Source organism: Azolla caroliniana, unplaced genomic scaffold (assembly GCF_043228905.1).
Source record: "Azolla caroliniana isolate FFs.n. ecotype wild unplaced genomic scaffold, voAzoCaro1.0.p SCAF_14, whole genome shotgun sequence".
NCBI classification, from domain to species: Eukaryota; Viridiplantae; Streptophyta; class Polypodiopsida; order Salviniales; family Salviniaceae; genus Azolla; species Azolla caroliniana.
The window spans coordinates 6,833,374-6,905,462 of record NW_028230449.1 but is presented as its reverse complement, the minus strand read 5'-3'; positions in this window follow the sequence as shown (position 1 = coordinate 6,905,462).

The following is a 72,089-nucleotide window of genomic DNA, read 5'->3' as shown; positions in this document are numbered from 1 at the left end:
CGTGGCGGAATGTATGCACACAACTCCGACCGTGGCGAAATGTACAGGCACAACTCCAACTATGAAGATCATGGCGGAATGTAGGTGCACAACTCCGACCGTGGCAGAATGTTCATGATGAAACATCGAGCAAACTCTATGTCGGCCGCTACCTCAACTAGTGCCTCCGGTCCGGAAGACGTATGGTTTGTCGATTCCGGTGCCTCGAACCATATGACATCGCATCAAGAATGGTTCCGAGAACTTCGAGAGCCAGACCGACCCAACTATGTCAAAACCGGAGATGACACTACGCACCCGATTTAGCACATCGGCAATGTTCCATTCGGAAAAGAAGGTAAGCAAAATTACATTAAAAATGTCTTGCATGTACCGACCATTACGAAGAATTTGGTCTCCGTCGGCCAAATTGTAGAGCAAGGGATGCAAGTTCGATTTAATCAAGGCGGTTGCTTCATCGAAAAAGAGGGCCGACTCATTGCACGCGGACAAAGAGAGGGACGGATGTTCATTCTCGATTCACGTGAGATGAAATCCACCATGTTCGCGAAAAACACGAAAGCCGACTCCGACATAGAGCTATGGCACAAGCGAATCGGCCACATCAATCTCAACAAACTCAAAGCAATGAAATCGAAGGTGTATGCGAAGCGTGCCAATTCGGCAAGCAACACCAACACCCATTCCCGAAAGAGAGGAACGTGAGCAAAGGTCTACTCCACGTAGTCCATTCCGACGTATGGGGACTGGTGCAGACGGCTACATCCGGCGGATGCCGATATTACGTGCTCTTCATTGACGACTTCTCTAGGTACACTTGGATCTACCCGATGCGGCAAAAGAGCGAAGTGTTTAGACACTTCCAAAATTTCAAGAATGAAGTCGAGAAAGCCACGGGCCGACATGTACGATGCCTTCGTTCGGATGGCGGCAAGGAGTACTTCTCGGACGATTTCACGGCGTATCTCCGAAAGGAAGGAATTCGGCGAGAATTCACTTGCCTACACACTCTGCAACAAAACGGAGTAGCCGAGCGCAAAAATCGGCACATCCTCGAAGTAGCGCGGGCCATGATGAACGAGAAGCATATGCCCAAGTCATATTGGGCCGAAGCTGCAAATACGACCGTCTACCTAATGAACCGATGCACAACATCCGGCGTGCACGAGGTCATTCCGCGCGAAAAATACTTTGGAAAGAAGCCAGACTTATTGCACACCCGGATATTCGGCGCGATAGTGTACGTGCATATCCCTGATGAGAAGCAAAAGGGGTACAAGTGCTACAACCCCTCAACTCGAAAATCTTGAGTAAGTCGAGACGTAGTCTTTGACGAGTCTGCATCCTGGTACGCACCAGAGACAACTCCGACTCCGATTCCGCTCCACCAGGAATCCACCGAACAAGAGATAGAGGATGAGGATCGCCTTACGCACATGTTCAAAGAGAGTCCGATCACGACCCGACTGAGCGGACCACAAGAGCCTTTGAGCGATCAAAGCACATCACGGCCTAGCCCGAAGATGGACAAGGGCAAGGCGAAAATGGCGGAATACGCAGATGATCGTTTCGACGACGATGAGTCGACTCACTCACTCGACAGTGAGTTCGGCGGCTTCGATTTACCAATCGGAGCTAAGAAAGACCTCATCTCAGCAAATGAAAAGCTCCGTCGCTCCACACGTGAAAAGAACCCTGTAAGCCGGTTCGGCTATAACGATTATATGGCATACCATTATGCCTTTATAATGAAGATAGCGACAGTACGGGAGCTGGAAACCTTTTCGAAAGCCGTGAAGAACCCGCGATGGATCGAAGCAATTAACGAGGAGATGCAAGCACTATGGAAGAACTGACGGGAACTGATCGTTCCTTATGCGCAACGCTCGGCCACAACCAAGCTTAGAATGATACACAGAAAACAGGAAATAAGACGCGACACAAAGAAGAGGAAAAAAAAAATTACACAGGAGGTTTACGTGGAAAACCCCAAACTAGGGGAAAAACCACGGCAGCCCACAGGCTGCAAACTGTCACTATGTAATAATGTACAAAACAGTGAGATCACAGAGGCAACGACCTCGTGCTCACGATCTTCGCCACAGGCGGCGGTTACAACAGAGGCAGCGACCTCTTTCTCTCTCTCTCTCTGTACAACGTTACGTACTCTCTCTTCTTCTTGCACCAACAAGGAAATGACAACAACAGTATATTAGTTTGCCCTAAGTCATATTTATACTAATATGACTTTTCGGCTATTTACAAATATAGGCACGATGGACTATCAGAAAAACATATTTACGAATATGTCTCTTCATCCGGTTCTCCGTAGCCGGGTACTCCTCATCCGGTCTTCATCAGGTCTGCATCATCCGGCCCTCCGTAGCTGGGTACTCCTCATCCGGTCTTCACCGGGTCTGCATCATCTAGCCCTCCGTAGCCGGGTCCACCTCATACGGTTTCGGCCTCGGCCGAGCTTGTTCATCAGCACTGTTCTTCTCCTTTCCCATCCGGAGGGACCTGTCTCCCAACAAACTCCCCCTTCACTCCGGCATGGGGTGTCTTACCAGTCCGATTCTCTTCCGGCATGCATCCAGCTTGTCGGGTATCAGCACTTTGGTTAGCATATCTAACCCGTTCTCGGCCGTGTGGATCTTCGTCAGCGCGAACTCCTGGTCCTCTACTCTTTCCTGGATCCAGTGATATCTTCGTTGGATATGCTTCGTCCGAGAATGGTAGGCCACATTCTTAGCAAGGTGGATGGCACTTTGACTGTCGCAATAGAGTCGGTATTCCTCTTGCCGGATACCGAGCTCTCCGATGAAGTCCTTCATCCATAATATTTCCTTGCCGGCTTCCACAGCCGCCATGTACTTCGCCTCTGTGGTCGACAATGCAACCGTCTTCTGCAGCCTCGACTGCCACGAAACAGCTACCCCTGCATATGTTCGAGTCGGCTGGTATCCACATCAGCCGACATGTCCGAGTCGGTGAAACCGTCCAGTTGAGGTTTTCCTGAGCCGAATCAGAGACACATATTTGAAGTGCCCTTCAAGTACCGGAGTATCCATTTGACCGCGTTCCAGTGCTCCTTGCCGGGATTGCTCATAAACCGGCTCACCACTCCGAATGCGTATCCTATATCCGGTCAGGTACACACCATTGCGTACATCAAGCTCCCGACGGTAGAGGCATATGGGATCTTCATCATATCCACCTTCTCTGCTTTGGTCTTCGGGCTTTGCTTGCCGGATAGCTTGCAGTTTGCCGGAAGTGTCCATCCGACCGGTTTCGCATCTGACATGTTGAACCGGTGAAGCACCTTTGTCACGTACTTCTCTTGTGATAGCCATAATTGCTTCTTTGACCGGTTTCGGATGATGTGCATCCCCAACATCTGTCTTGCCGGACCCAAGTCTTTCATTGAGAAGGTCCAGTTGAGAGCCTTCTTCAGCATCCGTATTTTGACTTGGTCACGTCCGACGATCAACATGTCATCCACGTACAGAAGGAGTATCAAGAAGTTGCCTCCTTCGAACTTCTTCACAAACACGCAGTGATCGGCATGTGTCTTGTGGTACCCTTGATCGGTCATGAAGGACTCGAACTTCCGGTACCATTGTCGGGGAGCCTGCTTCAGTCCATACAGGCTATTCTTCAACCGGCATACCAGGTGCTCCTTCCCTTTCTCCACGAATCATTCCGGTTGCTGCATGTAGATCTCCTCTTCAAGTTCACCGTGAAGGAATGTCGTCTTCACGTCCAGCTGCTCTACCTCGAGGTCCATGCTTGCTGCTATACTCAGCACCGTCCGGATGGAGGTCATCTTTACTACCGGGGCAAATATCTCGATGAAGTCCACGCCCTTCTTCTGCTGGAACCCCTTCACCACGATCCTGGCTTTGTATCTCGGGCGGTTTCCGGCATCTCCCGGTTTCAACTTGTACACCCACTTGTTTCGAAGTGCCCGCTTTCCTTTCGGCAACTCCACCAATTCGTACGTATGGTTCTCATGCAGGAAATCCATCTCGTCCTGCATGGCACTTAACCATTTTCGGCTGTGGGTGTCATCCTTCGCTTCTTTGAAGCTTTCCGGCTCCCCCTCATCAGTCAGTAGAACATGCTCTGCATCCAGAAATCTCCGGGGGGCCCTTCTCTCTCTGAGAGGATATTCCCGTCTTTGGGCTTCGGTAGCCGGCTCCTCCATTTGCTCCTCATCCGAATCCGATTCGGGGTCTAGGCCGGTTCTGGTCTCAGCGTCCTCTACTTCTTCTTCTGCCGGTTCGGTATCCTCACCGTAACCGGCTGGTTCCTCGAGTGCTAACCGGTCTCTTGCCAGTTGGGTCTGCTCATCGTAGAGTCTATCCTTACCGGTTGACTCAGAGTTTATTATCTTCTTCTCCGACTCCCAGTCGGCGAGCGTTTTGTCCTCCATGAAGATAATATCTCGACTCCGGAATACCTTCTTGTCGACCGGGTCCCACACTCGGTAGCCGAACTCATCGTCACCGTAACCGAGGAATATGCATGGCCGGGTCTTTGGATCTAACTTTCCTCTCCGGTCCTTAGCTACATGCACGTACACGAGACACCCGAACACCTTCAGATGCCGATAGGATACTTCCTTACCGGTCCAAACTCTCTGTGGCGTGTCTCCGTCCAAGGGTACTAAGGGTGATCTGTTTATCACGTATGTCGCCGTCGACAATGCCTCAGCCCAAAACTTCTTGGGTAGTTTTGCATGCGCTAGCATACTCCGGACCCTCTCCATTATGGTCCAGTTCATCCTCTCGGCCAGTCCGTTTAGTTCCAGCGTCTTCGACACGGTAAATTCGAGCCGGATTCCCTTCGAGCGGCAGTACTCCTCGAACTGCCCCCAGTATTCTCCTCCGTTGTCTGCTCGAACCGCCTTCAACTTCCGGCCGGTTTCTCTTTCCACTCTCGCGTGGAGCTCTTTGAAGACGGATAACACCTGATCCTTTGTCTTCAACGGTGTGGCCCACAGCTTCCGACTGTGGTCATCTATGAAGGTCACGAAGTACTGTGCTCCGGCATGTGACTTGGTGTCTACTTGACACACATCCGTATGCACCAACTCCAGTGGTGCATTACGTCTCATCGGTGGCCTTGGTCGGAAGGAGGTCCGGATCTGCTTACCAGCCAGACAATCAGTGCACTTCTCTAAGTGCACGTTCTTCACTGGAATGAGGTTGTCGTTTGCAAGCCTCTTCATCCCCTTCTCACTCATATGACACAGCCTCTTGTGCCACAGCTCACCGGCAGTGTCGGATGCCACGTTCAGTTCTTCCGGGCATAACCGGGCATTCATCAGGTACAATGTGTTTACCTTTCGGGCCCGAGCCACAATCAAGCTCCCTTTGCTGAACTTCATGACGCCGTTCCGGATGCTACCCGTGTAGCCCTCATCATCTAGCCGACCGGCTGATATCATGTTCAGACGAACCTCCAGAACGTGTCGGACATCCTTCAGCAGCAACTTGCATATGGTTGGTGTTGTCAGCCACACGTCTCCTATGCCGACAATTCGGCATGTTCCTTCATTCCCCATCCGGACACAGCCGTGATCACCGGCTGAATAGGATGAGAAGCATTTCCGGTCCGGGGTAAGGTGGAACAATGCTCCGGAGTCTACCACCCAGGTCATCTCGTCGCCGGCAAGGTTTATCTCACACTCCTCGGTGATGAGCATCAAATCTTCTTCACTTGCCGTGATTGCCGTCGTTCCCTTCCGGTCCGGCCCCCTCCGGTCTTTACCGTTCTAGTCCGGGGTTTGCTTCGAATCGGTACCATCGGTTTCCTTGTCTTTACGGAAATGCCGACAGTTCTTTTGGAAGTGACCCGGCTTGCCGCAATAGAAGCAAGTGAGCCTCCCCCTTGACTTTGACCGTGTCCCCGACTTCTCCCGGTTCTGGGGACTACGGTTTCTATGTCTTCCGCGTTCCGATTCGGTAAGGAGCGCTTTGGAGTCGAAGCTCGTATCTTTATCCTTCCGACGCACCTCCTCATCTAGCAAGCTCGACTTTACTCTGGCTAGGGATAACCGTTTTCCTTCCGGTCCGGCGTTGCCCAAAGTGACAACCAACGTCTCCCAGCTGTCCGGGAGGGAACCGAGCAGGAGTAGCGCAAGTACCTCATCGGCGAGAGGTACTTCCAATGAAGTTGCCTGGTGTATCAGCCCCTGGAAGGCATTCATATGCTCCGCCATGCTGGAGCCATCTTGGTACCAGAGTCTTACTAGCTTCCGGAATACCGAAACCTGGTTAACAGCATTTTTGTTTTGAAACATTATGCCGATCTTCTCCCAGAGCTCATGCGCCTTGCTCTCTTCATTGAAGTTGTTGTACAGGCTCATGTCGATGAAGCACTGTATGTACGTCGTTGTCTTCATGTGCATCACCTCCCATATCGCGGTGTCGATTTTGTCCGGTCTCTTGTCCCCGAACTGAACCGGCAGCCAGAGGTCTTTAACCACGAGCATGTCCCTCATCTTCGACTTCCATACCGAATAGTTGGAGCCGGTGAGCTTGAACATGCCACCAAACGATTCGTCCATATTTCTCTGTTGTTTCGCTTTGATACCACTTGACGGGAACTGGTCGTTCCTTATGCGCAATGCTCGGCCACAACCAAGCTTAGAATGATACACAGAAAACAGGAAATAAGACGCGACACAGAGAAGAGGAGAAAAAAAATTACACAGGAGGTTTACGTGGAAAACCCCAAACTAGGGGAAAAACCACGGCAGCCCACAGGCTGCAAACTATCACTATGTAAGAATGTACAAAACAGTGAGATCCCAGAGGCAACGACCTCGTGCTCACGATCTTCGCCACAGGCAGCGGTTACAACAGAGGCAGCGACCTCTTTCTCTCTCTCTCTCTGTACAACGTTACGTACTCTCTCTTCTTCTTGCACCAACAAGGAAATGACAACAACAGTATATTAGTTTGCCCTAAGTCATATTTATACTAATATGACTTTCGGCTATTTACAAATATAGCCACGATGGACTATCAGAAAAACATATTTACGAATATGTCTCTTCATCCGGTTCTCCGTAGCCGGGTACTCCTCATCCGGTCTTCACCGGGTCTGCATCATCCGGCCCTCCGTAGCCGGGTACTCCTCATCCGGTCTTCACCGAGTCTGCATCATCCGGCCCTTCGTAGCTGGGTACTCCTCATCCGGTTCATACCGGGTCTGCATCATCCGACCCTCCGTAGCCGGGTCCACCTCATACGGTTTCGGCCTCGGCCGAGCTTGTTCATCAACACTGTTCTTCTCCATTCCCATCCGGAGGGACCTATCTCCCAACAAGAACGAGACGTGGGATCTCATTCCCACCTCACCACACAAAAAGGCGATCGGATGTAGATGGATCTACAAGGTGAAGTATAACGCCGATGGCTCCATAAACCGCTACAAAGCTCGACTTGTAGCGAAAGAATACGCTCAGACGCATGGTGTCGACTACGAAGAGACCTTTGCCCCGGTATCAAAGATGACGACGGTGCGGACCATAATTGCGATTGTCGCGGCGAAAGGGTGGCACCTCCACCAAATGGACGTCAAGAACGCCTTTCTACAAGGCGAATTAGAAGAGGAGGTGTACATGATCCAACCACCCGGCTTCAACTCGAGCACCTATCCGAAAGCTTCTTGCCAACTTAAGAAGCCACTCTACGGCTCAAGCAAGCACCGCATGCTTGGCATTCGAAGATAACGCAATATCTTCATCAAATCGGCTTCCGTGTGTCAAAATCGGACAACTCCCTCTACATACGAAGCGATTCCGCAAGTCCGATCGTCATCATTTTATATGTGGATGACCTAGTCATTGGAGGTGAGTATCTCGTCGAAATCAATAAAGTCAAATCTTTCCTTTCCGACAAGTTCGAGATCATGGACATGAAGGAGCTCCACTACTTCCTCGGCATCGAGGTAATTCGGACTCCAGCCGGAATCATGATCTCTCAACGACACTACATCCTCAACTTGTTATACAAGTTCAGGATGGCTGAGTGCAAATCTGTGGCAACCCTGCTCGATTGTAATCTCAAACTAGATGCAAACTCCGGCACCAAAGCGTGTGAGCCGACTCAGTATCGGCAACTCCTCGGGAGTCTCATCTACCTCACGATCACATGACCCGATCTCAGTTATCCGGTCGGTCTCCTTAGCCAATTCATGCAAACACCACGTGATACTCACTTGGATTGCGTTAAGTGATTTCTACGTTATGTCAGCGGCACAATGGATTGCGCTAAGCGATTTTTACGCTATGTCAGCGGCACAATGGATTGCGGCATCCTCTACAAGATCGTGATGCCAATACGACTCGAGGGGTACACAGACGCCGATTGGGCCGGCTACAAAGCTGATAGAAGATCAATCTCCAGATTTGTTTTCTCCCTCGGCAACAAAGCAATATCCTGGAGTAGCAAGAACCAACCTACCGTCGCTCTTTCGAGTACGGAGGCGGAATACAGGGGCGTAGCCGTAGCTGCGTGTGAAGCCGTATGGCTCAAGAGAATTTTGAAGGATCTGGGCGTACGCATCAAGGATCCGACTTCCCTTTACTGCGACAACATGAGTAGTATTTATCTGGCTCGGAACCCGGTGTTCCACGCGCGGACAAAGCACATCAAAGTGCACTATCACTTCATCCGAGAGCATGTTCTGGCTGGCCATGTCAACCTACAACACATTAGCACCAATCTTCAAACGACCGACATCTTCACTAAATCCTTAGGAGCCGACAAGCTGTGGCAATTCATGACCGATCTCGGATTGACGATCCCTAACCTGCCAAGCTTGAGGGGGAGTACTGAAGACACTACGCAATAACGCGTGGATTCCACAACCACGCAACGAAGCAGTGAAGAGCCGATCTACCGCGCAAAGCCGCGAAGAAAGATGCAAGCCGAAGCATAGACTTCGCAACTACGCACGCAAGCCGAAGCACAGACTTTGCACAACGCAAGCTGGAGCACGGATTTTGCAACTTCGCATAAAGCGAGCCGACGCGAGTCGACGCGGACTCCGGAACGCGAGTTGAAGAGGATTTGGGATACCGTATGAAACCGACCCGACTTGAGCTTGAGGGGGCATGTTGAGAATCAAGCTGAACTTGGTCTAGTGTATGAACTCACCTTGAGAGTGAAGATACACTCCAACGGTCAAGAGTCACCATTATGTCACCACTTTGTATTCTAACATTTAGTATAAGTCATAGAATCATATTCTATGACACATAACTTATGAGATTTCACATTCCCCATGCTCCATGAGGCTTGTAGTTAATGAAGAGAGAGGGTGACTACATAAAGCACCCTCCTCCCACCTTGTATAGAGTTAAGTCTTTCTCCTTTGTCAATATACTTTTACCTTGCATATTCTCTGTGTTTCTCTCTCTCTCTCTCTCTCTCCCTCTCTCTCTTACACACACACATAACTCACATCTCTTCCGCTTCACAAGAATCCATCTCTTGATTCTTTACATAATCAAACCCTATTTATAAAGGGGCCTCTTGCGTTGGAATCGAACACGTATTTACTCCTTTGGCCGATATCATTCGTGTTTGTGTTATCGTCCCCTTGGGTTCATAGAGAGGATTCGTAGAGAGAGTTCATAGAGTGGGTTCGAAGAGAGGATTCGTAGAGAGAGTTTGTAGAGAGAGTACATAGAGTGGGTTCGAAGAGAGGATTCGTAGAGTGGGTTCGTAGAGAGGATTCGTAGAGAGAGTTCATAGAGAGAGTTCGTAGAGTGAAGATTCGTAGAGTGAAGATTTGTAGAGTGAAGACTCGTAGAGTGAAGATTCGTACAGTGAGGATTCGTAGAGTGGAGATTCGTAGAGTGTATGAAGAGAGGATTCGTAGAGTGGGTTTGTAGAGAGGATTCATAGAGAGAGTTCGTAGAGTGAAGATTCGTAGAGTGAAGATTCGTAGAGGGAGGATTTGTAGAGTGAAGATTCGTACAGTGAGGATTCGTAGAGTGGAGATTCGTAGAGTGTATGAAGAGAGGATTCGTAGAGTGGGTTCGTAGAGAGGATTCGTAGAGAGGATTCGTAGAGAGAGTTCGTAGAGTGAAGATTCGTAGAGGGAGGATTCGTAGAGTGAAGATTCGTACAGTGAGGATTCGTAGAGTGAAGATTTGTAGAGTGAAGATTCGTAGAGTAAGGATTCATAGAGTGAAGATTCGTAGAGAGGATTCGTAGAGTGGGTTCAAAGAGTGCTTTATATTTATAAGATTTAAAATAAATAAATAAATAAATATTTATCCCTTGAGTACTCCCAAGTCCAAGACCCCCGTGGTCCCACCCAAGTAACACACGCACGCGAAACTTCGCGACATAAATTGGTGAACCCGACGTGAAAGGGAGGCAAGGGAGAACCAAGATGCGAGGAGGAGAACTCGCTGAAGTGATGACGGCGGCGGTGGACCGCTTGGTAAATGCCCGAGAAGGCATCACCGGCCTAGACCGGGCCATAGAGACAGTGGTCAGCACTACGGGTCGGTTCAATGGAAGAGATATCACGAGCTACTTGGATGCCAATAAGGCCGAAATGCTTATGCGAAACGTCCCCGAAGATAGGTGGCTAACCGGATTCGCTAGAGTGGTAATGCCGAGTATCCACGCGGAGGTACTCGAGATCCAAGCGGATTGTTGCAATTGGGTGGAGTTTGAAGAAAGACTCCTCGAGAAGTATGGCCTTGATGACTCACTGAGAAATTCGAAAAGGGATCTAATGGAGTTGGTTGAGGTTCCCGGCAAAGGGAGAAATACTATTGTACTTTTCCAAGAATTTGAGAAGCGCTTTGCGCGACTCTCAACGCTCGATAGGATGGTGCTTGACACAAGCAAGGTCCTACTATTCATAAAGACTGTTGATGCACGAGACCGAGAGAAGGTGGGGTACCTCCTCGAAACTGATGATGGGCTCACGAAGGATTAGGCTATGGTAAAATGGGTTTGTAGCCGCTTCGATAAGAGACGGGAATGGAATGACGGGTCTCTGTTGAGCGGCCAAACATCCACAAGCTCCATTAGTGAGACATATGAACCCAGGGGTGGTAGAATACCTCAAGAAAGAGAGCAAGCAAATGCAAGGTTCGTCCCCGAGAGAAACGTGGTTGAAGCACCGTCGGGAGGGTCGGCAATAGATGAGCTCACAAAGATGGTGCGAGATCTCCAAATAGCGCAAGCTAGGAGAGAGAGTGGCGGCCCTCAAGATCGACGTCCCCCGTTCGTGCAAAGATGTATGTTGTTAAAGCAGAAGGTCGAGATGGGAATCCTCGAACCGTCGAGTGCCCCATACTCGAATCAGTGGTTTACCGTGCCGAAGAAGGACGGCACGCTGCACTTTATTCAAGACCTACAGCCGGTCAACAAGGTGACCATTCGAAACACAAGAATCGGACCGACAATAGACGAGTTCGCGGAGGCCTTGGCCGGAAGGTCGATTTACTCGGTCGGTGATCTCTACTCGGGGTACGATCAGTTCCAGCTAGCCATAGAGAGCAGAGACATCACGACAATGCGAACTCCTCTCGGCCTAGTACGGATGTGTACCCTACCACAAGGAGGGACGAACTCGGTGGCTCACATGGTGAACGCAATGAACAAGGTGCTGAGGGATTGTATCCCGGACATCACCATGCCATTTCTGGACGACGTCCCGATCAAGGGATGCCCGGTGGAGGAAAGGAACGAGACGATCGGACCGGACGGGTGCCGGAAATTCGTGGCGACGCACATCAATGACTGCGAGAAGGTGCTGCAGAGGTTGGAGGGCGCAAGGCTCACCTTCTCCGAGGGAAAATCGGCCTTCGGGCAACCAGAGATCATGGTCGTCAGACACCTATGCGGGCCGTACGGCCGGAAACCGTCTCCGGCTAAGGTAGAAGCCATCTCCGCGATGAAGAACGATTGTAGCTCAATCACGGAGGTTCGGAGGTTCTTGGGAGCGTGCTCGTTCTACCACATATGGATCCCGCATTACGCTCACGTCGCGGAGCCATTATACGGGTTGCTGAAAAAGGGGCGAAAATTCGAGTGGAGAGATGAGCATACGGAGTCTGTCCGGAAGATGAAGGAAGCACTTGCCGCAGCTCCGGCGCTCCGAAAGGCTGTCTACGGAAAGAGCACTCCAATTTACGTAACGGTAGACACGAGTCCGACTGGGATCGGATGGGTCATCAACCAAGAGGACGAGGACGGCATGCGTTCCCCGATCCGGTTCGACACGAAGGTCCTCAGCGAGCGACAGCGAGGATATGCCCAGGTTAAACGCGAGCTCTGGGGTATCGTTTCGGCAGTAAAGGCCGATAAAGACTACCTGATCAGGACAGAGGCAATTATCGAGATGGACTGCTTGCCGATCCTTGGTATGGTTTCCGGATGCGTGACGCCGGACCTGGCAATGCTCAGGTGGATAGCGTACATCAAGTCCCTGAACCCGGAAATACGACACATTTCCGGGAAAGACAACGCCATGGCCGACATGCTTTCAAGGGCGAGGTTCGAAAACGACGGCGGCATCGTTTCAGAGGACGAGGAAGTCGGCGTGGACTTCTTCGAGGCGGCTTACGTAACAACCGGCAGGGAATGCTCTCCAACGCTTAACGATTTCGACGAGAGCAAGTACGACGGGGAGTGGTTGCAGATCGGCGGGTTCCTGAAAACAATGACACCGGACGCAGCATGGACAACGGACGAGGCCAACCGGATTCGGAAGAAAGCCTACCGATTCTTTCTCTGGGACGGATACATATGGAAGCACCCAAAGAAGAGGAACGGCATCCCGGTCCGAGTGGTGGCGAAGAAGGAGGAACAGGAGGATTTGCTGGCGGCGTACCACGATAGTCCTTGGGCTGGACACCGTGGAACGTGGGCCACGTTCGAAAAGCTAAAGGGGAAGTACTGGTGGCCGGGACTATACCGGGACGTGCATCGGTTCGTAACGACTTGCGAAAGCTGCCAGGTCCACTCCATGATCCGACACCGGGACGAGCTCCACCCGACCTACCCTCCGACCGTCCACTTCAAATGGATGGTGGATTTGGTGACGATGCCAATGGGGGTAGGACAGATGCGGTATCTGGTGTTGGCTCGGGAGGATCTAACAAACCAGGTTGAAGGCCAAGCCCTATAGAACAAGACGACTGCAACCGTATGCCGGTTTTTGATTGAGGACGTGGTATGCCGATACGGGTGCGTAGGGAAGATCGTGGCTGACCGTGGTGACTTGGACGCAGAAGAGGCCGAAGAGCTGTTCGACCGGCTAGGAGTCAAACTTTCGCTCACCTCAGCGTACAATCCGGAGGCGAACGGGAAGGTGGAGCGCGGACACGGGCCAATTGTCAAAGCGCTAGTACGGGTGTGCGGAGGCCGAGTCGGGGACTGGCCACGACTGCTACCTTATGCCTTGTGGGCGGACCGGACTATGCACAGTTTGGTAACCGGGTTCATGCCAGCCGAGTTGATGTTCGGACAAAAGCAGATCATGCCAACAGAGCGAACGATCTCCTCGTGGGCCACGGTGGACTGGAGGGATGAGATGAGCCGGGAGGAACTGTTGGCGGCGCGGATTCGACAGCTCGAGTAGAGGCCGGAGGACGTAGAGCGTGCTGCGGAGAAACTTCGGGTAGCGAGGATAAGGAACAAAGCCCGGTTCGACCGAACACACCGGCTCCGGCCAATGAAGATCGAGGAAGGAGACTGGGTGCTAGTCTACGACAGCAGCCTCGACAATCAGCATAGGGCCACGCGGAAGTTTGCGAGGAGGTAGTTCGGGCCTTACGTAGTAACAAGCCCCAACGGCAATGGGATGTACCATCTCACGGAGCTCGACGGTACGAGAATGGCAATACCGGTAGTAGGGAGGAGGATCAAAGCGTTCAAGAAACGGCACGATGGGGAGCCAGAGCTAGGGGGCATGGACAACGACGACGAGCAGCCCGAGGCGGAGGATGAACCGGTAAACGAGGAATAAAAGCAAGGATTGGTTTTCTCCCGTAGGAACCTAATTTTGGCGCATACTGGTGGATGCGCGGTTAGGTGGGGCCGGATGTCATGAAGAAAACCATCCCCAGGCGCAAACCGTGTATAGTGTGTGTGAACCGACCCTTACACGTGGGCATGTCCCTTGTCGTATAGTAGATAGGTAGGCACAAAGGTTAAATCCTAGGTAGCAATATTCTATAAGGGAAATCGAGGAGTATCTCTGTCCGAAAGGAGAGGGAGACGGGGGAGAGAGGATATCGCGCGCTAGAAGGAACGAAGTGTTGTCGGACTGGGACCGAGCTCTTCTTCTCTGTCGTTCTCCATAGCTTTCTTTTGCGCAGGTTCTGAGGAGGCTGATTCTGCTCCGTGGAACGCCCATGTACTTCCAGCAGAATCTCCATCTTGCTTCCGGCAGAATCTCCATCTTGCTTTCCTGTGTGCGTGGGTGATCAGGCGTTGGTATCCACCTCGCCGACCTGATCGGCTGTAACCGTTCGAGTCGTCTGCATACATACAAATACATGCCTATATTTACATACATACTCTAGTGTTCTCAACTCGCGTCCCTGTGCGCTTCTTTGTCTATACGTGAGTGAGCCTCTCTCTCTCTCTATCTCTCTCTCTCTTTCCTCACCTATTCCTCGGTCCAAGACCCCAGTGGTCCCGCCTTGTTCTCCACGCACGCGCGTAACAACGCGACAACGCGAAACTTTGCGACACCGGTTCTCACTTGTACTCGCCGTCAAGCTTGGCAAGTCAGGGATCGTCAATCCAAGGTCTGACATGAATTGCTGAAGCTTGTCGGCTCCTAAGGCTTTGGTGAAGATGTCGGCCGTCTAAAGATTCATGTTGATGTGTTGAAGGTCGACATCTCCGGCCTGTACGCGCTCTCAAATGAATTTATAGTGTACTTCGATGTGCTTTGTGCGCGCGTGGAACACCGGGTTCCGAGCCAAATATATACTACTCATATTGTTGCAGTAAATGGAAGTCGGATCCTTGATAGGGACGCCCAGATCCTTCAAAATCCTCTTGAGCCATATGGCTTCACATGCAGTTATGGTTGCGCCCCTGTATTCGGCCTCCGTACTCGAAAGTGCGACTTTAGGCTACTTCCTACTACTCCAAGATATTGATCCGCAACCGAGCGAGAAGACAAATCCGGAGGTCGATCATCGATCAGCTTTGTAGCCTGCCCAGTTCACGTCAGTTTACCCTTGAGAGATCATAATGCCGGCCGGAATCCGAATTACTTCGATGCCAAGGAAGTAATGGAGCTCCTTCATGTCCGTCATCTTGAATTTTCCGGAGCGGAGGGACTTGACCTTGTTGATGTCGACTAGACTTTCACCTCCAATGACCAGATCATCCACGTATAGGATGATGACAAATAGGCTTCTAGAGTCATGTCGTACGTAGAGGGAGTTATCGGATTTCGACATTCAGAAGCCAATTTGATGAAGGTAATGTGTAATCTTCGAATGCCAAGCACATGGTGCTTGCTTGAGGCTGTAGAGAGGCTTCTTGAGTTGGCATACAGCTTTTGGATGAATACGTGATTCGAGGCCGGGTGGTTGTACCATGTAGACCTCCTCATCTAATTCGCCTTGAAGAAAGGCATTCTTGATGTCCATTTGATGGAGGTGCCACCCTTTAGCTGTTGCGAGTGCAATTACGGTCCGCACAGTCGTCATCTTTGCCACCGAGGAAAATGTTTCTTCGTAGTCGACGCCATGTGTTTGTGTGTACCCTTTCAGTACGAGTCGAGCTTTGTGGCGGTTGATGGAGCTGTCGGCATTATACTTCACCTTGTAGATCCATCTACATCCGATCGCCTTCCTGTGCAGTGAGTGGGGAACAAGATCCCATGTGTCGTTCTTGCGTAGTGCACGCATCTCCTCGTTCATTGCTTGGATACATCGCAGGTCTTTCGCGGATTCGGAAAAGGTTTCCGGTTCCCCTACTATTGCGACCTTCATCATAAATGCGTAATGGTATGCCATGTACTCATCATAGCCGAATCGGCTTACGGGGTTTTTTTCATGGGTGGATCGGCGGAGCTTCTCGTTTGCGGATACTATGGCTTTCTCCGCTCCATTCGTCCGGATCTCAAGGCCTTCGAACTCACTATTGAGGGAGTGAGTTGATTCGTTTCCGTTGAAATGATCGTCTTCATACTCCAGCATTTTCGCCTTCCCTTTGTCCAACTTCGGACTTGATCAAGATGTGCTTTGATCGTGCAGGGGCTCTTGTGGCCCACTAAGCCTTGTCGTAATTGGGCTTTCTTTGAACATGCGCGTGAGTCGATCTTCGGCTTCTATCTCTATTTCGGGGTATTCCAGGTCGAGGGGAATTAGAGTCGAAGTTATCTCTGGTGCGTACCAGGATGCGGACTCATCGAAAACGACGTGTCGACTTACTCGAGATTTTTGAGTTGAGGGATTGTAGCACTTGTACCCCTTTTGCTCCAATGAGTATCCTATGAGGATACATTTCTCTGACTTTGGGTCGAACTTTGTCGCTTTTCATCAGGTATGTGCACATATGCAATGGAGCCGAATATCCGGACATGCGATAGGTCCGGCTTCTTTCCGAAAAACTTCTTGTGCGGCATGAGTTCATGCACGCCGGTTGTCCTACACCGATTCATGAGGTATACGGGCGTGTTAGCCACTTCTGCCCAGTACGACTTCGGCACGTGCTTTTCGTTCATCATGGCCCGGGCTACTCCGAGGATGTGTCGATTCTTTCGTTCAGCCACTCCGTTTTGTTGTGGCGTATCTTGACCAGAAAACTCTCGCCGCATTCCTTCTTTCCATAGATACGTCGTAAACTCATCCGAGAAATATTCCTTGCCTCCATCCGATCGAAGGCACCGTACGTGTTGATTCGTAGCTTTTTCGACTCCACTCTTGAATTTTTGGAAGTGTCCGAACACATCGCTCTTTTGCCGCATTGGGTAGATCCAAGTGTGCCTAGAGAAGTCGTTGATGAAGGTTACATAATATCGGCATCCGCCGAGTGTCGCCGTCTGAGCCGGACCCCATACATCAGAATGAATTACGTCAAGTATGCCTTTGCTCACATTCCGCTCCTTCGGAAATGGGTGCCAATGTTGCTTGTCGAATTGGCAAGCGGCACACACGCCTTCAATCTCTTTCTCCGTGAATGTCGGGAGCCCGATGACGACTCCTTTCAATTGCATTGCCTTGAGCTTTTGGAAGTTGATATGGCCAATCCGCTTGTGCCATAACTCTATGTTGGAATCGAATTTCATGCCCTTTGCAAACATGGCCGATTTCATCTCGTGTGTGTCGAGAATGAACATTCGCCCCTCTCTTCGTCCACGAGCGATGAGTCGGCCCTCTTTTTCAGTGAAGCAACCGCCTTGATTAAATCATACTTGCATTCCTTGCTCTACAATTTGGTTGAAGGAGACTAAATTCTTCGTGATAGTTGGTACATGCAAGAAATTTTTAATATAAGTTTGCTTACCTTCTTCTCCGAACAGAACATTGCCGATGTGCCGAATCGAGTGTGTAGTTTCGTCTCCGGTTTCGACATAGGTGGGTCGGTTCGGCTCTCGAAGTTCTCGGAACCATTCTTGATGTGACGTCATATGGTTCGAGGCACTAGAATCGATGAACCATACGTCTTCCGGACCAGAGGCATTAGTAGAAGTAGAGGCCGACATAGAATTCGCTCTATGTCTCATCACGAACATTCCGCCACGATCGTCATAGTCGGAGTTGATGGCGTTGTTGGTGAGTTGTCAGCTAGTGGAAGCCGACTCGCGTATCTTCTTACGGCATTCTTCTTCATGGTGACCGATTTTTCCACAATATCCGCATCCGATCGAGCTTTGTTGGTTTGGACCGGAATGGAAGCTCCCCCTTCTTCCGAAGGTTCCCCGATGGCTTGTGTCTTGATGTCGAAATTGTGAGTTGTTTTTGTAAGTCGGGCCTTGTCCGCCTCGTCCTTGGCCGTGTCCTCTTCCTCCGTCCGAATGCATATAGAGCATGTGGCCTTCCGAGGCGTTGCTCCTCATTCGAACATGGTTTTCTTCGACCAACAACATGTTGAGAAACTCGTCGCAGAATTTAAATCACAATAGACAGACAACACTGAAATACGAATCACACTCGAATAACATAATAGACAAGATAAACAATGGTGCACAGAGATTTACGTGGAAACCCTAAAACAGGGAAAACAACGGGAACAAATCCTTCACTATACAAAAGTGGATATACAATAGCGAGAAGATTACAACACTCTCTCACGAGTGCATCAGCCGCACAGGGTTCTTCGCATCTGCTATTACAAACACACCTATGGTGCGGCTCACGGTTCTTCTCTCTCTCTCTCTCTCTCTCTCTATCCCACATCACGCTATGCCGCACACAACAACTTCTATACTCAGTTGCACACCTGCTAAAGTTTGTACATATATACATACGTAGCCCTCATGGGGCGCACCTGCTAAAGTCTCCCGAGTTGGCTATTTACACGATTCCGGTTTCGGCCTCGGCTGAGTCCCTCATCAACTTGGCTCCTGTTTTTCGATTCTTCGACTGTCGTCTTTCCGAACAGTCGGATCATCCTCCCACTGGAGGGACATATTCCCATCACAACATGGATTGAAGATTGAAGAAGGAGGGTGGATTTTCCCGTGCTAGTACGATGGTCCGCATTGCGCCGAATCGTGGTGCAAGGCCGCCGAGACATATTTGCACCATCTCGTCATCCTCCACATTTATCAACGATATGAACTACAACATACAACTCTGTCTTACACAAAGTGATTTCCCTAAGTCATATTTATACTTATATGAACTTAGGGCTATTTACAAATGCAGCCTCAATAGGCTTACTCAAGACATATTTACAAATCTATCTTCTCTTCCGGTTCTCACCGGGTCTCTTCCGGTTCTCACCGGGCCCATCCGATCCTATTTCCGGATCTATTCATTCACAGCCGGATCCCATCCGGAGGGACCAATTTCCCAACAATCTCCCCCTTCACTCCAGCATGGGATGTCTTGTCAGCCCGATCTTCTTTCAGCACGTGTCCAACTTGTCGGTTGTCAACACCTTGGTCAGCATATCCAACCCGTTCTCCTCCATGTAGATCTTCGTCAGCATGAACTCTTGATCTTCTACTCTCTCCCGGATCCAGTGGTACCTTTGCTGGATATGTTTCGTCCGGGAATGGTAGGCCGCATTCATTGCAAGGTGGATGGAACTTTTGATTGCCATAGTAGAGCTAGTATTCCTCCTGTTGGATCCCTAGCTCTCCGATGAATTCCTTCATCCAGATTATCTCCTTGTCGGCTTCTACAGCTGCCATGTACTCCGCCTCCGTGGTTGACATCGCAACCGTCTTCTGCAGCCTCGACTGCAATGATACAGCTCCCCTTGCATAAGTCATGACATATCTGGATGTAGACCGGTTGGTATCTGCATCAGCCGACATATCCGAATCCCTGAATCCATCAAGCTGGGGATTACCGGAGCCGAACCGAAGGCATATACTCGAAGTGCCTTTCACATACCGGAGTATCCACTTGACTGCGTTCCAATGCTCTTTGCCGGAATTGCTCATGAACCGGCTCACCCCTCCGACTGCATATTCGATATACGGCCGGGTACATACCATTGCATACATCAAGCTCCTGACGGCAGACACATATGGTATCTTCATCATATCCGTCTTCTCCGCCTTTGTCCTCGGGCTTTGTTTTCCGGATAGCTTGCAATTTGCCAGAAGTGTCAATCAGACCGGTTTTGCCTTTGACATGTTGAACCGTTGAAGCAGCTTTGTCACGTACATCTCCTGTGACAACCACAACAGCTTCTTTGACCGGTCCCGAATGATGTGCATTCCCAATATCTGTCTTGCTAGACCCAAGTCTTTCATTGAGAAGGTCCGGTTCAGAGCCTTCTTCAACATCTGTATCTTGACCTGGTCTTGTCCGATGATTAGCATATCATCCACATATAGGAGGAGTATCAAGAAATCTCCTGCGTCAAATTTCTTCACAAACACATAGTGATTAGCTTGCGTTTTGTGGTACCCTTGGTCGGTCATGAAGGAGTCGAACTTCCGGTACCATTCCCGGGGAGCTTGCTTCAGTCCATATAAGCTCTTCTTCAACCGGCACACCAAGTGCTCCTTCTATTTCTTCTGAAATCCTTCTGGTTGATGCATGTAGATCTCCTCTTCAAGGTCACCATGGAGGAATGCCATCTTCACGTCTAGTTTCTCTACCTCGAGGTCCATGCTTGTCATTATGCCCAATACCGTTTGGATGGATGTCATCTTTACTACCGGGGCAAAGATCTCACCGAAGTCCACTCCTTTCTTCTGTTGGAAGCCCTTCACCACGATCCGGGTTTTGTACCTTGGTGGATTTCCGGTGTCTCCCGGTTTCAGCTTGTACAACCACTTGTTCCAGAGTGCACTCTTCCCTTTCGGAATCTCTGTCAGTTCATACATGTGGTTCTCATGCAGGGAATCCATCTTCGAAGCTTTCTAGCTCCCCCTCATCGGTTAGCAAAACATGCTTTGCATCCGGAAATCTCTGGGGGGCTCTTCTCTCCCGAAGAGGATATCTCTGTCCCTGGTTTCTGACTACCGGTTCCTCCGTCTGCTCCGAATCCGAATATGATTCGGGATCTTGTCTAGTTCTGATGTCTTCTTCTTCTTCTTCTTCTTCTTCTTCTTCGGTCGGTTCGGTTTCTTGTCCGTATCTGGTCGGTTCGTCGAGTGTCATCCGGTTACCAGCTAGCATCCGGCTTTCAACCGGGTATATCCTTGTGTCCTCAAGCCGGTCTTCATTGGATAATCTGGAGTTCATCATCTTCTTCTCCAACTCCCAGTCGGCAATGGTCCTGTCATCCATGAAGACTATGTCTCGACTCTGGAACACCGTCTTGAAAACCAAATCCCACACCCGGTAACTGAACTCATCATCACCGTATCCAAGGAATATGCATGGCCGGGACTTCGGATCCAACTTTGCTCTCTTGTCCTTCGCCACATGCACATATGTGAGACACCCGATCACCTTCAGATGCCAGTAAGACACATCTTTACTAGTCCATACTTTCTGAGGTGAGTCTCCTCCCAAGGGGACTGAGGGTGATTTGTTTATCACATAGGTCGCCGTCGTCAACACCTCAGCCCAAAACGTCTTGGGTAACTTGACATGTGTGCGCATGCTCCGGACTCTCTCCATCACGATCCAGTTCATTCATTTAGCCAACCCGTTTAGTTCCGGCATCTTCGACACGGTAAATTTGAGCCATATTCCCTTCGACCGGCAATACTCCTCAAACTGCCCCCGGTATTCTCCTCCATTGTCCGCTCGAACCGCCTTTAGCTTCCGGCCGGTTTCTCTTTCCACTCTCACGTGGAGCTCCTTGAAGACGGATAACACTTGATCCTTCATCTTCAGTGGTGAGACTCATAACTTCCAGCTGTGGTCATCTATGAACATCGCAAAGTACTGCGCTCCGGCATTTGACTTCGTGTCCACTTGACGCACATCGATATGCACCAGCTCCAATGGTGCATTCCGTCTCATCGGTAGCCTTGACTGGAAGGAGGTTCGGGTTTTCTTGCTGGCCAAGAAATCGGTGCACTTTTGAAGTTGCACGTCCTTCACCGAAATGAGGTTGTCTTTGGCAAACCTCTTCATCCCCTTCTCACTCATGTGACACAATCTTTTGTGCCACAACTCACAGGCAGTGTTGGATGCTATGTTCACTTCTTCCATTTCTTGTGTTGTTCGCTCTAATACCAGTTTGTTGAGAATAGCGCGGAATATAGCTCAGTCACAATCAAGTACCGAATCACTTCAATGAGAATCAAACACAGAAATGGGAAGTAGAGAGTACACAAAGGAAATGCACAAGATGTTTACGTGGAAAACCCAAATAGGGAAAAACCATGGGAGCCCACGGACTCCAACTATCACTATACGAGACAGGTACAATCAGAACCTCTGAGGCAATGACCTCGAACTTTGTATCTTCGCCAACCGGCGGTTACAACAAAGTATTTCTCTGTATCTCACGCTCTCTTCCTCTCTATCACTCTCTCTCTATACAACAATTACAATGATATGAACAACTACAACATACAACTCTCTCTTACACTTAAAGCGATTGCCCTAAGTCATATTTATACTTATATGAACTTAGGGCTATTTACAAATGTAGCCTCAACAGGCTTACTCAAGACATATTTACAAAGTTGTCTTCTCTTCTGGCTCTAACCGGGTCCATCCGATCTTGTTTCTGGATCTCTTCATTCACAACCGGATCCCATCCGGAGGGACCGATTTCTCAACACTAATCTTGCCGGTCACCGCTATTGCGTGCTGAACCACCTCGCCTTCCACACCCACGGGGCCGATCCGCCTGCATGTACAGCATCCGGCTATCCGATTGAGTGGTCCTCAACCCACTCGCATGGTTTTCTTCAATCATCAGCATAGATTGCAGGTAGAAGAAGGATGGTGGTTTCTCCCAGGTGCAAATCTGTTGGGAGACAGGTCCCTCCGGATGGGAAGGGAGAAGAACAGAGCCGGATGGTGCAGACCCGGTGAGAACCGGATGAGGAGTACCCGGCTACGGAGAGCCGGATGGTGCAGACCCGGTGAGAACCGGATGAGGAGTACCCGGCTACGGAGAGCCCGATGGTGCAGACCCGGTGAGAACCGGATGAGGAGTACCCGGCTACAGAGAGCCGGATGGTGCAGACCCGGTGAGAACCGGATGAGGAGTACCCGGCTACGGAGAGCCGGATGGTGCAGACCCGGTGAGAACCGGATGAGGAGTACCCGGCTACGGAGAGCCGGATGGTGCAGACCCGGTGAGAACCGGATGAGGAGTACCCGGCTACGGAGAGCCGGATGGTGCAGACCCGGTGAGAACCGGATGAGGAGTACCCGGTTACGGAGAGCCGGATGACGCAGACCCGGTGAGAACCGGATGAGGAGTACCCGGCTACGGAGAGCCGGATGACGTAGACCCGGTGAGAACCGGATGAAGAGTACCCGGCTACGGAGAGCCGGATGGTGCAGACCCGGTGAGAACCGGATGAGGAGTACCCGGCTACGGAGAGCTGGATGGCGCAGACCCGGTGAGGAATGCCGAAACCGGATGAAGAGACATATTCGTAAATATTTTTCTGAGAGTCCATCGAGGCTATATTTGTAAATAGCCGAAAAGTCATATTAGTATAAATATGACTTAGGGCAAACTTTTATTTACTGTTGTTGTCATCCTTGTTGGTGCAAGGAAAGAGAGAGAGCGCGTAACTGTGTACAGAGAGAGAGAGAGAGAGAAAGAGGTTGTTGCCTCTGTTGTAACCGCCGCCTGTGGCGAAGATTGTGAGCACGAGGTCATTGCCTCTGTAAACTCACTGTTGTACATTCTAACATAGTGATAGTTTGCAGCCTGTGGGCTGCCGTGGTTTTTTCCCTGTTTGGGTTTTCCACGTAAACATCCTGTGTACTCGTCTCTTCTTCGTGTCGTTCATTATTTCCCGTTTTTCTGTGTATGATTCTAAGCTCCGTTGTGGCCGAGCGTTGCGTATAGGGAGCGTGTTGTTCCCGTCAAGTGGTATCAGAGCAAAACGACACAGAAAATGGACGAATTGTTTGGTGGCATGTTCAAGCTCACCGGCTCCAACTATTCAGTGTGGAAGTCGAAGATGAGGGACATGCTCGTGGTTAAAGATCTTTGGTTACTGGTTCAGTTCGGGGACAAGAGACCGGACAAGATCGACGCCACAATATGGGAAGTGATGCACCTGAAGACAACGGCTGGCGTACATACGGTGCTTCATCGACATGAGCCTATACAACAACTTCAATGAAGAGAGCAAGGCTCATGAGCTCTGGGAGAAGATCGGCATTATGTTTCAAAACAAAAATGTTGTTAATCAGGTTTCGATATTCCGGAAGCTAGTAAGGCTCCGGTACCAAGATGGCTCCAACATGGCAGAGCACATGAATGCCTTCCAGGGGCTGATCCACCAGGAAACTTCATTGGAAGTACCTCTCGCCGATGAGGTACTAGCGCTACTCCTAGCTGGGAGACGTTGGTTGTCACTTTGGGCAACGCCGGGCTGGAAGGAAAGCGGTTATCCCTAGCAAGAGTAAAGTTGAGCTTGCTAGATGAGGAGGCGCGTCGGAAAGATAAAGATACGAGCTCCGACTCCAAAGCGCTCCTTACCAAATCGGAACACGGGAGACATAGAAACCGTAGTCCCCAGAACCGGGAGAAGTCGGGGACACGGTCAAAGTCAAGGGGAAGGCCTACTTGCTTCTATTGCGGCAAGCCGGGACACTTCCAAAAGAACTGTCGGCATTTCCGAAAAGATAAGGAGATCGATGGTACCGATTCGAAGCGGACCCCGGACCGGAATGGCAAAGACCGGAGGGGCCCGGACCGGAAGGGAATGACGGCAATCGCGGCAAGTGAAGAAGAGTTGATGCTCATCACCGAGGAGTGTGAGATAAACCTTGCCGGCGATGAGATGACCTGGGTGGTAGACTCCGGAGCGTCGTTCCACCTTACCCCGGACCGGAAATGCTTCTCATCCTACTCAGCCGGTGATCATGGTTGTGTCCGAATGGGGAATGAAGGTACATGCCGAATTGTCGGCATAGAAGACGTGTGGCTGACAACACCAACCGGATGCAAGTTGTTGTTGAAGGATGTTCGACACGTTCGAGAGGTTTGACTGAACCTGATATCAGCCGGTCGGCTAGATGATGAAGGCTACACGGGTAGCATCCGGAACGGTGTCATGAAGTTCAGCAAGGGGAGCCTGATTGTGGCTCAGGCCCGGAAGGTCAACACTCTGTACCTGATGAATGCTCGGTTATGTCCGGAGGAAGTGAACGTGCAATCCGACAGTGCCGGTGAACTGTGGCACAAGAGGCTGTGTCACATGAGCGAGAAAGGGATGAAGAGGCTTGCAGAAGACAACCTCATTCCAGTGAAGAACGTGCACTTGGAGAAGTGCACTGATTGTCTGGCCGGTAAGCAAAACCGGACCTCCTTCCGACCAAGGCCACCGATGAGACGTAATGAACCACTGGAGTTGGTGCATACTGATGTGTGTCAAGTAGACACGAAGTCACATGCCAGAGCGTAGTACTTCGTGACGTTCATAGATGACCACAGCCGGAAGCTGTGGGCCACACCGTTGAAGACGAAGGATCAGGTGTTATCCGTCTTCAAAGAGCTCCACGCGAGAGTGGAAAGAGAAACCGGCCGGAAGCTGAAGGCGGTTCGAGCAGATAACGAAGGTGAATACCGGGGGTAGTTCGAGGAGTACTGTCGCTCGAAGGGAATCCGGCTCGAATTTACCGTGCCGAAGACGCCGGAACTAAACGGACTGGCCGAGAGGATGAACCGGACCATAATCGAGAGGGTCCGGAGTATGCTAGCGCATGCAAAACTACCCAAGAAGTTTTGGGTTGAGGCACTGTCGACGGCGACATATGTGATAAACAGATCACCCTTAGTACCCTTGGACGGAGACACGCCACAGAGAGTATGGACCGGTAAGGAAGTGTCCTACCGGCATCTGAAGGTGTTCGGGTGTCTCGCGTACGTGCATGTAGCTAAGGACCGGAGAGGAAAGTTAGATCCAAAGACCCGGCCATGCATATTCCTCGGTTACGGTGACGATGAGTTCGGCTACCGAGTGTGGGACCTGGTCGACAAGAATGTATTCCGGAGTCAAGATATTATCATCATGGAGAACAAGACGCTCGCCGACTGGGAGTCGGAGAAGAAGATAATGAACTCCGAGTCGACCGGTAAGGATAGACTCTATGATAAGCAGACCCAACCGGCAAGAGACCGGTTAGCACTCGAGGAACCAGCCGGTTAAGGTGAGGATACCGAACCGGCAGAAGAAGAAGTAGAGGAAGCTGAGACCAGAACCGGCCAAGACCCCGAATCGGATTCGGAGGAAGAGCAAATGGAAGAACCGGTTACCGAAGCCCGAAGACGGAGATATCCTCTCATAGAGAGAAGGGCCCCCCGGAGATTTCCGGATGCAGAGCATGTTCTGCTGACCGATGAGGGGGAGCCGGAAAGCTTTGAAGAAGCGAAGGATGACACCCACAGCCACAAATGTTTAAGTGCCGTGCAAGATGAGATGGATTCCTTGCATGAGAACCATACGTACGAATTGGTGGAGTTGCCGAAAGGAAAGCGGGCACTCCGAAACAAGTGGGTGTACAAGTTGAAACCGGGAGATGCTGGCAAGCCCCCGAGATACAAAGCCAGGATTGTGGTGAAGTGGTTCCAGCAGAAAAAGGGCGTGGACTTTGACGAGATATTTGCCCCGGTTGTAAAGATGACCTCCATCCGGACGCTGTTGAGTATAGCGGCAAGCATGAACCTTGAGGTAGAGCAGCTGGACGTGAAGAGGACATTCCTTCACGGCGACCTCGAAGAGGAGATCTACATGCAGCAACCGGAATGATTCGTGGAGAAAGGGAGGGAGCACCTGGTATGCCGGTTGAAGAAGAGCCTCTACGGGTTGAAGCAAGCCCCCCGGCAATGGTACCGGAAGTTCGACTCCTTCATGACTGATCAAGGGTACCACAAGACACAGGCCAATCACTGCGTGTTTGTGAAGAAGTTCGAAGGAGGCGATTTCCTAATACTCCTTCTGTACGTGGATGACATGTTGATCGTCGGACGGGACCAAGTCAAAATACGGATGTTGAAGAAGGCTCTCAACCGGACCTTCTCAATGAAAGACTTGGGTCCGGCAAGACAGATGCTGGGGATGCATATTATCCGGAACCGGTCAGCGAAGCAATTATGGCTGTCACAGGAGAAGTACGTGACAAAGGTGTTTCACTGGTTCAACATGTCAGATGCGAAACCGGTCGGATCGACACTTCCGGAAAACTGCAGGCTATCCAGTAAGCAAATCCCGAAGACAAAAACAGAGAAGGCGGATATGATGAAGATTCCATATGCCTTTGCCATCGGGAGTGGCCACCAAGGATTTCAACTTAGATGAAATAGTCACAGAGTTTCAAAAGTGAGCATTCTATGTGTTGATTGTTTTGTTAATTTGCATTTTATTCTAAACTTAACGTGTAGTGTTTTTTAGCCATAAGGTTTATATGAAGATACAAGAGTTGATGATGAAAAAGTTTTCCTTGCCTACATGGGAAGAAGTGGAGCAGTCGTGCCCAAAAACATCATCGTATCAGGCTCTTGAAGAATTTTTCATCGTATTTAGAGATGGGTAAGCGTGTTTAGATCTTCTATAGTTGATATTACGATAATGCGCATTTTCTTATAAATCTTATAATTGCAAAAATTACCTCGCTCAAAAAAAGTGAGTGATAATAATGAAGGCATTCCAAGTGCATTCATCACCCACTTGAAATGAGGCAAGTACAAAAAGCGAATGATGGAAGGAAAACAGCTAGAGGTGCTCGTAGACTCAGACACAATAAAAAGTTTTTTGCACAAGGCTGATCCTTTCCGACAATTGTATTATAGTGTATATGTTGAGAATCAAGCTCAACTTGGTCTAGTGTGTGAACTCACCTTGAGAGTGAATAGACACTCCAACGGTCAAGAGTCACCATTAAGTCACCTCTTTGCATTCTAGCATTTAGTATGAGTCATAGAATCATATTCTATGACACATAACTTATGAGCTTTCACATTCCCCATGCTCCATGAGCCTTGTAGTTAATGAAGAGAGAGGGTGACTATATAAAGCACCCTCCTCCCACCTTGTATCTGTTGTTGGGTTTTTTCTCCTTTGTTAATATACATTTACCTTGCGTATTCTCTGTGTATTACTCCTTCTCTCTCTCTCTCTCTCTCTCTCTCTCTCTCTCTCTCTCTCTCTCCTCTCATACACACACAGTTCACACCTATTCCGTTTCACAAGAATCATATCCGATTCTTTACATGGTATCAGAGCAATTTGGTAGCTTGATCTAGCCCATTCGCCTCATCGTGATCGTGTGTTGTGCTCTACGCCGACGACCAAGAACCGGCTCATCACTATCGTAGCTTCGCTACATAGCTCACATTCGAAGAGAGAAGAAGAAGAAGAAGAATCAACATAATGAATACTCAAATGGGGAGCGCTCTCCCTACCGAGAAGTTGGATCGAAACAACTTCACATCTTGGGAGTACAAGATGCACCAATACCTTGTCAGACAAGGCTATTGGAGCTACATCAAAGGAGCGCATGAAGACCGACCCGCCGAAGCGGCTCCCGGATATGCGACATGGGAGCAAGCCGCAAGCCGCAAGCCGCGTGATGTATTGCTTGGCGACATGTGTTCACGATCACATGTTCGGCTACATTCGCGAAGCCAAGACACCGAAGGAGGCATGGGAAAATCTACAAAAGATTTTCGCGGCGAACACAACCGCAAGAAGGCTTCAACTCCGCCAAGAGTTGAACAACATTCAACAAAGGGACATGTCCATTACGACATACACCTCGAAGATCAAGGAGCTTTGCGATTCACTCAGCTCAATAAGCGTAAACATCGATGATGATGAGATGGTTCAAATATGCCTCGGTGACCTCGCACCACGGTTCGGCGCGATGCGAACCGCCGTTCTAGCACGGGAGAAATCTCCCTCCTTCTTCGAGCTCCAATCAATGCTATTGGTCGAAGAAAACCATGTGCATACAAGGAGCAATGAGTCGGAAGGCCACATGCTCTACACACACTCGAACGGAGGAAGAGGACACGGACGATCGAGAGGCCGATTCGGCCAAGGACAAGGCGGACGAGATCCGACCTACGACAACAACTCCCAATTTCGGCCGCAAAACGGAAGCCAACGAGGAACCTTCACAAGAAGGGGGACCTTCCACTCCGGCCCAAGCTGTCAAAACGCAATCGAATGTGGATATTGCGGAAAGCTCGACCACTACGAAGAAGAGTGCCGAAAGAAGATGCGTGAATCAGCTTCCACAAGCCGACAACTCACGAATTACGCACAATTCCGACTATGAAGAGTATAGTAGAATGTACGGGAACAACTCCGACTACGAAGATCGTGGCGGAATGTATGCATGCAACTCCGACCGTGGCGGTATGTTCATGATGAAACATAGAGCAAACTCTATGTCGGCCTCTACATCAACTAGTGCCCTCAATCCGGAGGACGTATGGTTTGTTGACTCCGGAGCCTCAAACCATATGACATCCCATAAAGAATGGTTTCTCGAACTTCGAGAGCCGGAGCAACCCAGTTACAAGGCTCACATTCCCCATGCTCCATGAGCCTTGTAGTTAATGAAGAGAGAGGGTGACTATATAAAGCACCCTCCTCCCACCTTGTATCTATTGTTGGGTTTTTTCTCCTTTGTTAATATACTTTTACCTTGCGTATTCTCTGTGTATTACTCCTTGTCTCTCTCACTCTCTCTCTCTCTCATACACACACAATTCGGCTCTCGAAGTTCGAGAAACCATTCTTTATGGGATGTCTATATAAAGCACCCTCCTCCCACCTTGTATCTATTGTTGGGTTTTTTCTCCTTTGTTAATATACTTTTACCTTGCGTATTCTCTGTGTATTACTCCTTGTCCCTCTCACTCTCTCTCTCTCTCATACACACACAATTCACACCTATTCCACTTCACAAGAATCATATCTGATTCTTTATAGTATATAATGGTGATGTGGGTAATATGCTTGACATATTACCCAAGAGGCATTATACATTGCTCTTCGCGGGGATACCATATGGGTTTCGAATAACAGGGTCCACATATGACAATGTACCATATAAATATCCGCAAATAGAAAAGATGGTGAAAGACTTTGCAGAGTTGACATTGGCTCCATTATGACGAATAGTAATATTTCATAGTATGGGTCGGGCTTTATCGGTCACTACTACACTGAAGTCGAGATGCCATGGCACCGAACACATGCATTTGTAAGCTTTTAGTTGCTATATATGTATTTAATATATGGCTTCTAGTGTACTTACTACATAGATATTGATTTGTTTCCATTCCATTACAAATAGGGTTAAAACGAACATAACTCATACCCCGAGCGATCAAATGGTGAGCGTTGTGGAGCATATGTGCATGGGGTACTCCGATGTTATTTCTAAGAAGAAGGATCGGGCACATGTGAATGAGTGGAACGTCATCAATTATATCATGTGCCCATCAGTAACAAAGAAATTGCGCCATGTTTCTGGCGACACGTGTCTAGTAAACCCATACCAAAAGCCCCTATGATTAATTAATCGATTGGTCGAGTTGTTCTCCAACCCTGATGATTGGGTGCTCGACTTATTCTCTAGAACAGGTGTGATCAATCTATCTTAAAATAAATTAGAATTTCTCGTCTTTGTTTTCTTACTTCTTCATGTATGATTGTTTATTCAAGAACAACGACTATGTGCGCTCTCAAATTGTTTAGGAACTGTGTCGCCTTGGAGAAGGACCCCTCCCAAGTAACTTTTATTAAAATGAGGATCCTAGGTATCTAGGATTGTCCCCACCAGGACTAGTAGTTTGGGGCAAAGCATATAAATGAAACTGAGATGTTTCAGTTGACCTCCAGGGAACCGATGGAACCTATAGACGAAGGAGGGGACCTGGTCGACCTCGAAGATGTACTAGAGTCTTAACAAAGACAAGATTCAGTTGGATGGAACAAGTGGATACGACACAACTATTAGCTAATCTTGGAGAGCAACCTATTCTAGACCTCTTAATGGAGTGATTTGTATAATACTTTGTATTTGTAATTGAAAAATTGTTTTGAAATATAAGAACTTTTCGTTTTAGTATAATTTATTAAATCTATCTGATTGGTGTCTCGAACTTTATGTTTCTATCATATGTTTACAAAGGTTGACTTGTAAAGTATGTGGTTAAGTATAATTTCCATTGAATAGATGATTTTAACTTATCGATTGTATGACAAATGTTGGTTATAATTGTTTCTTGATTAATATAATTGGATTTAGTCTTTATTCTATGAGTTATGTTGTCTTTAATCTTGGTAATTTAGTTTCGAGTAAACACAATAATATTAAGTCAACGTTGTTGTTCATATGGTAATACATTCACGTTGTTCATGTATGATTGGCATATAATGTTCGTAGTGGTTTTTGGGCATGCGTGGTATATCGTGAGATATTCGTTTGTGAAAGTTTTTCTAATTAAACAAAAAATCCTATTTACAAAATCGACATAGCAATCTTTAGAAGATTTCGAGACAAATATAGTAACAAATTTGCATTTCTAAATTTGTTAAGTTGGATTCGAATTACACATTATGTACAATGAAGAATATTACAATTATAGTTGGATGCATTCCCGTAATCTTATCTAAGATTAGGATAAATTTGTGGATGAATTAAGAAAATATCGGTTAAATTTTTAATCTTAAAAATATTAACTTGCAAAATCCGAAGGTGAAGGAAAGATTCAAGTGGGAAAGACCATCAACTTCGGGCAAATAAAGAACGTTGAATATGAGGACAATGACTCATCAAACCTGGTTTTAGATGTTGATAGCTAACTGGGGATGCAAAGAGTTCGGGTTGATGAAGGCAATTTTATAACAGACTCCTACCACCCCAAAGCCTGAAAGAAAGATGTAGAAACAAAAAAAAATTTGATTGTTGCTTTGCGCCCGTATATCAAAGGAGAAACTCATGGTCGTGCAAGCATGCACCCCACCAATGTCTGCCAAAAAAGGAAAAGCAGAACACAAGAAGTACAAGAAATGACAGCATCCCGAGGAGGACGAGCCCGAAGTACTCGAGTTCGTTGAAGATGAGGAGGAAGATACACAACTCGAAGTAATTCCTCCAGGTGGCCAGATTGTCGTGGGAATCCTCACCTCATACCAAAATTGGATTCGAGAAAATATTGTAAAGACGAAGGTTTTCTGTAAGGGAAAACTACTTCATTACTGATTTGTTCTATTCAAAGGCCACCAATTGATCCAGAAACAAGACGACAGGCGGGAGCCACATTCAATGCATGTGCAGAATTTGAAAAGCAAAATGACGATAAATCCACATGCTATTGTAGTGCCATTCGTAGTAATGGAAGACCCAGATCAGTGCCCAACTGTAGTTGACTTCAAGTACAGTTCGACTGATGATTACACATACTACGTGATTGGAGGAACCCACTTTGTTGAATTCCGACGTCAACTTGTTAAGGAGTATCTTCTTACCCTGTTCTTCAAATATGCAGAATGTAAAGTGTATGTTGGGCTTACACATGAAGAAGCCAAGTTGCTAGCTTGGGACCACAATAATGATAATGACTATAGACAGAAGATGTCATGTATAGAGCGCATCAGGTTCTTTCATCACGAGTACCTTGATGCTTTGCCAAATTTTGGTCCTAGGTTGCATCATGGATTGCAACGACAATGTCTGCTTGAAGTGGGGATAGCAGTTGACGAAAGCACAAAGTCTGAAGGCATGCGCAAGTATGACTCATAGTTTGAACTTGCTTTCAAAATAGGGGAGGTGTGGGACCTCTAGGATTGAGTTTTCAGTATGTGGGAGCGAAAAGTGATAAAGGGCCAACGATCAAAGAAGGCTAAGTTTGACCCTCGTGTGGAGATAAAGTCTAAGTCACGTAAAAGTGACTTAGTGATAGAAGAATTAGCCGAGGACATGAAGTTGCTTCCTTTGCAGTCATTGCAAGGGATAAAAGATGATAGATTATTAATATTGGTTTTATTAAGAGTGGCCACCAAGGATTTCAACTTAGATGAAATAGTCACAGAGTTTCAAAAGTGAGCATTCTATGTGTTGATTGTTTTGTTAATTTGCATTTTATTCTAAACTTAACGTGTAGTGTTTTTTAGCCATAAGGTTTATATGAAGATACAAGAGTTGATGATGAAAAAGTTTTCCTTGCCTACATGGGAAGAAGTGGAGCAGTCGTGCCCAAAAACATCATCGTATCAGGCTCTTGAAGAATTTTTCATCGTATTTAGAGATGGGTAAGCGTGTTTAGATCTTCTATAGTTGATATTACGATAATGCGCATTTTCTTATAAATCTTATAATTGCAAAAATTACCTCGCTCAAAAAAAGTGAGTGATAATAATGAAGGCATTCCAAGTGCATTCATCACCCACTTGAAATGAGGCAAGTACAAAAAGCGAATGATGGAAGGAAAACAGCTAGAGGTGCTCGTAGACTCAGACACAATAAAAAGTTTTTTGCACAAGGCTGATCCTTTCCGACAATTGTATTATAGTGTATATGTTGAGAATCAAGCTCAACTTGGTCTAGTGTGTGAACTCACCTTGAGAGTGAATAGACACTCCAACGGTCAAGAGTCACCATTAAGTCACCTCTTTGCATTCTAGCATTTAGTATGAGTCATAGAATCATATTCTATGACACATAACTTATGAGCTTTCACATTCCCCATGCTCCATGAGCCTTGTAGTTAATGAAGAGAGAGGGTGACTATATAAAGCACCCTCCTCCCACCTTGTATCTGTTGTTGGGTTTTTTCTCCTTTGTTAATATACATTTACCTTGCGTATTCTCTGTGTATTACTCCTTCTCTCTCTCTCTCTCTCTCTCTCTCTCTCTCTCTCTCTCTCTCTCTCTCTCCCTCTCATACACACACAGTTCACACCTATTCCGTTTCACAAGAATCATATCCGATTCTTTACATGGTATCAGAGCAATTTGGTAGCTTGATCTAGCCCATTCGCCTCATCGTGATCGTGTGTTGTGCTCTACGCCGACGACCAAGAACCGGCTCATCACTATCGTAGCTTCGCTACATAGCTCACATTCGAAGAGAGAAGAAGAAGAAGAAGAATCAACATAATGAATACTCAAATGGGGAGCGCTCTCCCTACCGAGAAGTTGGATCGAAACAACTTCACATCTTGGGAGTACAAGATGCACCAATACCTTGTCAGACAAGGCTATTGGAGCTACATCAAAGGAGCGCATGAAGACCGACCCGCCGAAGCGGCTCCCGGATATGCGACATGGGAGCAAGCCGCAAGCCGCAAGCCGCGTGATGTATTGCTTGGCGACATGTGTTCACGATCACATGTTCGGCTACATTCGCGAAGCCAAGACACCGAAGGAGGCATGGGAAAATCTACAAAAGATTTTCGCGGCGAACACAACCGCAAGAAGGCTTCAACTCCGCCAAGAGTTGAACAACATTCAACAAAGGGACATGTCCATTACGACATACACCTCGAAGATCAAGGAGCTTTGCGATTCACTCAGCTCAATAAGCGTAAACATCGATGATGATGAGATGGTTCAAATATGCCTCGGCGACCTCGCACCACGGTTCGGCGCGATGCGAACCGCCGTTCTAGCACGGGAGAAATCTCCCTCCTTCTTCGAGCTCCAATCAATGCTATTGGTCGAAGAAAACCACGTGCATACAAGGAGCAATGAGTCGGAAGGCCACATGCTCTACACACACTCGAACGGAGGAAGAGGACACGGACGATCGAGAGGCCGATTCGGCCAAGGACAAGGCGGACGAGATCCGACCTACGACAACAACTCCCAATTTCGGCCGCAAAACGGAAGCCAACGAGGAACCTTCACAAGAAGGGGGACCTTCCACTCCGGCCCAAGCTGTCAAAACGCAATCGAATGCGGATATTGCGGAAAGCTCGACCACTACGAAGAAGAGTGCCGAAAGAAGATGCGTGAATCAGCTTCCACAAGCCGACAACTCACGAATTACGCACAATTCCGACTATGAAGAGTATAGTAGAATGTACGGGAACAACTCCGACTACGAAGATCGTGGCGGAATGTATGCATGCAACTCCGACCGTGGCGGTATGTTCATGATGAAACATAGAGCAAACTCTATGTCGGCCTCTACATCAACTAGTGCCCTCAATCCGGAGGACGTATGGTTTGTTGACTCCGGAGCCTCAAACCATATGACATCCCATAAAGAATGGTTTCTCGAACTTCGAGAGCCGGAGCAACCCAGTTATGTCGAAACCGAAGATGACACTACGCACCCGATCCGGCACATCGACAATGTTCCGTTCGGCGAAAGAGGTAAGTGTGAAAGTGTTTTTAGAATTCAAGGTATTGAAGTCTACAAGAATATAAGGTATGGTGCGTTCACATCCGGAGGGCAAGATCACGAGCTAAGGTTTCAAGTATAAGTCAAACTAAAAGCAAGAAAGATGGAGAAAAGTCAAAGAAAAAAAAAACGGGCCACCAAAATACAGTCTACAACGAATGCCCATAACTCATTCGTTTGGAAGCCAAATATAATGTGCAAATATGGGTTAGAAAGCTTATGACGAGAGCTATCCGTAGCTTTTTAAAACTCTAAATTTGGAACATGGATGAGGGAGATATGACGATTAGAAGATCGTTGTGTCATAGCTAAGAATAGGAGATGGAAAAGCTCTAAAAAAAGCGGGGAAAAGAAAGCAAGCGAAACTTATCTACTAGAGGAGAATTTCATATAAAGCAAGAAGGGTGAGGTGGTGAGAAGAGTGTTTTTTTTTTGTGGTGTTTTCTGATAGAGTGTATAAGATAATAGATAGTTATACACTATATGAGGGCTTGACCAAACCGATTAGATGGAGTTAAAAATCATAATATATTATATAGCTCTAGGTAATTATGATTAGAGAGTATAACTCAAGAAACTAAGAAAAAAGATAGAGAAAGCGAGCAAGAAATAAGAACGTTCTGATATTCCAACATCAAGAGAATACAAAGGAGACAAACTCCACATTGAACTAAAACCGAAGACCTTCCTCTTCTAAGACACTTCTTCCTAACACTCCTCATCCACTCTTTTCCTTTACTCTTCGCCCCCCTCCTCACTACTATCACTTCTTCTTTTATAACCTTCCTCTTCTTATCCACGTTCATGCTATTTTTAGAAGCTTTTTATCTCCCTATTTTTAGCTATGACACATCGACCTTCTAATCGTCATATCTCCCTCATCCGATATCCAAATTAAGCGATTTAAAAAGCTATAGAAAGCTCTTTTTACAAGCTTTCTAATCCATATTTAAACGTGATATTTGGATAAACAACGAGGGAGTTATGACCATTCTATTTTTACTGTTTTTTATAGTCTGCGTTTTCTCTTTTTACTTTTCTCTTGGTCTTGTACTTTTACTTTTGACTTCTTCCCTAAGGTCTTAGTTCGTGTTCTTATCCTCAAAAGTTGAATTATCTATACTTTATATTCTCCTAATGTTCAATGGCTTAGATTCTAAAAACACTTTCACATTTAGCCCTCCTCCTTGTTAGAGGCTAAGCCATTTATGGCGAAGCACTTATTGGCAGTACTTAACAAACAAAAGCTCTCTCGCCAATCTCTTGGCTATAGACAATGAGAGAGATATAATAAAAAGAAAAATAAAAAGATGTGAGTAAAACCCCCGCTAATCGGTAGGAAAAACCTCACATTCTCTACAAATAAAAAAGATAATCACTATTACCATCTTCCTCTTTGTTAATAGAGAGAAAGATGGGTCTACAATATGGACTATTAAGAAAATAATGTATGGGGAAACAAGTCCACTTCTTGCTCCCATCCATCCGTATCAACAATATCATTAGTAACTTGGGGAATATAAGTAGGTCCCCGAGTTACATACTTTTTAAGGCGCCATCCGTTCACTCGATAAGAATGAAGTGCTCCATCCACATCTTTCAATTGGTAACTTCCGTTGTCATACTTTTTGTGAACCACAAAGGGTCCTTCCCACTTATTATCAAGCTTTTGTCCTTGAATATAATCATATCTATTATCATACCTAAGAACCAATGATCCTTCTTCAATGTGGTTGCCCTTGTGTTTTTTGTCATATGCCTCCTTTCTCTTCATTGCTTGATTTAAGTAATGCTCCACAGCTTCTTCTCTTGAATATTGTAGTAGATGGTTGCTCGCTAAACGACTCATCACATCATTTCCTTTTGAGCGATGCGATGCCTCCATTAGTCTATTACTTTTGATCTCAAGTTCGATCGGAAGTAACGCTTCTTTTCCATAAACCAAATAAAAAGGAGTAAAACCTGTGGAGGATTTATAAGAAACTCTATAAGCCCAAAGAGTATCATCCAAATACCTATCCCATGTTCTTACTTTGTCTTGCACTAACTTTGTCAAATTCTTCACTATAAGCCCATTCACTTTCTCAACTGCACCATTTGCTTGAGGATAATAAGGCGTTGAATATCGATGCTTAATCTTCAACTTGCTTAATAGACAGGCTAACATTTCACTCCTAAAACCGGGTCCATGATCGGATACAATCTCCATGGGAACTCCAAATCTAGTACAAATATTCTTATACACAAATTGGGCTACATCTTTGGCTTTAATCGAGGAAGTTGCTATAGCTTCCACCCACTTTGTCATGTAGTCAATGGCCACCAAAATAAACTCTTTACCATGTTGAGTTTTCGGAAGAGGTCCTACTGCATCAATTCCCCATTTCTCGAATGGAGCAAACACCACAATGGGTTGTAAAGGTCCACTTTGTAGATGTCTTATTCCCGCTTTTTGACATGCATCACAAGATCTACACCAATCATGCACGTCCCTATGGATAGTAGGCCATGTAAAACCAATTAGTAAAATCTTTCTTATCATTATATCATGGGCTAAATGCCCACCACAAACTTCTTCATGCAACTTAAAGAGTATCTTTATAATCTCGCTTTTGTTAGGAACTCTTCGTAAAACTCCATCTTTCCCTTTGTTGTACAAATCTTCACCCACCAAATGATATTGTGAAGCCTTTGCCACCAAACGCTTTCTTTGCAAAGCATTGAGTTTATTTGGAAACTCTCCTTTATTAAGAAAATTATGTACTTCCTCTAGGGAGTCTACATCTTTGCACGTCTCCAAAACACCAACGAAACCTTCCTTGATCTTATCTAATTGGGCTTGAGCTAATGCATCCGCTTCTTTATTGTATAATCTCCCCACATGCTTAACCTGTATCTTTTCAAAAGACCTTAGTAGACTCATTGCTTCTTTATAAAAATTTCTAAGCCCATCACTTTGACATTTCCAATTGCCTTGAATTTGTTTAATTACCAATAAGGAATCACCCTTAAGAATTAATCTTTTTATCTTCATAGCTTTACATAGACGAAGACCATAACACAAGGTAGCATACTCCGCTTCATTATTTGAATTCACACCACTTAATGTAATACCTTCACTTTTTACTCTGTCTCCTTGAGGATCCTTGAGAATAATCCCACCCACGGCTATGTTTGTGGCTTTGCGAAATGCCCCATCAAAGAATAAGGTGAATGCATCCTCCATATCCGGCTCGGGAAGTGCCTTTCGTAGCTTTACCAAGTCTTCTTCATGAAAGGTTTCTCTAAAGGTGAGAAGATCCGCCAATTCGGCACGCATAGTTGATTCCAATTTGACTTCAAAATCAAACTCCGCCAATAGTAGAGCCCATTTAGCAATTCGTGCTGAAATGCTCACATGTTGGAGTACATATGGGAGTAATGACATGCTAGTGATTATTACAAAATGATGAGGTAGTAGAAAGCTTCTAAACTTTTTACAAGCATATATAAGAGCTAACATCCACTTTTCTACTTCTAAGAATTCTTTCTCTACATCAGACATGGCTTTACTAATAAAATATATAGGATGCATAAGTCTATTTTCAGAATCTTGTTGCATAAGAATGGCTCCTATAGCATGAGATCCAACACTAAGAGAAAGAAAGAAGATAGATGTTCTATCAGGTGGCTTTAGAATAGGAGCATTACATAATAGTTCTTTTATTCTTACATATTGCTCTTCAGTTGTAGATGTCCACAAGAAGTTGTTGGTGCGAAGAATAATGCGAAAAGGATAGAGAATTTGGGCCAACATATGAATGAATCGTTCAAAGTAACGAACTTTTTGAACAAATACCTCCAAATCTTTGATACTCGTGGGTGTTGTCATCTTTTGAATTGCTTCAATCTTTGAGCTATCAACTTTGATTCCTTCTTGAGACACCACATGACCAAGCATCACCACCTCCTTTTCACCTATGTGACACTTCTCTGGGTTGAGTTGCATTTTGCATTCCTCCAATCTTTTGAATGCCAAGCGAACCTTTTCCAAATGGTCTTTCCTGCTACTATAAATTGCAAAGTCATCCATAAAGACTCTAACAAACTTTCCAAAGAATGGTTGGAATACATGAATAGCAAGACGATTAAATGTAAAAACAGCATTTGTGAGTCCAAAGGGCATGCATCGATATGCAAAGCATCCCCATGGAGTGATGAATGTCGTCTTCTTTTGATCCTCTTCCGCAATACGAATTTGAAAATAACCTGAATAGCCATCACAAACAGAGTACATTTCATGACCCGCAATTTCATCTAATATTTCATCTTGGAAAGGGAGAGGAAAGTGATCCCTCTTGGTAGCCGCATTTAGAGGTTTGTAATCAACACAAACCCTCCATTTTCCATTCTTTTTAGGTACCACCACAATGGGCGAAACCCATTCAGAATCTTCCACTGGGTAAATGAATTGTGCACGCAACAAAGCTTTGACTTCCTTTAATAAGGCCTCCTTTTGCACGTGACCTAGCCTTCGCAACTTTTGCGCAACGGGAGTTGTACCCTCCTTTAGATTTATGTGATGTTGGATGACATCTACACCCCTAATATGAGCATAATCACTAATGAAAAGGTTAGGAAATTCAGAAATCAAATTAATAAATTGTTGCCTCTCTTGCCCTTTAAGATCTTTAGAAATCATCTTCTCTTTTTGCTCCATAGTAATTAAACCTCTTTCATCATCTTCTTCCTTCAAAACGGCATATGATGTGGTCATTTCCCATTCTGACGAGGAATCTTCACTTTCATCACTTTCATATGCGGACCCACTATCATATTCAGTTATTCCATCTTCTTCTTTCTCAATAAGTCTTTGTTGCCGCATATCATAATGTATGCTCACTCCTTTTGATGGCGTTATGGTCATCAAACCTTTGCTCCAATCTTGGACAACATTGAGTTCTTGCATCCATGGTCGTCCTAGTACCAAAGAATATGACGGTCCTTTTAGTGGTATTACATGAAAATCCATGGAAATGCTTACCCCAAAACACTTGATGACAACATCCTCCACTATGCCAATGCAATGGACCACTCCACCATCGGCTACAGCCACTCTTGCCGAAGATGACCTACTTATAGGAATTCCCACTTTGTTTACCACAAATTCAGAAATCAAGCTTACTCTAGCACCACTATCAACCAACGCATCTTTGATGTGAAACCCTTTGATGGAGACGGGGATGGTGGGTCGTATGTCCTTTCGATCTTCTACTCGCACGATTCCCACATAATGCACAGTCTTCCGACTTTGGCGAATACTTGCAAGTCGCCCCCACTCCTTTCGTAATGTGGGAGATAATTGGAGAAGTTGCGGCCATGTTATCCTTGGTCCACTTGAAATCAACTCATGCTTCAAATTGAAAGCTTCTACACCTTCACCCATAGGAATGTCCTCCATCTTGATCTTTCTTCTAGAGTGTCTCCTTCTCAATTTTTCCTCTTTCTCATTCTCCTTAGACTTCTTCTTTTGTCTTGAGGCACTAGATTCTCCTTCAACTTCTTTCTCCTTTTGCGAGGACCTTGTCCTTTTCACAGGAGCTACTTCAAAAGAATTATCACTATCATCAATAAAATTAAGAAGATTCACATTATGAGGAATTGTAGGAACCTGAGCCATAGGGAGTGTTACGTTTCCTTCGACTTCATTGTTGTTAGGTCGTTGTCCATTCCTTTGCACTTGATAAATGCCTCTTCCCATGCCTCTTTGTTGTCGATGAGGACATCTTGTTGAGATGTGTCCCTCCTCTTGACAAGAATAACAAATTACACCGTGATGCCCTCTAGAGCCACCACCATCGGGAATAGTGTTGTGAATTGCTTGGGATTGTCGCAAGTGGGTCATCACTTCATCAAAGCGCCGATTTACCAATGCCATGGTATCTTGTTCACTCCTCACTTGTTCAACTTCTTGGGATATACTTGTTGGGTTTATTGTTGTGGTGGTATACACATTTGGAAACACTTGTCCCCCATGCACAATTGAAGATGAGGCTTGAAAGTTGGCACGAGGCATCAAATTTGCACCCAAAGCCGTCATTTGGGGATCCCCCAAGGAGCTCATCATCTTCACTTGTCGATCATAAGCTTGACAAACTTGGATAAGAGCTTGAAACGATGTGGGATCCTTCAAGTTTGCTTCCAAACGGAAATACATATCAAGACCCATCTTGAATCGTTCCATTTTAAACCACTCGTCTTCAGTGCCGCCACGAAGACGAATCCATGTAGTCCACAAATCCTTGAAATTTCTTTCATACTCAGTGAAACCAATTGGTGATTCCATCTTTAGTCGAAATAGCTCTTCCCTTACTTCGGTTGCACTTCGTCGTTGAATATATTTGGCACGAAACTGGTGCACCAACAATTGATATGCTCCCTGTTGGTTTGGAGGAAGAGAGTCATACCAATCTCGAGCTCGACCATAGAATGTAGCTACCAATAAAGGTAACTTCTCATTGTCGGTGATACGTCCAATAGAGACAGCATGATGCTCAAAAGATGCCAAAAAGGCACCCGCATCTTGTGTTCTTTCACCTGAAAATGCAAATTGCATAGCTAAGTTAATGTAATATAGTAACACAATTAAATGATAAGTTCTCCCTCCTATACGGAAAGGATCCGCCCTCCCTGGAGCGCCAAAATGATAGGGTGTATAAGATAATAGATAGTTATACACTATATGAGGGCTTGACCAAACCGATTAGATGGAGTTAAAAATCATAATATATTATATAGCTCTAGGTAATTATGATTAGAGAGTATAACTCAAGAAACTAAGAAAAAAGATAGAGAAAGCGAGCAAGAAATAAGAACGTTCTGATATTCCAACATCAAGAGAATACAAAGGAGACAAACTCCACATTGAACTAAAACCGAAGACCTTCCTCTTCTAAGACACTTCTTCCTAACACTCCTCATCCACTCTTTTCCTTTACTCTTCGCCCCCCTCCTCACTACTATCACTTCTTCTTTTATAACCTTCCTCTTCTTATCCACGTTCATGCTATTTTTAGAAGCTTTTTATCTCCCTATTTTTAGCTATGACACATCGACCTTCTAATCGTCATATCTCCCTCATCCGATATCCAAATTAAGCGATTTAAAAAGCTATAGAAAGATCTTTTTACAAGCTTTCTAATCCATATTTAAACGTGATATTTGGATAAACAACGAGGGAGTTATGACCATTCTATTTTTACTGTTTTTTATAGTCTGCGTTTTCTCTTTTTACTTTTCTCTTGGTCTTGTACTTTTACTTTTGACTTCTTCCCTAAGGTCTTAGTTCGTGTTCTTATCCTCAAAAGTTGAATTATCTATACTTTATATTCTCCTAATGTTCAATGGCTTAGATTCTAAAAACACTTTCACATTTTCCTTGCCTATTCATGTAGTGCGTTTTTCTAGTGATCAATTCATCCTTGTAGGCTTGAGTTTATGTATCTTCTTTCTCTTGTTTCTATGATCATCACTCCTTATTAATATATCTTTGTAGATTTGGGTTTCTATATCTTCCTTCTCTCTCTTTTCTATCATCATCTCTCTTTTCAGTAAGCAAACATACATTAAAAATGTCTTGCATGTTCCCACCATCATGAAGAATTTGTTCTCGGTCGGCCAAATGGTTGAGCAAGGGATGCAAGTACGATTCGACCAAGAAGGGTGCTTCATCGAAAAAGAAGGCCGAATCATCGCACGCGAAAGAAGAGAGGGCCGGATGTTCATTCTCGATTCACACGAGATGAAATCCGCCATGTTCGCGAAAAGCACGAAAGTCGACTCTGACATAGAGCTATGGCATAAGGGAATTGGCCACTTCAATCTCAACAAACTCAAAGCAATGAAATCGAAAGGAGTCATCATCAGACTCCCGACATTCAAAGAGAAGGAGATTGAAGGTGTATGCGAAGCGTGCCAATTCGGCAAGCAACACCAACACCCATTCCCGAAAGAGCGGAACGTGAGCAAAGGTCTACTTGACGTAATCCATTCCGACATATGGGGACCGGCGCAGACAGCTACATTCAGCAGATGTCGATATTACGTGCTCTTCATCGACGACTTCTCTAGGCACACTTGGATCTACCCAATGCGGCAAAAGAGGGAAGTGTTCGGACACTTCCAAACATTCAAGAATGAAGTCGAGAAAGCCACGGGCTGACATGTACGTTGTCTTCGATCGGATGGCGGCAAGGAGTACTTCTCGGATGACTTCACGGCATATCTCCGAAAGGAAGGAATTCGGCGAGAATTCACTTGCCAAAACACTCCACAACAAAACGGGGTAGCCGAGCGCAAAAATCGGCACATCCTCGAAGTAGCGTGGGCCATGATGAACGAGAAGCATATGCCCAAGCCATATTGGGCCGAAGCTGCAAATACGGCCATTTACCTAATGAACCGGTGCACAACATCTGGCGTGCACGAGGTCACTCCGCACGAAAAATACTTCGGAAAGAAGTCGGACTTATTGCACATCCGGATATTTGGCGCGATAGCGTACGTGCACATCCCCGACGAGAAGCGTCAAAAGCTTGACCCAAAGTCGGAGAAATGTATCCTCGTAGGATACTCACTGGAGCAAAACAGGTACAAGTGCTACAACCCCTCAACTCAAAAATCTCGAGTAAGTCAAGACATCGTTTTTTACGAATCCGCATCCTGGTACGCACCAGAGACAACTTCGACTCCGACTCCGCTCGACCTAGAATCTGCCGAACAAGAGATAGAGGATGAAGATCGCCTTATGCGCATGTTCGAAGAAAGTCCGATCACGACCTGACTGAGCGGACCACAAGAGCCTTTGAGCGATCAAAGCACATCACGGCCTATCCCGAAGATGCACAAAGGCAAGGCGAAAATGGCGGAATACGAAGACGATCGCTTCGACGACGATGAGTCGACTCACTCACTCGACAGTGAGTTCGGTGGCTTCGAGGTACCAATCGGAGCTAAGAAAGCCCTTATCTCTGCAAATGAAAAACTCCGCCGATCCACCCGTGAAAAGCACCCCATAAGCCGATTCGGCCACAACAATTATATGGCATACCATTACGCCTTTATGATGAAGGTAGCGATAGTACGGCAGCCGGAAACCTTTTCGGAAGCCGCGAAGGACCCGCGATGGATCGAAGCAAGGAACGAGGAGATGCAGGCACTACGGAAGAACGAGACGTGGGATCTCGTTTCCACCTCACCACACAAAAAGGTGATTGGATGTAGATGGATCTACAAGGTGAAGTATAACGTCGATGGCTCCGTAAACTACTACAAAGCTCGACACGTAGCGAAAGGATACGCTCAGACGCATGGTGTCGACTACGAAGAGACCATTGCCCCGGTGGCAAAGATGAAGACGGTGCGGACCGTGATTGCGCTTGCGGCGGCGAAAGGGTGGCATCTCCATCAAATGGACATCAAGAACGCCTTTCTACAAGGCGAATTAGAAGAGGAGGTGTACATGATACAACCACCCGGTTTCAACTCAAGCACCCATCCGAAAGTTGTATGCCAACTTAAGAAGCCACTCTACGGCCTCAAGCAAGCACCACGTGCTTGGCATTCAAAGATAACGCAATATCCTCATCAAATCGGCTTCTGTATGTCAAAATCGGACAACTCCCTCTACATACGAAGCGATTCCGCAAGTCCGATCGTCATCATTTTATATGTGGATGACCTAGTAATTGGCGGTGAGCATCTCGTCGACATCAATAAGGTCAAATCCCTCCTTTCCGACAAGTTCGAGATGACGGACATGAAGGAGCTCCACTACTTCCTCGACATCGAGGTAATTCGGACTCCGGCCGGAATCATGATCTCTCAATGGCACTACATCCTCAACTTGTTATACAAGTTCGGTATGGCTGAGTGCAAATCCGTGGCAACCCCACTCGATCGCAATCTCAAACTGGATGCGAACTCCGGCACCAAAGCGTGTGAGGCGACTCAGTATTGGCAACTCATCGGGAGTCTCATCTACCTCACGATCACTCGACCCGATCTCAGTTATCCGGTCGCTCTCCTTAGCCAATTCATGCAAACACCGCATGATACTCACTTGGATTGCGTTAAGCGAGTTCTACGATATGTGAGTGGCACAATGGATTGCGGCATCCTCTACAAAACCGCGATGCCAATACACCTCGAGGGGTACACAGACGCCGATTGGGTCAGCTACAAAGCCGATAGAAGATCAACCTCCGGATTTGTTTTCTCCCTCGGCAGCGGAGCAATATCCTAGAGTAGCAAGAAGCAGCCTACCGTCGCTCTTTCGAGTACGGAGGCGGAATACAGGGGCGCAGCCATAGCTGCGTGTGAAGCCGTATGGCTCAAGAGGATTTTGAAGGATCTGGGTGTACCCATCAAGGATCCGACTTCCCTTTACTGCGACAACATGAGCAGTATCTATCTGGCTCGGAACCCGGTGTTCCATGCGCGGACAAAGCACATCAAAGTGCACTATCACTTCATCCGAGAGCGTGTTCTAGCTGGCGATGTCGACCTACAACACATTAGCACCAATCTTCAAACGGCCAACATCTTCACTAAATAAAGCCTTAGGAGCTGACAAGCTATGGCAATTCATGACCGATCTCGGATTGACGATCCTTGACCTGCCAAGCTTGAGGAGGAGTACTAAAGACATTACGCAATAACGCGTGGATTTCGCAAACCACACACATTACCCAATAACGCGTGGATTACGCAACCACGCAACGAAGCCGCGAAGAAAACACAAGCCGAAACACAGACTTCGCAACTACGCACAACGCAAGCTGGAGCTTGGATTCCGCAACTCCGCATAAAGCGAGTCAACACGAGTCGATGCGGACTCCGGAACATGAGTCGAAGCGGATTTCGGATACCGTCTGAAACCGACCCGAGTTGAGCTTGAGGGGGCATGTTGAGAATCAAGCGCAACTTGGTCTAGTGTGTGAACTCACCTTGAGAGTGAATAGACACTCCAACGGTCAAGAGTCACCATTAAGTCACCTCTTTGCATTCTAGCATTTAGTATGAGTCATAGAATCATATTCTATGACACATAACTTTTAAGCTTTCACATTCCCCATGCTCCATGAGCCTTGTAGTTAATGAAGAGAGAGGGTGACTATATAAAGCACCCTCCTCCCACCTTGTATCTATTGTTGGGTTTTTTCTCCTTTGTTAATATACTTTTACCTTGCGTATTCTCTGTGTATTACTCCTTGTCTCTCTCACTCTCTCTCTCTCTCATACACACACAATTCGGCTCTCGAAGTTCGAGAAACCATTCTTTATGGGATGTCTATATAAAGCACCCTCCTCCCACCTTGTATCTATTGTTGGGTTTTTTCTCCTTTGTTAATATACTTTTACCTTGCGTATTCTCTGTGTATTACTCCTTGTCTCTCTCACTCTCTCTCTCTCTCATACACACACAATTCACACCTATTCCACTTCACAAGAATCATATCTGATTCTTTATAGTATATAATGGTGATGTGGGTAATATGCTTGACATATTACCCAAGAGGCATTTTACATTGCTCTTCGCGGGCATACCATATGGGTTTCGAATAACAGGGTCCACATATGACAATGTACCATATAAATATCCGCAAATAGAAAAGATGGTGAAAGACTTTGCAGAGTTGACATTGGCTCCATTATGACGAATAGTAATATTTCATAGTATGGGTCGGGCTTTATCGGTCACTACTACACTGAAGTCGAGATGCCATGGCACCGAACACATACATTGGTAAGCTTTTAGTTGCTATATATGTATTTAATATATGGCTTCTAGTGTACTTACTACATAGATATTGATTTGTTTCCATTCCATTACAAATAGGGTTAAAACGAACATAACTCATACCCCGAGCGATCAAATGGTGAGCGTTGTGGAGCATATGTGCATGGGGTACTCCGATGTTATTTCTAAGAAGAAGGATCGGGCACATGTGAATGAGTGGAACGTCATCAATTATATCATGTGCCCATCAGTAACAAAGAAATTGCGCCATGTTTCTGGCGACACGTGTCTAGTAAACCCATACCAAAAGCCCCTATGATTAATTAATCGATTGGTCGAGTTGTTCTCCAACCCTGATGATTGGGTGCTCGACTTATTCTCTAGAACAGGTGTGATCAATCTATCTTAAAATAAATTAGAATTTCTCGTCTTTGTTTTCTTACTTCTTCATGTATGATTGTTTATTCAAGAACAACGACTATGTGCGCTCTCAAATTGTTTAGGAACTGTGTCGCCTTGGAGAAGGACCCCTCCCAAGTAACTTTTATTAAAATGAGGATCCTAGGTATCTAGGATTGTCCCCACCAGGACTAGTAGTTTGGGGCAAAGCATATAAATGAAACTGAGATGTTTCAGTTGACCTCCAGGGAACCGATGGAACCTATAGACGAAGGAGGGGACCTGGTCGACCTCGAAGATGTACTAGAGTCTTAACAAAGACAAGATTCAGTTGGATGGAACAAGTGGATACGACACAACTATTAGCTAATCTTGGAGAGCAACCTATTCTAGACCTCTTAATGGAGTGATTTGTATAATACTTTGTATTTGTAATTGAAAAATTGTTTTGAAATATAAGAACTTTTCGTTTTAGTATAATTTATTAAATCTATCTGATTGGTGTCTCGAACTTTATGTTTCTATCATATGTTTACAAAGGTTGACTTGTAAAGTATGTGGTTAAGTATAATTTCCATTGAATAGATGATTTTAACTTATCGATTGTATGACAAATGTTGGTTATAATTGTTTCTTGATTAATATAATTGGATTTAGTCTTTATTCTATGAGTTATGTTGTCTTTAATCTTGGTAATTTAGTTTCGAGTAAACACAATAATATTAAGTCAACGTTGTTGTTCATATGGTAATACATTCACGTTGTTCATGTATGATTGGCATATAATGTTCGTAGTGGTTTTTGGGCATGCGTGGTATATCGTGAGATATTCGTTTGTGAAAGTTTTTCTAATTAAACAAAAAATCCTATTTACAAAATCGACATAGCAATCTTTAGAAGATTTCGAAACAAATATAGTAACAAATTTGCATTTCTAAATTTGTTAAGTTGGATTCGAATTACACATTATGTACAATGAAGAATATTACAATTATAGTTGGATGCATTCCCGTAATCTTATCTAAGATTAGGATAAATTTGTGGATGAATTAAGAAAATATCGGTTAAATTTTTAATCTTAAAAATATTAACTGCCTTTTTGAGTGATGTTTTTAAAAATCGTGTGTGCATGTGTGATAGATTCTTGAAAGTTTGTTCAAAAATGGTAATTCTTGACATTTCACGTATTTATCAATAAAGGAATGCGACATATTACCTGTTTCAAATGTCCCGGTGTTTAAAGAAGGAAGTGACTATGTAATCATTGGTGTGTATGTTGATGATTTGCCAATTGCCTGTGATTCCACTACTTCAATGCGAAAGGCTATAAATCAACTCAAGGAGAAGTTTCCCGTCAAAGACCTTGGACCACTAGAGTATTGCCTTGGTATTAAGGTAACAAGGAATAGGAAGGCACACTTACCATGTCGCAACGGAAGTTGGTCGAAGAAATTCTTCACAAGTTCAAGATGTGCAACTGTAAACCTATTGTAACACCAATGACCGTACCGTGCAAACTATCATCCAATGATAGTCCAAAGACCGTGGAAGAAGAGCAATTCATGAAATCACATCCTTATCGATATATCCTTGGAAGTATAAGGTACCTTGTGAGTTGTACGCGTCCGGATTTGTCTTACTCAACTGGTTTTCTTTCTAGATTTATGCAGAATCCTGGAGTAGCTCATTGGAATGCTTTAAAACAAGTTCTTCGTTATCTACAATACAATAAAGACATAGCTCTAACATACAAGTCTTTCCAATCTAGGAATTCGTCCCAACTTAATGGTTGGCTCCAAACGCCATTAGTTAGTTGGACGGATTCCGATTGGAATTTGATACCTCCCGCTCAACATCTGGTATGGTTTTCACATTCCTCGATGGAGCAATTGCATGGAGAACTAAACGTCAAGTATCTATGGCTCTTCTTAGTACATAAGTGGAATATGTTGTGGTGGCATTAACGACAAAAGACGGATTGTGGATAAAGATGATCATTGAAGAGCTCAACATCATAAAGGTTAATGAATTCAAAGTATTTTGCAACAATCAATCATGCATTAAGCTAGCTATCAATCCAAAGATCACGGATCAAAACAAACGTTGTCACGAAGTTTCGTGCGTGTGTGTTACTTGGGCGGGACCACAGGGGGTCTTGGACTAGGGAGTACGAAGGGATAGAGAAGACCCGAGGTTTGCTTTATGACAAGACTACTTCTCAGGCAAGGGCTCGTTGCCCAATTTGTGGGGCCGGTGGTTGTCGTTGATCACGACTCGTCAAGTTTTCGAGATGACCGCATGAGCCAAGTGATCAAACAGGTACAAGCAAAGATGAGCACCCAAAATGAACACACAAGGGGACGAGAACACAAACACGAATGTCCGTACGTCTTTATGAGGAGGAGAGGTGCATAGGCACGCCCGAACGCTCCCTCGTCACAAGACGTTGAACGTACAAGGAAAGGGACGAGAATACAAACTCGAACCCCCGTACGTCTTTATGAGGAGGAGAGGTGCATGGGCACGCCCAAACTCTCCCTCGTCACAAGACACCGAACGTACAAGGAAAGCCACGAGAATACAAACACAAACGCCCATATGCCTTTATGAGGAGGAGAGGTGCATGGGCAAGCCCGAACGCTCCCTCATCACAAGGCGCCGAACGTGCAAGGAAGACACAAAACACACACACGAACGTTGGTACGCCTTTATGAGGAGGAGAGGTGCATGGGCAAGCTCGAATGCTCCCTCGTTACAAAATGGTCGAATGTATAAGGAAGACACAAAACACGCGCACAAATGCTCATACGCCTTTATGAGGAGGAGAGGTGCATGGGCAAGACCGAACGCTCCCTCGTCAAAAGACGTCCGAACTGTTGGGAGACAGGTCCCTCCGGATGGGAAGGGAGAAGAACAGTGATGATGAACAAACTCGGTCGAGGCCGAAACCGTATGACGAGTATCCGGCTACGGAGAGCCGGATGGTGCAGACCCGGTGAAGACCGGATGAGGAGTAACCGGCTACGGAGAACCGGATGGTGTTACCGGCCGGCAAGGAGTCCAAAATACGGAGTGAAGGGATTAATTAGATATGGTTGTAAATGAGCATAGTGTGGACGGACGGACTGGAAACGGTATGCCGTTCTAGTTCCGGACGGATCCCGAATAGGTGCGAGAGGCACCGTTTTGTACTACGGGCCGGAAACCTATTTAAAGGCCCGGACCCCATTGTAATGACAGCGGATAATTAATAGAGATTATGATGTTTATACTTCTGTCTTGATTTCCGTTCTGTAATCACTGTTATATCTGACGCGTGTAATTAACCGAAGCATTCTAAGCGTGTAACCTATGTAAGTCGGTGTAATCGTTGAATCTTAATCCTATGCCGTAATCACCCTTTGGTGAAGTGTCTCCGTGACACCTTGTGTTAGGCCTTGTCCGGCTAAGCGAATAACACAGTTTTGGCGACCACGATTCCTGCTTTCTCGCAGCGAACGACGGTAATGGATGACTAGACCAACGCACGACTTGGTTACAGACCGAGCTCGACGCATCGCCGAACGGCAAAGACGGCGTGAGACTTTCCAGCAAGCAGCGCAGGAAATTCGCTCGGATCGTTCGTTCTCCAACGAGATCCGGAGAGTCGCGGAGGAATCTCTCCGGTTACGGCAAACTCGCAACCAGGACGACGGAAGCAGTCTAAGTAGTCTCCGGGAAACCGAACGACTCCTGGAGGCGCTGGCAAGCGGAGAAAACGAGGCAGAAGCCTTTTCAGCCTACGAATCGGATTCCGAAGGGGGATACAGCGTGCACACGAACTACCGGAGCAGCAACGATACCCCCGGCGGCCCGGAAGACGACGGGTCGGATACCGTGCCGACTCCAGAACCGGAACCGCGCAACCAGGGCTATCCGGAACCGCAAACGGAAGCCGTCAACCCACCAACACCGGAAGTGGAAGAAGCAAAGCCACCAACACCAACGAAAGAGCCGGCAAAGGTACCGGAAGAAGAGCCGGAAAAAGAACCGGAAAAAGGACCGGCAAAAGAACCGGAAGTGGAACCGGAGAAAGAACCGGAAAAATATCAACAAACGCCACTAAACCGCGGCTTAATACTGGACGACGACATGCCGTTCCAATACTCAAAGTACCGCGATGATCCGGATGCGGAAGCGCATGTGGATGACTTCGAGCAGACATGGGAAGCAAATCACACGTCCCAGCGAATGACACCGGAGGAAGAAGAACGCTCGAAGATAGCGGAATTCGGAGTCACGTTGGAGGGACCAGCGACACGATGGCGGCGGTCGCAGGACCCGGCGACCATCACAACATTTGCAGAATTAAAAGCAAAATTCTTGCATTTTTTCCACAAGGAGGTCGACCAGACGACAATGGTGGGCCTGTTTTATACGATCCGGCAGGAGGCAGGGGAAAGCATTCCCCAATTCGTCATCCGTTTCCAACGGATGCATAGCCAGCTTGCCCGTGCACCCCCGGAGGAGGAATTACGGACGATATTTTTAAACGCACTCCGGGAACCGTTACGCACGGTGTGTACGGTAATCGACTTTCGAGGATGCACCATCGATCAGGTCATTGACCGGGTCAGAGAAATGGAAAAGACAAGCTCATGGCTTACGCTGGGAACACTGCAACGGGCGTTACCCACCGAGGAAGATCTCCGGTTCCGGCAGGCAATTCAATGCACAATCTGCTTGAATGCCGGACACTCGGCAGTAGAGTGCACCATGCGCACTCAGTGTGTGATTTGTCAATCCAAGAGTCATACAACGGACCGGTGCGAGTATAACCTGTTAAACCGACAAGCACCACCCGTCCGACGGATCGAGCCAAGAAGCAGCCAAGACGAAGATGAAGATCGTTGGCAAAAAATGAACCGGTACCGACCGGCACAGGATGTCCGGTACGGAGACAGGCAAGAGAATGATGGACGGTACGGGAATCGGCGTGATAACTACGACCGGTATGAGCGATCGGACCGTTATCGTGAGCCCAACAGGCGACACGAGCAATACGACAGAGACCATTCCCCTGGTTACCGAAGGCACCAGGAGGACTACGGCCGATTTTACGATCCACCACGACCGGACTACCGAAATAAACATAAGAATAATAAGAAACGTAATTTCAAGAAAGGTGGTCACCCAAGGGACCCGGAACATGGAACCCCAAGGAGCCAACCGGCACAGAACGCACCACTCGCTACGGGACCGACTCCGGCTACCAGCAATGCTGAATCCAGCAATACCCGTAAAGAGTACTGCTACTACTGCAGGCAGGAAGGCCACTACAGTAACCAGTGCCCGGTAAAGAGCTACGAGAAACGACCAGCAGTTAATATGGTGGTTCCGGAAGTGACGGATGTACAGCAAGTAACCACACGGTCGAAAGGCATGGCCAAAGAGTGGGAAACACAAGAGGCCATACGAAAACAGGCAACAGAATGGGTGAAGGAAGCCAATGAAAGGAACGTCGCGGACGCGGAACGGCAAAAGGCGAATACCATATGGAGTGCCGGCGGTAGCCACCCAGAAAACGAGACATGGCAAGCACTGCAAGAATGTCAGATCACGTTGCCGTTAGGAAGACTCTTGCAGCTCGTACCGCGATTCACAGAAGGACTAAAAACGGTCATGACAGACGGTATAGCCCCACCGGCACCAGTCCTCTTCTCGAATCCGGAGGAGGGACCGACGGTGGTGGACACTAATAGTCCGGCGATTACAGCTATTGTCAAAGGGCACGAACTTCCCGGCACCGTAATCGATGGAGGTTCCGGGGTGAACGTAATAAGCCTCCGTACGTGTGATGCCTTGGGTATACATGAATGGGAGCCATGTCCGTTCTGGCTACGGATGGCGGATACGAGCTCGGTACGGCCGACGGGCTTAATACGGAAATTGGAAGTCACCATAGGAGGCCACACATTTCACATCTCGGCTGTCGTGCTGCAGCTACAGGCGCAAGGCGCGTACCCACTATTGCTGGGCAGACCATGGTTGAAAACAGCACACATCAAGCAAAATTGGCGAAAAAATATGATTACCTTCCGGCGCGGAAAAGCCAAGGTCCGGGTACCGACACAACCACGGACGAGCAACGGTAAGGAATGCACACCGCTGTATGCGGAATGTGTGAACATGCTTGAGGGATTGGCAGACGACGAAGAAGCCCAGTACTTGGAGGAACATCCGAAGATCGTACCACTCTTCGAGATTGACGTAGCTGAAGCCGTAGCCGCATACTTGCCGCAGCGGGACGACACCGAAGCCGAACCAGACAAAGATGCGATTCGGGAATTACGGCAAGCACAGGAAGCGTTGGAACGGGAAATGGCCGTTTCCCAACGGGTAAAAGCATCCCAGCTCGACGAAGTGAACCTAGGAAGCAAGGACGAATCAAAGCCGGTTCACATCGCCAAAGAAATAAAGCCGGAAGATAAAGCGGCGATGATCAAACTTCTCACGGAGTTTCGCGACGTATTCGCCTGGTCATACGAAGACATGCGAGGGCTGGACCCTCAATTATATCAGCATCAAATCCACTTAGGCAAGGACGCGAAACCAGTGGCGCAAAGACGATACCGAATGAACCCCAACTACGCCGCCAAAGTGAAGGAGGAAATCGACAAACTCCTAAGAGTGGGCTTCATCCGGCCGGTAAAGAAAGCGACGTGGCTGAGCCCCATCGTCGTCGTCCCAAAGAAGAACGGTAAAATCCGTGTGTGTGTAGATTACAGGAAACTAAATGCCGCCACAATTACGGATGCATTCCCTCTTCCGTTCACGGATGGAGTACTGGATGCCGTCGCCGGCCATGAAGTTTATAGCTTTTTAGACGGGTTCAGCGGGTACAATCAAATCCGGATGCACCCGGACGACCAGGAAAAGACAGCGTTCGTCACCGAATGGGGGGTGTTTGTGGCCGAAGTCATGATGTTCGGCCTAAAAACGGCACCAGCAACGTTCCAGCGAATCATCATGGAGATCTTCGGCGAATACATTCCTGCCTTCATGCAAGTTTTCCTGGATGATTTTGCAGTTTATAGCCGGGGAAAAGACCATTTGCAGCACCTACGGTTATGCCTTGAAAAGTGTAGGTTATACCGGCTAAGCTTAAACCCAGCAAAATGCATCTTTGGGGTTTCAAGTGGAATATTGCTGGGACACATTGTAAGTAAGGAGGGCATTGCGGTCGACCCGGACAAAGTAAACGCCATACTAGGGGCACCGGCACCGAAAACAGCCAAAGCACTAAGCCGATTCTTAGGACAGATCCGGTGGCACAGCCGGATGCTCCGTCACTTGGCTGATTTGGCTACACCATTACACACCGCGGTACATCGGACACCGTTCCAATGGACGGATACGGAGGATAAGGCATACAATGCCCTGAAGGTACTTTTATCGCAAGCACCCGTCGTGCAGCCTCCGGATTGGAGCAAGGAATTTCATGTGTTCGTGGACGCTTCCGACATCGCTATTGGCAGCGCCTTAATGCAACTTACGGAGCCTAAATGGTACCGGCCGGTATATTACGCCAGCCGGAAGCTGTCCCAAGCGGAGAAGAACTATTCAACGACGGAACGGGAGGCCCTGGGCATGATCTACAGTGTAACAAAGTTTCGTCACTACCTATTGGGAAGGAAGTTCTCCTTCCATGTGGATCACTCGGCGCTCCTCTACTTAGTTTCCAAGGCGTCCCTGACCGGTAAGTTGGCCCGTTGGACCTTACTGTTGCAGGAGTTCGAATTCGAGATTTTCCACCGGCCCGGTATCCAGCATGCCGTAGCAGACTACCTGAGCCGGTTAGAGTCCGGAGAACCAGGCGACGGAGTAGCGGATGAATTCCCGGACGCGGAGTTATTCCGTATCACCCCGGAAACGGCAGCGGACGACACGGTGGCATCTGAAGATAAATGGCTGACAAACATGCACCAGTTCCTAAGCACGGGCTTGCCACCGGAGGAAATGAACCGGGACGAGAGGAAACGACTGGCGGTGCAGAGCCGCAATTTCTGTCTGTTACGGGACACTCTCTACCACAAAGGAGCAGATGGAATATGGAGACGGGCAGTCCGTAGTGACGAGAAAGAAGTAATCTTACGGGAAGCACACTGTGGGGTTGCCGGAGGACACTATGCCGGGGAAGCGACGGCGAGGAAAGTATGGCAGAGCGGCTTGTGGTGGCCCACGACGTTAAAAGACGCCGTCAAGTATGCTAAGGAATGTGACCTATGCCAACGAATGGGCCAGCCTACGGAGCAAGCACGGATGCCACACCAACCGGTACTTCCACTAGAGCCATTCCAGAAGTGGGGGTTGGATTTTGTCGGACCGTTCAAACCACCGGCAACGAGAACGGGTAATCGTTATGTCATCGTGGCAACGGATTATTGCACTAAATGGGTGGAAGCTAAGGCCCTGAGAGACAACACCGCGTCATCCACAGCAAAATTCCTGTACGAAAACATTTGGTGCCGATATGGATGTCCGATTGAATTAATCAGCGACCAAGGAGGCCACTTCCTCGGCCAGGTAGTGGAAAGCTTAACAACGTTCTATGCCGTGGTCCATAAAAGAAGCACACCGTATTACCCACAGGCAAACGGGTTAGCAGAGTCCACCAACAAAACGCTGCAGAACATTCTCCGCAAAATTGTCAATGAAAACCGGACGGACTGGGACACAAAGCTCCATAGTGCGCTATGGGCGTACCGAACGGCATACAAAACAAGTATCCGGACAACGCCGTTCCGGCTAGCATTCGGCTTAGAAGCGGTCATGCCGGTCGAGTTTCAGGTACCAAGCTTACGGATCCAACTACGGGAACGGCTGAATGAAAAGAAGTCGGAGGAAATACGGCTAGCAGCACTATGCGAACTGGAGGAGCAACGGCTGGCCAGCATCCTCCACATGGAACTGGAGCAACGACGACGGAAAGCGTTCGTTGACCGTCACCGGAAAGGTAACGAAAAGATGTTCGAAATCGGAAAGCCGGTTCTAGTATTCCAAACGAGGATGGGCAAAATGCCGGGTAAACTCCGGTTCAGATGGACACGCCCGTATTGGCTGACACGGGAATACAACGGGTCCTATCAGATAGGGACACTTGCCGGTGAAGTACTAGGCAAGTGGGTAAACGGATTTCGACTAAAACCCTATAAAGGACCGATGCCAAAGAACCCGTTTATGCAGCTCACCGGCACTACACCAGGAACCTGTCCGGGATCGGTACGGATCGATCCGGAAGAAAAAGACGACGGGGAACCCGTAGTAGAGACGAAGGAAGACACGGCAACCCGTAAGGAAAACGGTAAGGGTCCGAAGGGACTTACGGATGTGTAAGGTCACACACCATCATTAAAGATTGAAAAAAAAAAAAAAAAAAAAAAAAAATCATTAAAAATCGAGGTGTGAACGGGTGTAAAAGCAAGGCGCGAAAAGGTACGTAGTGGGCATTTAAGAGACGCCACGCTACTTAATACTAAATTGGTACACGACGTGTGCATGCTCGAAAAAGGCGCCAAAACGCACAAAGAAGAAGCAGAACGCATGGAGACCTTTTCATTTCGCGAGCCAAGAAGCACAGAAGCACCAAGGCAGTGGAAGCTGAGCAAACGCGAACCTGCACGCAGAGAACCCCCGCGCTCAGAACGCTCTCTCTCTCGCTCTCACTCTCATCACCACTCTGTCATAACTAGACTCGAACCCATAACCTTTTGTTACACGGGTCGAGACTTTACCATTAGGTTATGAATTGTAATTTGAAGGATATTATTTTCATTTAGGTTTTATTGGGAAATTGATGTATATTCCAGATTTCTCTGGAACATTCTAGAAACTTCAGGAGTATTCCTGAAGACACTATAAAAGGAGGCGCAAGGCATTAGTTCGAACCAAATCGGTTCAACGCCAGTCTTAAGCCTTCTAACTACTGTTGTATATCTTCCTTCATATAATACATATATCTTTCGCATCATCTCTCTCTCTCTCTCTCTCTCTCTCTCTCACTCACTCATTCCTTCTCTCAAAGTTCGACACCTCTCATAGTACTAATCCTTCTCTGTCTTAGTACTATTCCCCAACAATAGTACTAATCCTTCTTTTAGTACTAATTCCTTCTCTGCCTTAATAGAGTTCCTGACAGTTTGAACCGATTTCTGTCTGGTCTTTTCTCTCCCTCCTTTCCTACTAGTCTCTTATTTCCCTTTTCCTTCATCCCATGGCCACCGTTAGCGCTGAAGAGTATCAATCCGTTTTCTCGGAATTTCAATGCTTGAAAGAGAAGTTTCATGCTTTGGAACAAGAAAATCAACGCTTGTTGGGGGATCTTCAGCAAATTTCCTTAGAAAAGCAGCAAACGCAACAACAGCATGGGGAACTTGCGTTACGCGTGCAACAACTCGAAGCAACCATCGTAGCAATGCAACAACAAGGGCACGGAGCACAAGGGATTCATAAAGAACCCAAGATTGGCCTTCCCACGAAGTTCGATGGAACGCGATCGCAGTTTAGAGGGTTTCTTAACCAGGTACGGTTAGTTATTCAAATGCATCCGTCCCGATATCCCACCGATGCATCACGAGTGGGTTTAGTAGGCACGTTGTTAAATGGCTCAGCATTAGCATGGTTCGCTCCGCTACTAGAAAAGGAATCTCCAGTACTAAATAATTTTGAAGAATTCATAAGTGAGTTTAAAGCATGTTTTGGAGATACTGACAGCATAAGGACTGCAATCAACAAAATCCGGCGATTACGCCAAGGTGACCGTCCAGCCTCCGCATATGCTGCAGATTTCCGCCTACTCGCCGCCGATATCCCCTGGGATGATCAAGCATTGATGGAGCAGTTCCGCTATGGTCTACGCAACGATGTCAAGGATTTACTCTTGACTTTCCCTGAAGAGCCAAAATCATTAACAGAAGCAATCAGTCGAGCGGTCAGATGTGACAACCGCCTCTTCGAGCGACGTTCGGAACGACAATTTCAGATGCCGAGGGCAAGATCCGAGCCTACCTATGCCTCAGTGGTAGCAAAACCTTTTCAAAGGGAGTCACATAATGCGCCTCCAGTAAGTACTCCAACTCCAATGGAAATTGACACTACACGTCGTCGTGGGCCGCTATCGGAGGAGGAAAAGCAACGACGCCGAACAAACCGATTATGCCTTTATTGCGGTGGACCAGGGCATATCGCGATAAACTGTCCCCATAGACCAAGAAGGCAGGTAAACCAAGTCGTTGTTAGTTCTGACTATACTAAACCCGAGTCTATTTCAGTAGGAATCTCTGATAGTCCTCATAGTCATAATAGTCCTAATAGTACTAATAGTCCGAATCTCGCAAACAAATTTGATGTCCTTAGCCAATTAGAAGAAGAGTTAAACGACTAAGTCCAGCCAAAATAGGAGCCGTTTGGTTGGACAGCCCTAGATCTGTGCAGCCCATTAGTGGTTCCATTCCCTCTAAGCAAGTTAGTGATGTGTTCGTAGCCCAAGTAGCAGTTAGTACTAAAAGTACCCCTCCAGTACATACCTTAGCCCTTCTAGATTCCGGAGCTAATTCTTGCTTCATGGATAGGAATTTTGCCCGAGCTCATCAGATATCTCTCAGAAAGCTCCCATGTCCAGCCTCAGTAGTAGTCATTGATGGTCGTCCCATTGCTTCTGGTAATATCATAGAAGAGTCGGAACCCGTTAATATTGTCCTAGATAACTTAACATGTGTAGTATCATTTAATATTATTAGTATTCCAGAACACCCCATAGTTTTAGGATTACCATGGTTCGAGTTACATAACCCAGACATAGATTGGAGGACAAGGGAAATCCGGTTGCAACAAACCCAAGGACCTACCCAGAAGGTTGCAACCATTTCGCTACGTCAGTTGCGTGAGGAAGGGCGCAAGGAGGAAATGTTTCTCTTCGCAATATCAGTACAACCCTCCAGCACCACCAAAGAGGAGTCCACCGTTCAACTTCCCGAGAAGTATCGTCAGTATGCTGATGTGTTCGATAAAGTACAAGCCAACACACTTCCTCATCATCGGCCGTACGATTGCGCCATCGACTTACAACCGGGAAAAGAGCCGCCATGGGGGCCGATCTACAATTTGTCACCAACCGAGCTAGAAGTCCTTCGAGCCTATATAGAGGAGAATTTGGAGAACGGTTTCATTCGGCATTCGAAATCTCCAGCCGGCGCACCCATTTTCTTCGTCAAGAAAAAAGATGGCTCGCTTCGACTCGTTGTAGATTACCGTGGCTTGAATAAAGTCACAGTAAGAAATAGGTATGCTCTTCCCCTTATCTCAAGTCTTTTAGAACGGATCAACGGTGCCAGGTTCTTCACGAAGATCGACTTACGAGGAGCCTATAACCTCGTACAGATCCGACCAGGAGATGAATGGAAGACCGCGTTTCGCACCAGATATGGGCACTTCGAGTATACGGTCATGCCGTTCGGACTCACTAATGCGCCGGCAGTCTTCCAGCACATGGCGAATGATATATTTCGAGATCTCTTGGATGATTTTTTGATCATCTATTTGGATGATCTACTGGTTTATTCAAAGACCCAAGAAGAACATGATTCTCATGTACTATTAGTACTAAAACGACTTCGAGAACATGGTCTGTATGCAAAGTTAGAGAAATGTAGTTTCGGGTGCAACCAAGTGGAATTTCTCGGCTATGTCATCTCCTCAGAAGGCATATCTATGGACCCAGCCAAGGTCAAAACGGTGATAGAATGGCACACTCCGCATTCGGTGCGGGATGTGCAATGCTTCCTAGGCTTTGCAAATTTTTACCGGAAGTTCATACAAAATTACTCAAAAATTGTGCTGCCTCTCACACAGCTCACCAGGAAGGGACAATCATTCATTTGGTCTAAAAAGACGGACATGGCTTTCGAGAGTCTTAAGAAGGCGTTTACATCAGCTCCAATTTTAGGTCATGTGGATCCGGAAAAACCATTCATTATCGAAGCTGACGCATCGGATTTCGCATTGGGGAGCATTCTGTCACAACAGGGTAACGACGAGAAGCTACATCCTGTGGCTTTCCACTCCCGTAAGTTTGACGCCGCCGAAATCAACTACGAAATTCATGATAAAGAGCTATTAGCAATAGTTGATTCTTTTATGCAATGGAGGCATTTCCTGGAGGGATCTCCTCATCAGGTCACTGTATTCAGTGACCACAAGAACCTTGCCTACTTTCAAGATGCTCGTGTACTGAATCGACGTCAAGCTCGGTGGGCCCACTTCCTCACACGCTTCGACTTCAAAATTACATATCATCCGGGGAAGCACCAAGGGAAGGCAGATGCATTATCACGGCGTTCGTATCTAACACCACGTCCCGGTGAGCCAGCTTTCGATAACCAGAAGCAAGTAATCTTGGGTCCAGCACGACTGCAAGCAGCACAGGTCTTTGACATACCCGTGGATTCCGACATTACCAATACTATACGTGAGTACTTGAAGACTGACGCTTTCGCCCAAGCTATACTAGCACAAATTGACCCCTCTCGAGCGTCATGTTCACAATCACAATCACCAGGTACGGATTATCGGCAATTCAAATACTGTGATGGATTACTCTTCTTTAAAGAACTTTTGTATGTTCCTAATGGTTCTTGCCGCCTTCGAGTAGTACAAAATTGCCATGACACATATACAGCAGGACATTTTGGTAGTACTAAAACATTAGATTTAGTACAACGATCATTCTGGTGGCCCCGTATGCGACAATTTGTCGAAGATTTTGTTCGGACTTGCGATACATGCTGCAGAGCGAAAATGCCAAGACATCATCCATATGGTTTATTAGAACCATTACCAATTCCAAGCAAGCCATGGCAATCCATTGCTCTTGACTTCATTACAGATCTTCCAGTCTCTAAGGGATTCAGTGCGATTCTCACAGTGGTGGATCGATATACGAAGATGGCTCATTTCTTACCATGTACTAAAGAAATATCTAGTGAAGACACCGCCGAAATTGTCATGCGGGAAGTATGTCGGCATCATGGACTCCCTGATAATATCATCAGCGATCGTGGACCTCAGTTTGTGTCAAAATTCTGGAAGCACCTTTTTAAAATGCTGAAGGTCACTTGTAACCTCTCCTCCGGCTACCACCCACAAACCGACGGTCAAGCCGAACGAACAAATCAAACACTGGAGCAGTATCTGCGGTGCTTTCTCAACTATCATCAGAATGACTGGGCAGATATTCTTCAGTTCGCCGAATTTGCCTATAATAACGCTATCCATGCATCGACTAAAGTCACGCCATTCTACGCTTATACGGGATATCATCCCCGGTGGTGTGTCCTTGAAACCCCAGAAGTGTCCACAAATCCTTGCGCGGAGGATCGTTTGGAGCGGTTACGCAAGATACAAGCGGATTTATCTACTCAACTCCAGCAAGCTCAACAATCACACAAGGACTACGCAGATCGTCATCGACTTCCATCCAGTTTTAACATTGGAGATCGGGTGTGGCTGCTACGACGACACATCAAGACTACTCGCCCATGTGAGAAGTTGGATTATCGGCGATTAGGTCCTTTCCGTATTATCGGGAAGATTAATGATGTCGCTTTTCGTCTCGAGCTACCTCCGCAACTTCGGATACATCCGGTGTTTCATAGTTCTCTCCTCGAACCCTATCACGAGAGCACTATCCCAGGACGTACAATACAACCACCACCTCCTATCGAGCTCGAAGATGGACCTGAATATGAGGTCGCTGCCATCCTCGATTCCAAGATTGTTCGCAACAAGCTCTACTATCTAGTCGATTGGCTAGGATATAGTCCCAGCGAGCGTACTTGGGAACCGATCGAGAATGTGACCAATGCTCGTGCTCTTCTAGAAGACTTCCATCGACGATATCCCGAGAAACCGGGTCCTCAATCCAAAACGACTCGTGGAACTCGTCGTTTTAAAGGGGGGATAGTGTCATAACTAGACTCGAACCCATAACCTTTTGTTACACGGGTCGAGACTTTACCATTAGGTTATGAATTGTAATTTGAAGGATATTATTTTCATTTAGGTTTTATTGGGAAATTGATGTATATTCCAGATTTCTCTGGAACATTCTAGAAACTTCAGGAGTATTCCTGAAGACACTATAAAAGGAGGCGCAAGGCATTAGTTCGAACCAAATCGGTTCAACGCCAGTCTTAAGCCTTCTAACTACTGTTGTATATCTTCCTTCATATAATACATATATCTTTCGCATCATCTCTCTCTCTCTCTCTCCCTCTCTCACTCACTCATTCCTTCTCTCAAAGTTCGACACCTCTCATAGTACTAATCCTTCTCTGTCTTAGTACTATTCCCCAACAATAGTACTAATCCTTCTTTTAGTACTAATTCCTTCTCTGCCTTAATAGAGTTCCTGACACACTCTACCTCGCCATCTTCCCTCGACCTTGAAGCAGACATGGAACCACAAACGCTGTCGGAAGCGGCCAGGAAATGGTTCAGGCAAAACGGACTGGAGGGATTCTTGGCCATCATGGAGGCACCGCTGCACAGAGAAGCCGACCGGGTCATCAAGGAGCTCGCCACAGAGGTCATCACCGAGGAAGCGATCCGCGCGCTAACAGGCCTTCCGGAGGGAGGAATCTTTCAGATCGATAACCCAAACTCGGAGCAACTCACCCGATATTTCGGTGAGTACTCTGTTGCCGGCAAAGGCTATCGGACGCAGGGCGGCGAAGATCCGCTATTCAGGGAGATAGCTCGAGTGCTCCATGAGTACGGTCACGTGTACCCCCGACCCCCTGTCATGCCAAAAAATCGGGCAGGGATGATCATAGCCACCTACGAAGGGATCAAGGTGGACTGGCCGGTGTTGATTGCAGACGGGTTGTGCATGGCAATCGACATGATACGAGGGAAGGACGGCAAGGAGGGCCGGAAGCTGTGGCACGCCGTAGTTCAATGGATAACATTGCTCGTGCCGCCGGTCGAGACCGTCCAGCCAAAGAAGCGGCCAAGAGTATCGGAAGGAAGCACCTCGAAGCCGGCGTCCAAACGACAGCAGCTGCTGGCGTCGAAGGCGACGAAAGGGAAGAAACGGGTCCTAGAACCGGAGGAGGTGTCACCGGTCCGACCCGTCAAGATAACCTTACGGAGACCGGGACAGAAGGAACCGGAACCCTTGACGGCACAGAAACATGTCGTGACACAGGAAGAGGAAACGGAGGAGCCAGAAGAGCACCTCCAACGACGGTCAAGAAGTAGGACCGCCGAGACAGGAGGGGAGCGGTCGTACCCGCGAGAGGCAGAAACGCCCCCAACTCAACCTGAGCAAATCACAAGGGAAGAACCGGAACCGGTGCGTAGGGAACCGGTCTTGTCGACTTCTATAGAAGAAGTCAGTCCAACGGCTCCGAAGACGGCGAGAACCGGAACTCAACAGCCGGCGAGCCCAGCCAGAGCACACGGCGGCCAAGGAGTAGAACCAGAACGGCATATGCAGGCAATCAGGCCAGACAATTCCACAGTGAATGAGCCGACCCGACCAGTACAGCAACAAGGCACCAGTAGCATGTGGCTACGGTGGGTAGGCGAGCAAATCGCCGGAGCGGTCGAGTATATAGAGGCGGAAGAGAGAGCGCACCAGGAACGGTTGCTCGTCACAACCGTAGATCTAGAGACGGCCCGGTCCAGAATCCGGAGCCTTGAACAAGACTTGGACAGGGTCACAAGGGAAACACAAGTCCAAGCACCGGTGACTCCGGGCAATGTACAGAATAAAGTGTCAAATCAACCTGTACATAGCAATCAGACCCCGGCAACGGAAACCGTTCCGGAGAGAAATGCGGCACAAGCCCAAGAGCTTGCGGATTTAAAGGATGAGCTAGCTGCCCAAGAAGCGCTGAGGAGCCGCGAAAGAGAATTGAAGACGGCAGCGGAGGCAGAACTCAAAAAGACTGCTGAGAATCTACGCCGGGCCGAGGAGAGCTTACGGAAAGGCCACCAAGCATACGACCGGCTCAAGGAGGAAAAGGAGAAAATGCTGCAAGAGAAGGACAAGCTCCGGAGGAACGCCGAAACAGAAGTAGAGCGCCTGAAAGAGGAACTCCGGCAGGTAAAGGACCGGGAGGACCGGAACAATCGCCAGATCAACGGCAAGCTCAAACAAAAAACGGAGGAATTTGAGCAATTGCACCGGGAGTATAAACGGTTGCAAACAGAGCACAAGGAACGGACGGATGAGCTCCGGCAAGCCGTTGATCGGACCGCAACCGCATTCGCCAAGGAACAAGCGGAAAACAGAAGACGGTTGGAAGAGGAGGAGAAGGTTCGGACAGAGCTCCTCAGGCAACAGCAGGCGGAAAAAGAAAGAGCGGCGGAGGTACTGCAGAGGCTGCAAACGACATATCAAGGGCAGCTGACGCGCTACAGAGAGCAGGCGGAGGATACGGCAAATCTCATCAAGCAGTTGAAGGAGGAGCGACAAGTGGTGGAAAGCAGAGCTCAAATGGGAGCAAGTCGCATCCAAGATATAATGCGGGCCTGGTTGAACCAGACCAAGAGCTTGATTGACAACGGTTCCGTCAAATGGTGGACCAAGTGGGCCACGAACGCGGCGGAACTCCAATTGCTCCGGGCTGACGTAGAGAACCGGCGGAAGGAGGGAGATGATTGCTATATGCTGAATTCTGAAGACTTCACCGGCATAAGAGATGAGCTGGCCGAAGACTTTCAAGCCTTGGCGGAGGACCAACTAGAGCAAGTCCGGCAACTTGTAGCTCAGCTGGATGACGACAGGCTGGAGGCGCAGATCCAGTTTGAAAGCTACGAGAGGTCCCGGATCCGGGGAGAGAAAGAACGAGAACCAGTTACGGTTAACCTCAGTGATGAGGAACCGTTACTGGAAGGAGACCGTACCGGAAGCAGTCAAACGGAGATGCCGGAGCCAGAAAAACAAACGGAGCAGCAGCAGCAAGCAGAGCAGCCGGAGCAGCCTCAGTCCCAACCGCAACCACAGCAGCAGCAGCAAGCACAGCCGCAACAACCACAACCGGAGGAACAAGTGGAAATTCTTGAACAAAGTAATTTGGACAATTTGGGTGAACAATGAAGGGGCCGAGAAGGGTTCGACGTACAAGGTACTGTCCCACGGGCGTGCCATGTGTTACCGGCCGGCAAGGAGTCCAAAATACGGAGTGAAGGGATTAATTAGATATGGTTGTAAATGAGCATAGTGTGGACGGACGGACTGGAAACGGTATGCCGTTCTAGTTCCGGACGGATCCCGAATAGGTGCGAGAGGCACCGTTTTGTACTACGGGCCGGAAACCTATTTAAAGGCCCGGACCCCATTGTAATGACAGCGGATAATTAATAGAGATTATGATGTTTATACTTCTGTCTTGATTTCCGTTCTGTAATCACTGTTATATCTGACGCGTGTAATTAACCGAAGCATTCTAAGCGTGTAACCTATGTAAGTCGGTGTAATCGTTGAATCTTAATCCTATGCCGTAATCACCCTTTGGTGAAGTGTCTCCGTGACACCTTGTGTTAGGCCTTGTCCGGCTAAGCGAATAACAGATGGTGCAGACCCGGTGAAGACCGGATGAGGAGTACCCGGCTACGGAGAGCCGGATGGTGCAAACCCGGTGAAAACCAGATGAGGAGTACCCGGTTACGGAGAGCCGGATGGTGCAGAACCGGTGAGGAATGCTCACCGGATGAAGAGACATATTCGTAAATATGTTTTTGAGAGTCCATCGAGGCTATATTTGTAAATAGCCGAAAAGTCATATTAGTATAAATATGACTTAGGGAAAACTTTTAGACATCTGTCGTGGTTGTCATTCTTGTTGGAGCAAGAATAGAGTGAGTGCGTAACAGTGTACAGAGAGAGAGAGAGAAAGAGGTCGTTGCCTCTGTTGTAACCGCCGCCTGTGGCGAGGATCATGAGCACGAGGTCGTTGCCTCCGTGAACTCACTGTTGTACATTCTAGCATAGTGATAGTTTGCAGCCTGTGGGCTGCCGTGGTTTTTCCCTCTTTGGGTTTTCCACGTAAACATCTTGTGCACTCGTTTCTTCTTCGTGTCGTGTTTTATTTCCCTTTTTTCTTTGTATGATTCTAAGCTCGGTTGTGGTCGAGCGTTGTGCATAAGGAGCGTTTGAGTTCCTGTCACAAACGTACAAGGAAGACACAAAACACACGCACAAATGCTTGTATGCCTTTATGAGGCAAGACGGCCGAACGTACAAGGAAGACACAAACACACACACACAAAAAAGGGGCAAGGTGGACCAATTGACTTGAAGAGCTGAAGACCAAAGGACCAAAGTGCAAACCCGAGCTAACTCTACCTCTGCCAATTTGGGAATTGGCCGACCAGCTTATAAACTCTAACTATAATTTAAATTCAAATTGTAATTTAAGTTTACGAGGGAGATAACCCCTAATCCATTGTAATTGTTAGAGTAGTCCTTTTACCGGGGAGTTTGTTGGGCTAAAAGTCCCACTCTACCCATTTGTATCATAGTGTGAATATACTCATTGAGTTAGGGTTTAGTTACCCCAACCAAAAATACGGGGAACTAACTCTTCGTAATAAGTTCAACAGGATTTGAATAGTAATATACTCATCATTAGTCCTAACTATGTAATTGTCTCTCACATTCTTTCTCTGTGTAATTATCTTTCTAAGATTAAACAGTGCATCATTCCATTCTACTTGTTCTATGTTTGGCAAGGTCCATTAAACAAGATCCTTATTATTCTACGTAAGTCGGCCAACCTTATACACAGTAGCCAACCAAGACACAACCAGTGTCATCAAATATAACCTGATCTAGAATGGAACTACATATGTAAGGTTCCAACAATGAGATGTGAAATATTGGGTGTAGGTGCATATGTGGAGGAAGATCAAGGTGAAATGCAGTATCATTGATTTGATCGGAGATGACAAATGGACCAAGTCTTTTGTAACCCAACTTATCACAAGCCTTAATTTTCTCCACATTACATCATAAGACTATACACAATTCCTAACTCAAAACTTCACCTCGTCTAATGAAGAGTCAAGATGATCGCGGTCGATGGCCTTCTTGTGTGTGGTTTGAGCAGCATACAAGTGGTGAGAAAGTGCTACATGAACTTTTTAGAGTTGTTGTCCATAGCCCTTAGCAACATAATTCTTCAAAATTTCTAGATGTTTGATCATTTTCCAATGCGGATGATATCCTATGTTTGTAAAGAATGGAGTATATCTTGTTGAGGAATTAATTAAATTATTTTATGTGAACTCTATGAAGTGCAAAAAATCTACTGAATCACATTGTTAGTAATTGATGAAACATTGAAGATATTGTTGTAATGTTTGATTTGTATGCTCAGTTTAACTATTGCTTTATAGATGATATCTTGAAAAGAGTTTACAAAAGATTTTGAGCAGCTCAAGCCAGTGTTTCCAAAATTTTGATATGAAATGTGGGCAATGATTAGTAATGATGTCATTTGGAAGACCGTGATGTCATTTTGAGATGAATTGTGGGAGATATGTGATGAGGATGTCAAAACGTGTTAGAAATTATGCCTAACTAGCTTGGCAACAACTCAAGACTATAACATTTTAAAAGTATGTAAGGTTCTTATGATCCTAGTAAACAATAGTTTGGTGGGGAGAACCCTCTACGAGAGGTCTCCTTGTCCAAATGAGTCTATAATGGCTAGAAGCTTTTTGTTGTGAATTTCATAATTGATCTCTATTGCTTCAAATTTGTGTAAATGGGAAATAATTAGATACTTCCTAGTGCAAAATCAAGTGCATCTGGAATCTTGAGTTATACATGAAAACAAAATAATGAGGATCGCGTTCGTTTCTACGACAACATACAAAAGGGACTCTAGTGTACCGCCCTTCGCTTCTTCTTTGGTCACAGATCTCAAAGTGGACTTCTATCCTTCTCTTGATGCAAAACAAAAGTTACATGCGGAGGTGGATCACTTGCAACAGCATTCGATCGTTATCTATGTTGTGGGAGGTCATCCAAATCAGGCCTACTTGTGTCATCTACTACAAGCTCGGTTGCAAGGTGAGTTTGCGCAAATAATCAACATTCAATTTCTCGGTAAGGGTTGCTACCACGTTGAATTTAATAGTGGTGATATGGTGGATAAATTGCTTCTGATAGGTAGTGTTAAGATAAAAGGAATATGGATGCAAATTTTGAAATGGTATGCGGGATTTGATTTAGATGATTTGAGGGAGACAATTGCTAGAATATTTGTTTTCTCTATTATGTTCCCAACCTTACCCAAAGAGTGGCATCCGGTAATAAAGGATATTGCAGACACAATTGGGCAATTGATAGATGATGATGTAGAAATTGATAGGTTTAACGCAAAAAATCAGAATACACCAATAATGCGGTTGTTAGGTCATAGAAATATGGTTCTTCCCTCGTCAACCGCCATTGATTGGTGGCAAAGTGCGAGTACAAAAGATTACATGTGCTAGATTGCCAAATCAATGCTTTAAATGTAGGCAAATTGGGCATATGGCAAAAGATTGTACGTGGCAGAATGCGCCACATGGGAATAGTAATGAAAAATTTAAGGAAAAAGGGGCTACAAATGTAGAGGATGATTGGGGACTATGGTGAGAAAGGAAAAAGGCCTTATTGTAAACAATGTGAACCTTTCCAATAAATGGGTTCCAATAGGAAATAGATTTAAACCAATAGGTAATCTCGCACAAACACTACCATTGGATGTTGTCTTGGTTGAGGAGATAAATGGAGCTTCATTTACCAAACACAAAACTAATATGGCGCATATTATAGATCGTGACCTTTCTAATTCTTCAAAGAATATAAGAGTTAATAATTTACTCGACTCTTTGGTGGGCGAGGCTCATCCCAAGGATAATCATACCTTGGTGCACGATGATGAGGGTTTAGGGATGAAGGGAGATGAAACCTTGCCTTTAGTTGTATATGAGAAAAATGAAAGTCACACGGTCCTTAAGGGAGACTCTAACGTAGAAAAAAGTGGGGAAGAGGTTAACTTGTTACAAATTGTGATTGTTAAAATTTGCCGTTCATCAAGGGAGAATCCCCATAACTACAATGGGCATATAACTAGGTTGAAGGCAAAATATCTTGAAAATGGGTTTAATTCTAATCTCCACATTAATTAGGAAACCAATGCGGCAGTTGTGCGTAGTACTCTTAATAAGGTAGTGGATAGAAATATTATGATTAATCTATTCATGCATCGTGCAAAGAAATATAGTATTGTTTCGTACTCAAATAAGATGTCCCTTAAGGGATTGAAAATAAGCAATAAGGATTGTAAGGTTAAAAAGTCGGCAATAGGGGGGAGAGCTAAGGTAGCAACTTTTGTTGAGATATGAATCATTTCCAAAAAAATTCATGGAATGTTCAAGGGCTTGGAGTGGCACTTAGTAAGAAACTTAAGGGTAGAGTCCGTCAAGAGTTGCATAAGTTTAATGTGGGTGTTTGTGATATGTTCTGTTTACAAGAAACTCATCTATCGGATAAATGAATAGGTACATATGGGAACATGTTAAAAGGGAATTGGAAATACTATTGGACTCCTGCGATTGGCAATCAAAATAAAAATGGAGGTTTATGTATAGCCGTAGCAGAGAAATGGAGTCAGTAGGTGCTAGATTGTCGTGTATTGGTTGAGGGAAGAGCTCAATATATCATCCTAATGGTCTCAGACCTTAAGTTGGGCTTTCTTAATATTTATGCTCCAAATTCAACAGGGTCTAGAAAGGAATTTTGGTTTAAGATAGGATCAGATTTACCGTCAGTGGATCATTGGTGTATGGTAGGTGATTTTAATATGATTGAGGATTTTGGTGCTAGGATTGGAGGCTCTCATGCTTTGATAGGTACAATTGAGTTGATAACTTGGGAATGCTTATGTTTATCATTAAGATTGCAAGATGCATGGCATGTTACATCTTTTGGTTGGTTAAAAGATTCATTAAGCTTCTTTCAATCAGATGGAAGAGACAGTAAGGGGTAAATCTATCATGTTTGGAAAGTATATGCATTGATGATTTTTTTGTCAAAAAGGGTGGGGAGATTGGTATTATAATAGGCTCGTTGTTCTCTGATAATGCACCTGTCATTATGGTTGTTGGAAAACAAGCATATCATAACAATTGTTGTGGTCGTGTCCTGAAATTGATTTATTTGGATACATCCTTTAGGCATGATATTTTACAAAGTGGGAATTGCAAAATACATCTTCTGTAAATGTCTTACAAAGGGTCAAAACTGCTATTCAGGGTACTTCGAAATTTTTTAGACTGAAAGTATTCAAGACTGTGGAGCAATGTAAGTTAAGAATGGCTGCTAGTAGGAGGGCTTTGAGGTCTCTTCAACATTTTCAGGAAAAATTTCCACATGCATCTTGGGTTGAATTGGAGTTGGGTCACATAAGAAATGAATTAATATGTTTCGACAATAAGATCTCAAACAAAGTTTCATGCTATTGTTGCGAAATGGACTCGATTAGCTGATAATGTGAATTCCGAATTTTTCGAATATTATAAAGGTGGTCATTCAGGTAGTTGTATGAGACAGCTTCAAAGGGAAGATGGGTCTATTACAAAGGACACGAATGAAATGAGGGACATTGCGACGACCTTTTATAAAAATATACGTGCTACCCAACAATTTTTGGGTCAACAACTCCAAAAAAGAAAATTTATGTTGGATTGTTTGGAATATAAGGTCTCATATGAGATGGTTGAATCATTGGTGAAGGAAATCTCTTATACAGAGGTAAGAGTTGCATTGGTGGCTGTCAGGAAGAATGTATGCCCAGGAAATGATGGATTATCACTAGAATTCTTTTTAGAGTATTGGGATGATATAGTTGATGCTTTCACAACCGCTTTACAAGAGGTTTTTCATTTGGGAAGGATGCCTACTGAGTGGAATGAAGGAATGATTTATTTGATTCCAAATATAAAAGACGTGGTGGATGATATTAAGAAATGGAGGCCTATAACTATTTTAAATACAGTATATAAAGTTTATGCTAAATTATTAGCTTTACGTTTGCAACATTTTCTTCCACATATTGTACATAAGAATCAGACATGCTGTATACAACAAAGGAGTATATTTGATAATTTCGTGTTTTGGGAGATTATAGCAATAGTGCAAGAAATAAAACAAGACTTAGCAATATTGCTTTTGGATTTTGAGAAAGCTTATGACAGAGTCGATTGGAATTTTTTATATGAGGTTATGGGTCGTCTAGGTCTTCCAATTAGATTACATTAAGGCTATTTTTGCCTTATATACTTCAGCATCTAGTCGAGTTCTTGTTGGTGGAGCACTAGGTAATAATTTTCCGATTACTAGATCGGTGAGACAAGGATGTCCTTTGGCTCCATATTTATTTCTATTCGTAGGAGAAGCCTTTAGTGCATTCTTGCATAAGAACAAGTTTTCTATTAAGGGTATACAATGGCCAAATGTGGAGGAGGTTGTGTTAGACTATGAATTTACAGATGACACAACATTGTATGTTGTAGGAGATGATAGAAATCTTTGTAATTTGCAAAATGTGATCCATGATTTCTATGATGCTTCAGGTACTATTATTAATTCGCACAAATTAGTGGGATTTTGGGTTGGCGAAGGTCTTACCCCTACTTGGTGTCCAGAAGTT